Source organism: Thalia democratica, chromosome 3 (assembly GCF_965202585.1).
Source record: "Thalia democratica chromosome 3, ktThaDemo2.hap1.1, whole genome shotgun sequence".
NCBI lineage: Eukaryota > Metazoa > Chordata > Thaliacea > Salpida > Salpidae > Thalia > Thalia democratica.
The window spans coordinates 4,232,231-4,304,319 of NC_139167.1; the positions used below are offsets into that span (position 1 = coordinate 4,232,231).

At 23.3% G+C, this 72,089-nt stretch overlaps 1 protein-coding gene across 1 annotated transcript; it reads right to left on the minus strand.

The window, feature by feature from the left end:
* Positions 1 to 5,084: 5,084 nt before the first annotated feature.
* On the minus strand, positions 5,085 to 41,474 carry LOC145831661 (uncharacterized). Its single transcript, XM_082938973.1, has 8 exons — positions 41,317 to 41,474; positions 32,020 to 32,468; positions 28,904 to 29,056; positions 28,483 to 28,735; positions 20,440 to 21,088; positions 10,992 to 11,509; positions 5,519 to 5,703; positions 5,085 to 5,194 (listed from the first exon to the last, which is right to left on the minus strand). The coding sequence occupies exons 1-8, from the start codon at positions 41,472 to 41,474 to the stop codon at positions 5,085 to 5,087; spliced, it is 2,475 nt and encodes an 824-aa protein (XP_082795099.1).
* Positions 41,475 to 72,089: the final 30,615 nt, after the last annotated feature.

Sequence of the window (72,089 nt, forward strand, 5' to 3'; positions counted from 1 at the left end):
CTAAATGGTCTATCGTTAGTGTGAATTCTAGAGTGGGCATTTAAATCATACTTACGTGAAAACTCCTTTTTGCAAACTTCACATTCATGGGGCTTTTCTTTAGTATGAGTCAAAATGTGTTGAATTAGGATATACTTTCGAGAAAATTTCTTCCGACACACAGAACACTGAAAATCTTTTCTAACAATATGTGTCAATAAATGTCTTGTCAAAAAACTTTTTTGAGTAAAACTTTTATCACACTGTTAATATTTAATAAGTTTATCATCGGTGTGAACTATTGCATGTCGTTTCAAACTACTTCTTTGTGAAAACATCTTTTGCAAACATCACATTGATAAATCTTCAACCCAGAATGAGTAAGCTGATGTGTATTTAAGCTACTTTTTTGTAAAAAATTCTTATCACAAGTATCACAACTGTATGGTTTATCACCTGAATGAACTCTATTGTGAATAATAAGTGCTGAATTGCACTTAAAACACTTTCCACAAGTATCACAAAAAGCGGTTTATTATAATCCAATGACTCAAGAACACTCACTTTCCAATACATAAATACCTGATAAAAATAAAGTACTAAGGTTATATATAAGACACTTGTTTTTACTGACTTACTTTGTTTTATTTACTTTTAAATCAAAAAAAAATTAATCATTCAAAAATATTATTTTGTGTGAATTAAAATAATGATAAATTTGAAGTAAAACTTCATTAGAAATGTAATAATAAATTTCAGAAGTAAAAACATTAGTTATTTTTTTGTAAAACTGTATCAAATTATTTTAGTTCTTTTTTTTAAATTAAATTTTGATTAAAATCTATTATAAAACTTTATTAGACTAGTTAAAATTAGAAAAGTTAATACAATATATATTTTGAAGTTATCATTAATTGTAAGCTTTGTGTCAATAAAATATTTTTAAGTAAAAAGTTAAATTTTACTTTATTGTTATGATTAATTTTCTACTGTTAGAAAAGCTAGATAGGTTTGTATCTTTTACTTATTGACTTCAGTAAATATTATTGACTGTCGTACTTATTTACATCGTTTTATATGTTTCTATAATTAAAATATGTTTCGGCACTAATAGTATAGTTTATTAAAAACGGTAAAAGAATCAAAACTGAACTATTTTGCATAAAGGATTATTTTTATAGCAAGACTTTTTGATTATTGTGCTATAAACCAATAATTAAATACATATTTTTTTGTTATAATGAACACAAAAATTAACAATTTTTTGCACTGTAAAGAAATTGTTTTTAGATGAATAACTAATTTTGGTTAGTTTAATATTAAATAGTGTTTTCAAGTACGTTTTGCGTGGACAACATTTAAATTCAAAAGTTTGGTTGGATTTACAAGTGACTTTTTGCTCAACTATGAAACTTTAAATAAAAACCAAAAATTAGAATTTCTAAAAAAAATATGCAAAGTGTATTTTATATTTATTAAATTTGGAATTTAAGTTAACCTAAAATTGAAATTATTAAACAGAAAACTTTTAAAGATTGTTGTTTATTAGTATACGTATTAATAAATCTTAAATTTATAATTCACAAATAAGCTTTATGTCTATCTGATATTTTTGATAATAATAATTTATTATCATTTATATTAAGAATTCAAATTAAAATTAAAAACATATAATTTACAACACTTTAAAGTAATTTTGTTTCAATTAAACTTATTTTAAAGTACGATAAACGTTTTATGCTGTTTAAATTGAATTTAACCTGAAATTGAAAAGTAGTTTATTTAATTTTAAAGATATTTTTATTTCATTTATTTAGTTAAGTGATAAACAAAATAGTTAGACGATTGACTGATAAAATAATGTTCTCAACTAACTAAGTGAGTAATACGTATATGAATATTAATTTTTTTCATAACATTTTTATTTACGCTTATGTTTAATCATTAACTTTGTACTTTGTATATATTAAACGAATCGCTTTAAACTACTAATATACTTGTTTGTTTAAAAATTTAAAGATTTTATTATTAAGTTATATTTAAATTTTATATAATTGAAACACTATCATTGTTTACTTTTAGAATATTCTTTTATTTCCAAAATTTATAATTAGTTTATTAACTAGTTTAAACTTAGTTTAGTAGTTTTCATAGAATGTTCTTAGTTAAGTCAAATTAGTTTAAAAACCATTAAATAACATTAAACAGTGAACAATTTCTTTTTAGGTACGCGCATTTCGTTATGGAGACAATAATTATGCTTAGTACAAGGTTTTAAAACCTATGAATAACAGCTCTTATATACTTTTAAAACCATAAGATTTATAATGCATTTGTATTAGATCAGTTTTATATTTTATAAATTATGTTTTTCCTAACATTTGTAATATACACTTAAACTATTTTATACTCGTTTTTTTTTATCAACTTTTTGTCATAAAAATTAAAAATTAAAAAAAAACTTTTTTACAGAAACTTTTAAAAAGTTAAATACGTAGTTGTTTTATTTACATTATAACAAAAGTTTAATATTTAATATTATTAAAATAAAAACATTTAAAATAAAATTTTTAGATAACTAATCGAACTTACTATTTTCGTGCTTAATCGTTTTATTATGACTATTTTATTTTATACGTTTTAATCCATTTTTGTAACTGAAATATGTATAAAAAACTCTTATATAATTTTTTTTAGCTGTTTATAAAATATACTTTTGAATAGAGTTATTTATTAAGTTGTACTTAAATTATAGCTAGCAGATCTGTAAATAAACATAAAATAACAATTAGCTTTGTCACGATGAATTAAACGTTTAAAATAACTAAATAAATCATTTGCTTAACTTTCTAAAAAAATATTATGTGTAACAATTGTATATTTGTATATATGTTTTCTAACTGAAAACTTTTGTTTAAAAATAAAATTTGGAGGTTTTATTTGTAAAAACATAACTAAACGAAGAAGTTTTTTTTTGCACGGCAATTCATCAGTAAATTTTATTAAAGCAAATTTTTTTTATTTAATTTCATAAAAAACTTGCCAGATCCTTACGCCAAATAAGCATAGTGACGTCATTAAACAATTTTTGTAAAAAAAATATTTCTTAACAATAAATATATTTAACTCGATAGACAAATAAAGTACACCACGTTTATACTGGTTGCCATGGAAAAAATTTTAAAAACCGCTGTAAAACGGTTATACATTTACACACAGATATACATAATTTATTGGAAAAGTACGATTTTAAAAATACTGGTACATATGTTTCATAAAGCTTTAATCATCAGCGAGATCAATTTAAAATGAAAAGCACTTCATTAAACAAAGATGTAAAAGTTATGCAAAAAAAAAACAGTATGACATAATATTGTGCATTACAAACATATATATTTATATACAGGAGAATACAAAAAGAAAATATATGTTGAGAAAAAATGTTTTAACAGAATAAATTAAATATTTGACTTAAAGTTGTAAACTGCATATAACAAAAGAGTTGTTTATTTTGAAATATTCATTTATATTCATAGTTTTCATTTATATTTTACACTTAGGTTATAGTTAAAGAATTGAAAATTATCATTTTTACGCACTGTATGTTCGTAATAGCATTTAAACAAACTGTTTAAATAAATGTATTACATTCAATTTGTTTAAATTTCGATTTATAAGGTTTATAAATTACAGTTTTAATAAAATTAACTACAATTATTTAAAAGAAGCTTAATAGATATACAAGTTCAAAAAACCTATAAAGTATACAAATCAAAAGTTAAACCAATACTTCTAAATATAATACTTACTTACTAGTTCTGACTACTTTCAAAATTCTTGTTAAACTACTACTAAATTTTAGTATAGAAAACTAAAAAAAAAAGGTAATTATTTTAATATTGAATATCATTTTAAACATAAATAATAAACATCAACATAAAAATTAAAAGTGATGTGTTAGAAAAAAACTTCTATTCCCCAAAAAAAACATATATTTTTGATACTCAAACAAGTATGCTACTTTCAAAAACACTACTTCACAAGCTGTTTGAGTTTAAAGCTTTTTTAGCAGTTAGTAGTTTATAACATTTTTGTTATTACTTGAAACAAAAAATCTTACTTTCGACAAAACATTCTTCAATTCTAAACAAAACTGTTTCCACAATTAACAACAATGTTCAACTTGAAATGTATAACTAGCAATAAAAAAGGATAACTTATATTTTTGTTGTGATTTTACATTTGTTTACTAAATATTTATATACTGTCCAAAACTTAATTTCGAAGAGTTATTAAACGGTTTTAATACAATGTCTCAAAAAAAGTAAACTGTTAGTTAAAATATAACTTTTTATACATATAAGAACAAAAAAAAATTAAATAATATTATAAGTTTAAAACTATTAACAATTATTTATCTTACAATGCACTTATAAATTTTGCTTTAAAAATGTTTACTTTTAATTATAATAGTTTTTCACTATGCATATCTTAGATTGATTCCTTCAAGACTTTTTTTTACATACACTAAATTTCGGTCAAAGACCTCGTCAGTGCTTAAGAAAAATCTAAAATCTTTCGTAAATAGATTAATCTCTAAAGTATATTTATTAATAGTTGTTAATTTATTTAATAATTGTTTAAGTATAACCAATTTTTCTTTTACTACGCACTTTTCAACGGTTGTTAAATATAACACAAATTAAAAAAATAAGTTTTTTTATAGTGTACAATTTAGTTCTTTACATTAAATTTATTTTTAAGAAAAAAAAAAGTTATATAGTAGAATACCGAATGCTACTGGATCAACAATTATAGCTAAACGTTGTCTTACTAGAATTTATTGTGTGCAAAGATATATGTAAATGAAATTGTATACTATACAAGCAACTAAATTATAATTTTCTAAAAGTTTATATAAGTACCATAACAAACACTGCTAATATACAAAGTTGTAATCGAAATTCAAACATTTAAATAAAAACTTCAGATTTTTTTTTTAGTAAATGAAGAAGTTTTCGAACAACATTACTGAGACTAACTTATTCAGTACTATAAACTTGGTATGTCAAAGATTTTCAAAATAAAAATCACACATACGTATACTAGTCAGTTAGACAGTTGGTGAGTTTGCAAATGTCTGTTCCGATTTGAAGTCTGAGTAAATCTCCTTCCACAAACATCACAACTAAATGGTCTATCTCCAGTATAAATTCTTGTGTGATCGTTTAGATGAGATTTTAGTGAAAACGTCTTATTACAAACTTCACATTTATGACGTTTTTCTTTAGTGTGAGTCAACATGTGACGTTTCAATACATATTTAAAGGAAAACTTCTTCTGATAACATCACACTGAAAATTCTTCCTACCGTTATGTACTAACATATGACGATTCAAGCTATAATTTTGAGTAAAACATTTATCACACAATTTTCATATAAATGGTTTTTCTTCAGTATGAACTATTGTATGCTGTTTCAAATTACCTCTTCGTGCAAAACATCTTTTACAAACATCACATTAATAAATTTTCAAACCAGAATGAATAAGTTGATGTTGTGTTAAATTACTTTTCCAAGCAAAACTTTTGTCACAAACATCACAGTTGAAAGGTTTTTCTCCTGAATGGATTCTTCTGTGAATAGAAAGGTAATATTTCGACTTAAAAATCTTCCCACAAGTATCACAAACATACTGTTTTGTATCATCAAAACACTGCAACCTAGTTTGTGCAATATTCATACTGTATAACTGTAAAATCACAAAAGAAAACAACATTTACTACATTAAAAATAAACAGTTGTGTTCTTTATTTAACATATTGACTAACTAAGTAATTACAAACTAACTTTAAAACAGTTTTATTGAAAAAAATAAATTGTAATTTTTAGACATAATTTAACAAAGGTCAAATCTGTAGCTCCCATTAAAACGTTGCTATGTTCCTACAAAATTTGTTGATATTTACCATATAATACTTAAACACATTTAATATTAAATTAAGACTTTTTAAGCAGAAATAAACAAGTGACTTTAAGATTTTACTATAAAAAAGTTTAATTCATCCCTAATTATTTCAAACATGTATTAAACAATGTTATGTTTATAAAATGCATAAAAAGAGATAATTACTCTTGAAACTATATTTTTTTTATTTTGTCTATCATTTAAATAAAAAATATTAATTTTTCTTAAAAGTTTAGTTTTTTAAAATTAAGTTGTTTAAATGGCTTAAAAAGTTACATAACCATTTGTTTAATTTTACCAATTGAAAATTTATTTGGTCATAACATTGTAAACTATAATACAATCAGTTTAATAAATTATTTTAACTAAATCTATACTTTTACTAATCAAGTTACAGTTTGTAACAATCTAGTTATACCTTAATTATGCTAAATTCTTATAAAAAAATGTTTTATGATCGTTTTTTTTTGTGTTTTATTTGCTATTTACTTACAAGCTAAGATTTAAAACAAACTTACAGTTATATTATAATTGAAACTTTAAGCCAGTTATCTTAAACGAGTCTTGTTATAATGTATCTATGTTTCACCTTATATTTGCTGTGTCAGCAAATAAACGAAATTAAATTCATATTTTTATTATTTTAAACTATCAAAAATTGTATTTTGATATATTTCAAATATAGTTGTGTAAAGTGGGAAAGAAATAAGGGTGTATACTAAAAGAAAAATTGAAAAAGCTTTTAATGTTTTGCTAACTCAGCAAATATTAGGGGAACACCGTAACTTTACAATCGAACCCATATCAAACCTTTGTAAAGTGGCTATTGTGAAGTTTTGTTTAAAAGTATCGGGATAAAAGAGTTTGAGCGATAATTAAATTTTCATGATGCTTTAATAAAAGTTCTCTACAAAAAGATCTCTACAACACAGTATATTCTTTACTAAAAAGTTCTATTTTTAATGATGAGTCGGTAGTTTTTTAAGGAATAGATATAAAAAAAACCAATAACAAAATAGCAGACCGACATAAGTTAAAAAAGATAAACCCAAAAGTTGTATAAACGTTATGAAATAGAACCAGTAATTTAATAACCCTCTAGTCAGAACTATTATAAGCTACTGAAAGTCAATTTAAGAGAACATTTGTAATTGTTAAATGAAGAAAACTATAAATCTAACTAATCTTGAAAATTTTTTGAAGCTAAAGACATATTGTGGGCTTCAACTTTCTGCTAGGTTTATCAGATATAGTTTTCGATCCTTGACCTAGAGTATGATGCAAAATTAAAAAATATTTCTCTATACAATTTTTCAAAGTGAAAATAAATGACATAGAAGTTTCATACTATAGTTCTATCGTTAAAAATCAATTAGTGGTCTCTGAATTGTTAAAGATGAACAAATATAATTTCTATTTTTCAATTAGATTTTGCTCAATGAGCTCGTCAGTCTTAACTTAAAATATTTCAATTATGTCTTTTAGTCAAAATAACAAAAATTTCAACTGAATTAACTAAACCTCATTTAAAATCTATAATAAAAACTGTCGTAGAATTTCTAAAAATTGAGTTTTTTATATAAAAAAAAACTATCCTGAGTCAGCCTGAATAAAAAAAATCCTGAGCTGTACAGAGTCATACTGACATTTTCTAAAACTTCAATATATTCTGAGTGTCCTGAGAATATGGAGTGTGTGGCGATTACCAGTTTTTTAAAGGTTTCTAATACTAAATAAGTGTATAAAAAACAAATTTTTAAACGTCAGGTTTTTCAGAATTTTTTAAAGAATACGTATAAATCTTTTTTTTATATATTTTATAATATATATATATAAAATTTTAAGACAACTTTTTTTCTAATATCATAAACAGTCTTTAGAAGCAAAACTTTAATATATAACATTTTAAAAGTTCATGACCTTAATTAAAATAAAGCAATGTTTTTAGATATAAATTACATGACTCAAAGTCTGTTTCCTACAAGTTGCTTAAATTTAAGTATTACTCAACTTTAACTATCCGTAATTTGAATAATTATTTACTAAACAAAGTTTATAGATTTTTCTTTTGTAAAAGTGAAATTTAATAACCTATCTGATTATAATCGAACTGTTTTTTAATTTAACTCAAACTTACTAAAATTGTGCTCTTTTAAAAACCAATAAAGTGTTTAACCTTTAGCTTTTTTAATATATTAATACATAAAATAAAAATAAACTAACTGACAGAAAGTAAGAGCCTTAAGAAATTTTTCTAAAAAAACTAGTAAACTAATTTGATAAAAAAATTGATGAACTTGTCAACTAAACTGGTTGATAAAATTAAACTTTTTGATTTGTTCACTTTTTAAGGAACAAGGAACTACTTTTACTTAAAATTTTGAGTTTCTTTAAAAAACTTAGTCTTTTTGTATAGTTAATTTAACATAGTACTTACTATGTATTTATTAATTACTTTTAAAGTATTAAGTTTACTAAAGTTAAATATAAAGTTTTTCTAATTTTTTACTATTTGTCTCATTAAACTTCTATATTATTTTAAAATTTTACGATATTTTTACCATAGTACATTATATTTTAAGTATTAGTTTACTTTTATTTAATTGATAGTTACTTATTATTATTTATTAAAGAGAAGTTGTGTATTACAAAATTATTATCATCATAAGATACATTTAGCTTAATAAGTTTATTGACAAAATGTAAGCTTTCTTCCTTGTAAAAAAATTCAATAACAATTGTTATATTATAATGGTGCACTACCAAATTTGTGCACGTTTTGAGTCTTAATTCTTATGAAGTTTATAAATTTGAAATTTAATTTAATGTGATATATAGCATCAACGCCGGTGCACAATGATATTTACGCACTGGATCTTTAATTAAAAATTCGTTTTACTTTTCGAGTACTAGATAAACATAACTGAAAAAATAAAAATTAAGTAGGGAAATTAAACGATTAAAGGTTAGAGTTTTTTTTCAGGAGGCACGCATGCGTCAGAGTTCCTCCCCGCGCAACGTCCCTGGTTCTAAGTGATACTCACAAAAAATGGCTGTAAGCGACCAACAAAAGCCGAAAAAAGTATAGAAGTATACTTGCTTTTGTTTCTCAGCTGGGTTTACTGAAGTCAGTTAAGTACGATATAAGGGCAACGCTTTGGAAACAGTAGCCAAAAACAATAAAGCTAATAGCGTATAAAATCTAAAACACAATGTAGGTGACGTTTGCAGCTATACCAAAACACGTTCTGGTAAACGTTTTTCTAGGTGTCGTTTATTACTACGTCAAAAAATACGTCTAAAAAGAGCGAAACTTGTTCACAAAAAATCAAAAATCGTTTGTTAATACAAAAGAGCGTTTATTTTAGCTGCAGCTTATTGTAGCTGTTCTCGCTAACAATAATAGTCAGCCCTAACAAAAAATAAATAAACTTGCAAATGAATTTGGTTTTAACTGAAAACTGCGACGCTTGACGCGTCTTAAGTCGAATGTTCTTTAACATTCTTCGCAAGAACGTTCAAAAACTGCCTTTTTAAAGCAGTGATCGGTGTAATATATTACTTCTCTGCTGTAATCTCTCTTCTTTTAATATAGTCTCTTGGAGAACAAGCAGATAATGCTTACAAAACAATGAAAACTATACTTATTGAAAAATTATTTTAAACCGGTTCTCTTTAAATCTAAAGTATCAAAGGTTAAATAAAAATTAAAAAGTACTTTTTGTCGCCAATGACGCAGGAAGTTACCTCTACAAAAAAGTTTAGATCAAAACAAATTTAATTATAAATTTTACTTAATACAGATTTTTATCAAATTTTACTTATAGCTAACAGAACTATATAGTTTTTTATAAGATACATGCTTAATTATTATTCAAGTGCTTTTTTTCGAATTTGAAGCTATAAATGAAATAAAATTATATGAATACATTGTTTCTAATGTTTATCGGCGAAATACATTTACTTGTACATATGCATAAAAAATTAAAAAAAATGTAATAGTTATTTTGTAATTAAGGATATATATACCAATTTAAATAGAAACATGTTATTTTGATTTTGTGAAAATAAATAACAGACTTTTACTCCGAATAAAAATAGATTTCATTAAATATTTACATTTTTTTGCAAAATAAATTTCATATATTACAAGATTTGATTAAGGACAGTGCTATGTGATTATAAACTATTTTCCGTAAACATGCATTTATTTTGAAAGCTAAAGTCTTAGTTTCCTAGATTTAATAAAATAGTTTTAATGGCGAATTATTGACATTTAAAAAGCAGATAATTTTTGTTTTTAAGTACTTAAGTGTTGATAGTTTATCGCATTATTTGAAACAATACTTAGTAGTCAGCATTTAACATTAAAATAATAATCTGATAATATTTCTTTTAAAATTTAGATAATATTTAAACAAAAAAAATTGTTGCAAATAATAAAACAATTTAGTTTGTTTTATTTTTATAACTATTGGAAACATTTTACTTTATAAAGTTTAAGTAACGAGCACTCAAAATACGCAATGTATTACTGTAAACAGAAAAATAACAAAACTGTTTATTTATGATTTTTATTATGTTATACTAGTTATAAAAGTATATTTAAAGTTATATTATTAGTAAAATTATTTGGTATACTATTAAATAAGTTTATGAAGAAGTCAGGAATGAAATTGTTAGCTTTAAAAATTCCTAAATATTTATCGAAAATTGTTTTAGTTTTTTAGTAAGATAATTATAATTTATTTCATAAATCTGTAAAACTGTAAAGTATAAATCATACTACAGATTTTGTTATACTACGATTTTTGTTTGTACACATTCAAAAAATCTATTTATAAAGTAACATATAACAATACCTAACGAGACCTTAACTACAATTTTTTAAGTGTGTAAGAGTATTTAAGAACTAATTTCACAGTTACATGTTTTAAAATAAAAACTAATAGGATAGATTTCTTTAAAATAATTTATAAAGTATTTTAAATTACATGAAGTAGATAGCTAAACTCAAACTATTTCTGATGAGTAAGCAAATGCCTATCTCTACTTGAACTTTGCGTAAATCTTCTTCCACAAATATCACATCTAAACGGTCTATCTCCAGTGTGAATTCTAATGTGTGCGTTTAAACTTGATTTCAGTAAAAACTTCTTTTTGCAAACTTCACATTCATAAGGTTTTTCGTTTGTGTGAACCAACATGTGACGATTCATTTCAAATCTTCTAGCAAACTTCTTCTGACAAATATCACACTGAAAATCTTTCTTACCATTATGTATCAACTTGTGTCTTGTCAAACTGCTTTTCTGGCTAAAACATTTGTCAGACTGTTCACATTTAAATGGCTTATCATCAGTGTGAACTATTGCATGTTGCTTTAAATGACTTCTTCTAGCAAAACATCTTTTGCAAACATCACATTGGTAAATCTTCAAACCTGAGTTAGTAAGTTGACATTTTGTTAAATTACTTTTCTGTGCAAAACTTTTTTCACAAACATCACTTTTGTACGGTTTCTCTCCTAAATGAATTCTTTTGTGTTGAATCAGATGAGACTTGGACATAAAATGTTTTGTACAAGTTTCACAAATATGCTGCTTTATTTCATTAAAATACTTCAAGTTAGTTTGAGCTGTATTCATACTTTTAAAAACTAGACTTATAAAAATGTTATTTTATCAGTAAAATAAAAGTAGAGATTATTTTAGTATAAAAAAGCATTTAGATAATACATTAATTTATTATTTATAAAAAGGAAACTAAAATCAGAAGATTTTCAACTGAATTTATTATTTATATTGTTATAAAATAAATATTAAACAATAAATTGTAGTAAAATTTTACAAGATTTAATTACTTATTTTTCATCTTTAAGTTTAGATTTCTTTTTCTCGTTTTTTTAAATCAAAACATATAATAAATAATATACATAATAATTTTTATTATAAATATCTGAAAACTTTCCTTAAATATAAAATTGTATAAGTAATTGTTTAAATGTTTTATAAGTTATACTACGTTGTAAATTTAACACAACGAAACTTTCACAGTTTTTGAAAAAAAAATTTCTCTCTTACACAAGATTAGGTCAATCAAGTTAATGATGTTTTTCTTTTATGATGTATAACAATTGTTAGCAAACAGTTTTATATTCGATATAAAACTTAAAAATCAAATGTATGTAAACGTTTATAGCTAAATACAATATAAAATGCATTATTAAAAGAAAATTTATTCACATTAATATATTATTTTTCTTTAAAAACATAAATTTTTGATATAATTTTAATAAAACTTGAAATTTTTTTTTTCCATAATTAGGATGTTACAAAATAATTTAACTTTTCAAAAGTCCCTTAATTATGAAACAAACTGATAAAACTAAATATTCAGAGCATATTTTAAACTTTATTAAATATACAGGTTTCGTTTTTCTTAAATAGTATAAATTACATCATTCACAAAAAAAATCATAAATAAAAATAATTCAATTAAAACAATTGTACATAACTGTTACATTGAGATATAATTTTAGCATCAAAGTTAAGTATATAGCAGGAAATACTTTATAAAATGCAAAAGTAATACTTGTAATTCTCTATTTTAAAAGCAAAGAATTGTAAAAGTGTTCTATTTAATTTATAATTCTTATACAAAAAAAGTCACTTAATGTAGATAGTAAAGTTAATAAGTTTTGTTATTACTGATAGTTAAGGAGTTGAAATTATAAGCAAATTGATAATAAAATTTATAATTTATTAAATTATGTATTTTAATTTTCTCATAAAAAACAATTTATTTAAAAACACAAGACGTTAAGATCAAATTAGTAGAAAGTTTAAAATAATTTAAAAGTTAGGTTATTGTGTTTAAAACAATTCGTATTATTTCAATACACTTTAAAACCTACTAGCCTAATTCTTATCAATAAGAATAATTTAGTTGACTAAATTTACTTTATATTTTTTTATTTTATCATGTTGACGTTGTTTTTATTTTTGTTAAAACATTTTTTTGTTTTAAAAACTATATTCACAACAACGATTAAATAGATTATCAGCATTAAATAAGATTATATTTGTAACCGTTGTGGTAAGATACTTTTCCACAATAAGAATGACTACTATTTTTTAATGAAACTATTTTAAATGTTTTATACAATTAAAAGTTGTTAGTGGATACAGTCGAGAAAATCTACTTAATAAAAAACTTTACTAATATTAAATGCGAGAAATTTTACTTTTTATTTGAACTTTAATTAGCTAAATACTTTTATTGTTCTTAAAATTTAAAGAAACTTTAAAAATTTATTTATATAATGACTAACTTTTTAAAAACGTAACCCTTTTATTATTATTTTGATGTTTAAGTTTTAAGTATAACAGTTTTTTAAAAATATGTTATGACATATTTCATACCTTAATCGTTATTACGTAACTAAAAAAAATCTTAGCTTTTTGTTGAATCAAAATGTTTTTAAATTGTCATTTAAATAATAATTATAATTAAAATAAATTTAAGTGAAAAAGTTGATTAAGAAAATAAAAACTATTTAATATAAAAAAATTTTTAAGTTACTTGAGTACTGTTTTTAAAGTTTAAATATTTTTTATTTGAAGTCTTTTATTCAAAAGTTAAATTGTTTTCTCAAGTTACAAATTCTATGATGTAGAGCTACAATAATAATATTGTTTCTAAAATAAACAAAAAGTTATTAATCATAAAATGATAACATATTAACACTAACACGTTTGTGATGATGATGTCATATGATTTCATTAAACAATTTATAGACGTAACTACTAGCATTTCGTAAGCGTCTTTGGGGCTCAGTTGGTAGAGTAGTGGACTGTAGTGTAATTTAAATTAGTGTAATGACATTTAAATAATAATAAAAATTTAAATAAAAATTAGTTAAAAAGTTTATTAAGAAAAGTAAAACCATTTAATATAAAAGATATTCTAAATTACTTGAGTACTGTTATTAAAGTTAAAATATGTTTTATTTAAAGTCTTATATTTTAAAGTTAAATTGTTTTCTTAAGCTAAAAATTCTATGATGTAGAGCTACAATAATAATCTTGTTTCTAAAGTAAAAAAAAGTTATTAATTATAAAATAATAACATATTATTATTAACACGTTTGTGATGATGATGTCATACGATTTCATGAAATAATTTATAAACGTATTAGCATTTCATAAGCGCCTTGGGGGCTTAGTTGGTAGAGTGGTGGACTGTAGCTGATAGTTGAAATCCTTAAATCGAAGGTTTGACTACGGCTCGATACACTTTTTTGTTTTTGAGTATTTTATATGATGTATTTTAAAATGTTTTTAAAATAATTAATGATTTTTAATCACAAAAAACTCCAAACTAAAGTTTTAACTATTGAAAAATTTTAGTTCCTCTAAAAGTTATGACTATCTTCTTATTTATATATCTTAAATAAAGAGTGTAGTTTTTTTACTATAATTTCTACAAATTTGCTCTAAAATGAAGTTCAAATGCACAACAAAATCTGAATTTCACGAAAACAAACTAAATACTTTTTCGCGACAAACTGTTTTTACGCTTGAAGCTGTTACTGACGTCACTAAAAGTTTTGCAGAAAAAAAAATCCCACACAATATATATATAAAGACCAAGCTCAAGTTCAAACATCTGGAATCTATTAATTGATTGATTTCCTGTTCCAAAATTTTAAAGCTGTCATAAGACGGTTATACAACAATTAAAAAATTAAATGATCGAGTGATTGAAAAAGTACATGATAACTTGTCTTCGTTTGTAATTTTTACAGAAGACCAACTTCTTGACCTGATCACATATTTAAAAGATCTTAGATTTGTATTAAGTGTAGACAGGACTTTTAAGTAAGGAGAGTGTTTCCTAGCATCTATCACTTTTAAAAACAACAATTTTACCTTCAGAAATAATATTTATAATTCTTTGTTTTTAAGTCCGTGTTTTCTACAAATAAGTGCAAACCAAGAGGACTATGATCTTTTTTTAATTTTATTAAATCAAAAATGCATATTTATTTCTAAAATTGTGTGCGTTCATTATTTTAGCCCTGAATTAAACAAACTATTTTGCAAACCAAAATCAAGTGCTTACTTGTTTTAGGAAACCTTTAAATATAATAGATTAATGTGTAGTTAAAAATTTAATGCAATTCTATACATATTTAACATACAATTGATAAAAACTCTTAAAAAATTTTAATGTCAAAAAACAGCAATCATCATATCAAAGTTACTCCTGGAAAAGTTCGTATAAGTTATTTGAAAGCAAAGTCTAAAGTTTAATTAAAAGTCATGTAGTTTAATTAAAAGCATACATGTTAATTGTAAGAATATTTGAAAATAGATTCTAGTATATTGTATAGTTACTATAATTAGGCAGTAATGTAAATAGTTCTAATTTTGAAAGTCACAACTTGCTTAAAAGTTGGTTTAAGTTTATTAAAAAAGAAATTAAACTTTTTATTTCAACTATTCAGTAGTTATAAAGTACAATCAAGAAGTATTTTTTGTTTTTTTTTGAGGCATAATGCTTTAGAAAACGATGAATGAATTAGCATAACAAAAACTGTTTGTAAAACTTCGCAAGAGTAACAAACTTTATTCACTAAGTTCATAAAAATAAAAACAAATATTAAAAATAGAATTTTAGTTACAATTCGTATTGAAAGAAAAATCTTCTATAGGTGGCCATACAAAATCAAAAACCTTTGAAAAGTAGTGTAGAGCATATTGTTAAAAAAAACCTGGATTTAGTTTCGTACATTTTATAAAGATGGTTGTTTATAATCAGAATGTTTTTTGAAATTAGTATGGGACTTAGTCATAAAATAGACCATGGTGAAATTCTAAGTAACTTTCAAGTTAACTTTACCACCGTTAGAAGCAAAAAAACAAATATTGTTTTAAGCTGTGGTTGGTTAAGTATTCGAACTGAGCATATAGGACCACCAAGTGATAATGATTGTTGAAACATAATTACAGCAGACAGCTAGTTAGAAATTTATAGCCAATTTATAACCAATTTTCTACTTGACCAAAATATCGAGTCGTAAGATTTTATAAATGTGTTTTACCTTTGTCAAACTTTAATTTTGGTTGTGTATCAAGCTAATTGTTGTTTAGTATAAAATATTGTCTAAAAAATGTTAAGTTAAGTGTGATATTATATTCAGTTATGGTTTTAATTTCAACTTCAACTCATAATAACTTTTTAAACAGCTTAAAATCATTGTTGTATGTTGTTTTTGTAAACAGCTATTTTGTTATAGTACAAAAAAAAAACATTTCTTACCAGGGTAATAAAAGTTTATTACAGTTTTATCTGGTATGCATGGTTTTAAAACACCAACACGAAAATACTTTGTTTAGATTTTTTATAGTAATATAAATATTTTAAATAGTTTACTAAATTCAACAACCAAAAGATATTTCAGAAATAAGTTTTAATTACCTTGTTTTGTCAAGTTAACTGATGACAAACAGTATGTAAGAAGTTTTTTATATACTTATTATTTTGTATAGTATTTTTTTAAGTGGCCACTTTGAAAAAAAAATTAAAAATTTTTATAGAAGAATACCAGATTTTAAAGATTTTACAAATAATTTAAGTAATAACCAAGATCAAATTTAAAATGTTGTTGCTCACTAATAGTAAACAAATTAATAGATATTAACTTATATATTTTTCTACTCGTGCTTGACTTAATTCAAGAAACATACTTTTAATTCTTGTTTAATTTTTCTTATTGAATTAAAACTGCTCGAGAATCAAAGAAGTGTTGTCTAATGAGATGGTGATGAAGCGAAAAGGAAGGCACAAGGTCATTACAATCAGCAAGAGTGAATTACGGGGCGTCTATGAAGTACCACAGCTACTTAATATTTCTTTATTTTTTTCTTTTTTCTTTTTTTAATTCAAAGCATACTTTATAAATGTTTTAATAATATCATATTTTGTTAACTGATTAAAATAAATTAAATAGTTTTTGTTTCAAATGACTTAACAACATTTTTAAAGCAATTAAAATGATTTAAAAACGAATTATTTTTGGAAATTTGTTAATTATAAAATTGTTGTATTTATAATTAGTATGTATTAGTTTATAGTTACTTTCTGTTCACATTTACTCATTGTAAACTACATCGTTCTTTTCTATGAATCTTTTTCAGTTTAAACAATAGAATAAGTTAAGTAAACACTTTGCAAAATTATGTGATGGAATAACGAAATTAGTTTAAGGACTAATTTAGGGCTGTGGACTGTGGAAAGCGTTATTGTCAGTTAATTACCAGGCCCGTCTTACATTTATAAAGCTATAACCAAGAACATAACCCAGTTGATTTCAGAATGAAACGCAATTGCATACCGAAATTTTATAAACAACGAAGAATTTGTTTTGTTCTTTAATTTATAGCATAATAAAAAACTTCTAATCTATAAGTTAAAAGTAACAAAATTGCATATTTTCAAAGTTTGTAGTATTTTATTTTATAATGAGAGATAGTTATAATGTTAGCTGCAATTTGTAAATTTAAAATTTCATTTTTCTGTTTAGATGTTAATATTAAACCATTTACAAAAACAAAACAACAATTCAAATTTTTAGAAATTAAAAAGTTATATTTCATGTGAGTTTAGTTAATAATACAGTATTTCAGTGATCTTTTTTGGTTTCTTTATCCTTCTAATAATTTAAAAAAGGATAAGTTTTTATAATTTAAAAAGTAATTGTTGTTTATAAAAAATACATGAACATACAAATGTTGCGTGTCAAATAGAAAATTTATAACATTTATAAAGATTATTTTATTAAACTAGTAGTCTAATTATACCTAAAAAGGATAATCTATAGCAATAGAACTTAAAATTATAACAGCTAAGTTTTTTATTTATAAAAGTGATATTGTATAAAAAAATCAAAATAACTTAAACATAGTATACAATTTATAAAAGCAGTCTTTACTCGTTTAATAGCACTACGAAGTAAGTTAGAAGTCTTACATTTAATTTGTTTAATTTTATTTGAACTATTTGTAAACCTTCATCCACAAAAATCACATCCAAATGGTGTATCCCCAGTATAAATTCTTATGTAACAATTTAATACTTCTTCTTGCAAATATCACGTTAATGGGACTTTACTTTAGTGTGAGTTAGCATACAAGTTTTGAGAAAACTTTAAAGACCCACACTGAAAATTTTACAACATGTGAGTTGTTTAACTAAATTTTTGATTGAAATATTTGTTACACTGTTATGGCTCCGTGACGGTTGTTATTTGTAGAATAATTTTAACAAACATCTTAAAGGTCTCAAACAATTTGTTTAGGGTTAGTTTAACTTTAATTTAAAACGCGGCTGTAGTTTTTTATGCAGTTCCACATGCTGAAAAAAATCACCCGAAAAATCGAGGATCGGGGTAATAGACTAATGTACGTCGACATTAGTTAAAATAATAAAGTAGTTAAGTATCTTTATTACAATTTTTTAAATTCAAATTTTCTGCTACCTAAAATTCTAGTTCTTTCAATGTTTTAACTTTTTTTAAATTATCTCTGAGCTTTTTATTTAAATGTTAGCTCGTAATGATACTACTGTATTTTACTTGTTGATTCATTTGAATTTCGAATATCTATAGTCGTATATTGATTTGTGCATTTAAGCATATCATTAAATAATAAACTGTGTTATATTTGCAATTAATATTTGTGGAGAGCTTGTGTTGAGATATTGCTTACAATTATTATTAGATTTAATTTAAGAACTGTGTGTTTTATAGTTTTTTGTTTATTATTAAGTTTTATTTGTTCTAAGTTAGTTATAAAAGTAATTTATATTTTGAAATAGCCTTGTTATAATAGTGACTTGTGGTTATTTATAATAGATACAATCTCTAAACTTATTGATTTATATAAACTAGTCTAAAGTATAATCTTGTATTTATACTATTAATAACAAAATAGTAAATAAATAAGTTAGGATTTAACTATAATGAGTAGTACCAATATATTAAGTGTAAAAATCTTATTACAAGCTCATCTTTGTTTATTATTCATTATTATAAGTTCTCAACTCTTAGTATTTATAGTTTAATTGAAATCATGTAATAAGCACTTATTAAATGAAACTCTTATAAATGATAAAAACTGTTATTTAATTTTGTTTTTATTTTTAATTCTTTAGTGATAAAAGAAAAAAGTTATAAATTTCTCTACTTTGTCAAATTTAAACTGAGTAGTAGTTCAATAAAAGGTCTTTTTAAGTTACTTAAAAAAAATTAGATATTTGCAAAATCAAAATCTTAAAAATTTTATCAAATCTTAATCTTAACAAAATACAGTGTTCTATCAAACGAATTATTTTTCAATCAGAATTATTAAAGTAGGTATATAAAATAAAAATTTATTGATCTAGTTATATAATTAAAAAATAGAAATTAAACTTTAACACTCAAACTAACTATATAACTTTGTTAAGTAACCTTTTAGCTTTATGGACAAAAATGTTAAAAACAAGATTAGTTAAAAAGTGCGAAGTTACCCGGCAGGCAAAATATTTGAAAGCAATCTAAAACTGAATAAATAGTTTTGTTCATAATGTAATCTCCGTCTTGAATACTCCCTTTAAATGCATCATCAAAGTATATACTCAATAGGAACTTTAACTTAAGACGGACCAATCTTAATAGCAAATTGCATTTTGAAGCTCAAGTTATTTTTCTTTTTTTTAACAACTGTTGGCTTTTAGGAACGTATTTTAGAAAATACTTCCTTAATAACATACCATAAAGTTTATTTTTACAGCTTAGTCTTATGGAACATGTGATCACCTGTTTTGTTAAACGAGTTTTATAAACATGTTATATGAAAATAATAATAGTATTTCTAAACGAGTTCTAAAAAACAAATTTAAATCCTACTTAGAGAGAATTTAAACAGTTTGTTTATTCTATAGAATTATTCTACGACTTTTTAAACGATACTGGAAAATAATTAGTTTTACGACAGAAGATATTTCTAGACATATTAATAGAAAATAATATATTTTAGAAATAAAGATTTTCTAAATTATTTTTCCAAGTTTTAATCGGCAAGTATTTGTTGTTAAACGATTCAAAATGAAAAATAAACAGTTTCTTTCGATGAAAATAATACAGTAAGTCTAATCGTGGTATTTTGTTCACTTCGTTTATAAAAAATTCAAGTAATCATTTTTTATTTTTTATTATATTATAAATTTTTTAATGACATGACAACAATTTATAAACATTTGAGAAATAACTTAACCTTTTTCAAAGAAAAACAAAACAAAATATAAAGCAAACCATTTAGTCATTTACTTGACAAATCTTTAAATTAAAGAGTTATAAATCCTATTCCATATATTAGTTTTAAATTTGATGAATACACAATTGTTTGTTCCTATTTGAACTTGTTGTAAATCATCTTCCACAAACATCACATCCAAATGGTCTATCTCCAGTATGAATTCTAATGTGAGTTTCTAGACATGATTTAAAGGTGAATCTTCTACCACAAACATCACATCCAAATGGTCTATCTCCAGTATGAATTCTATTGTGAGTGTTTAAACTTGATTTCTGTGAAAACTTCTTCTTGCAAATATCACATTCATGGGGCTTTTCTTTAGTGTGAGTCAACATATGAGATTTTAGATAAGCTTTTTGAGCAAATTTCTTCTGACAAACATTACACTGAAAGTTTTTCCTACCACTATGTATCAACATGTGTGTTTTCAAATTATGTTTTAGAGTAAAGCATTTATCACAAAGTTCACATTTAAATGGTTTATAATCAGTGTGAACTATTGCATGTTGTTTTAAATTATATCTTCGTGAAAAACATCTTTTACAAACATCACATTGATAGATCTTTAGTCCAGAATGAGTAAGTTGATGTCTATTTAAACTACCCTTTTGTGCAAAACTCTTGTCACAAACATCACATCTAAACGGTTTTTCACCTGAATGAACTCTATTGTGAGTAACTAATGCAGACTTATATTTAAACATTTTTCCACAATTTTCACAAATATACTGTTTTCCATCCTTTAATTTAAATGAGATTGTTTGATCAATATTCATCCTTTATAAATTAAAAACTGTAAAAACAAACATTATGTGCAACACATTTATAATATATTTTTTATTATTATTTATTTCAAATAAGTTTACAATAACCTTTTTAGCTTCTTATCAAGTATTAAAAAGGTAGTTTATCCAACATACTGTTCTTACTATTGAATAAAATCTTCATTTTAAACAATTTTTATAGTCATTTTTTTATAAATTTCTTTTATGAAAGAATTTATTTAAACTTTAGGTATAACTAGTTGTAAAAGTTCTCTTTTTTTTTTTATTTACTAATTAAATACGTTATGCTTTTGTTTTTTATAGATTTAAAAACTATTTAGAAAATATAAGTAATATTGATAAATATGTTTTTAATCCGTTTAAAATCATAAAAAAGTATACACATAATATATGCTTTTAATCAAACAAATTTATGCATTTTTTTTAACAATGTTTAAAAATATTGGTTAGATTTAAGAAGATTACAGGAATTAAAGTTTAATAGTATTTTTTTAGTTTTTATTATTTGTATTTTCTTTTATTAGTCAATGATTAGTTCACATATTTAACTTTAGAAGCAAAATATCTAAACTTAAACCAAATTACAAGATTTAATTAAGGGTAAAGTTAATTTGTTTAGTCTATACAAGCTTATAAAAGTTTATGATTTATTTTTAGTAATAGTAAAATTATTTAAGTATTTTAAATTTAAATACTTAAGACAGTCAAATAAAATAAAACGAAGTATAATAAGTTTTTATTTTTAGCAAGTTAAATATAAAAGGATTTAAACAACTCTACATAGTCTTAACATTGAAATGGTATTAAGGTAGTTGTGACTAAAGTTGATGATAAAAAGTGCAACCTAAATAAGAGAATTACTACAAATGTTTTAACTTTTTCATAGTTTGAACAGAAATGTATCTAATATCAACCAGAAATTGTTTGAAAAAATTTGGAATAAGACGTATATGACTATTATTTTCAAAAACATCTATCAAAAATAAAACAACTAATTGTAAAAATTAACAGTTTTAAAACAAAATATTTTTTTGCGTACACTAAATGTTGTAAATACAATATTCTAACGATGTGTTACTGTAAAGAGTTTGAATTTTAATTAAGAGTAGAAATGTTATTCTTGTATTTGAGTTCGCGTATTTTAGCTACCCGCAGAGAAAATATGAAATAAGTGTAGATTAGTAATACAAGAATTTTTAATCATCTAACGTTTTATCACTTTTTAGCGTTACTAGATGTAAGGTGTAATATTATTTATTTTTGTTTTTTTCTTTAATGTGTTGTTCAAAAGAGTATTTTTTTTATTTTAATGATGTTTTTTTTTGTATTTATGATAGGTGTCTATTGTTTCTACTGTTTTAATACGTAAGCAATTTTAAACCAATTTAATAGTCTATTTAGTGGTTAAATCAGATTGTTATACTAAATTTACAAACATATTCCATTAAGTTTTATTTCAACAAAATCAAACTAGGTTGTTCACCTAAAACAGTCAACATTGGCAAACAAACAGCTGTATAATACTTAATATCAAACAATGAAACTATTAATGCATTTTGGTAAGAAAATATCTAATTTGAAAAAAACACAAAAAAATCTACTAAGTCTCGGCTAATACAACAATAGCTTATTAATTTTATATTTTTACATATAATATAAGTTTATTTTAAAAATAAAATACAGTTCAAGTTATTTGAAAATGAAATCCCTCATATTTCTTTTATGAGGGATTTAATGTTTAAATGATGATAATTTTAGTAAAATCTATATAGTTATTATCTTACAAAAATTCAGTTTAAATAAATAAAAGCGTGGACTATTTAAAATAGTGATAATAAACTGCATTAAAACACGTTTAAAACATTATTGTTTGAGTTATCATTAAAAAACTGAAGGTCTTTGAATTTATAAAAAAAACTACATTTTGACTTAGTCATTCGATAGAGTAAATATTAAAAAAAACATTCAAAAAAAACATTTTTTACAATAAAATTCAAACCCAATGGATTTGTTTTTAATTTAAGGCAAAAGAGCGTTATCTAGAACAAAAGATAAAATAATTAAATCTAAACTATCAACATTTTTAAAAATTGAAAAATGCTAATCGAGCTAAGTTAACGCTCGTTAAAAATACTATCTTATTGTAATGAAAACAAAATAAATCATTCTAGCGTATGTAATTTGCTACCAGTTACAAAAATATTTTGAATACTTAAATCTTTCATGAATGTTTTTCAAAATAAATACAGAAAACTTTCTAAAACATTAAGTGTTTTAATTGATGTTATTTTGACGTTTTTGTAATCGACTCAAAATGCTAGTTCTTTTTGGTGCGATATTTAAAATGTTGAGAATTACTAAACTAAAAAATTTAATTTTACCTTACATACTTTTTAATAAAAAATAAAAATATACACGCAACATGTTTAAAGTTATTGATCTTAATAATATTTAAATCGTTGTTGTTATATTTATTTTCACTTTTTGATTTCAAAAGTAGTTAAAAATTCATTTTTTTAAACTTGTTATAATAAATAAAATAACTAATACAATAAGAACTAAAAGAACAAAGTTTAAACAAAAATTTGTTTAATTTAAAGCACTTAGTTTAAATTATTATATTGTTTTTGCTAACATTTTTAAATTTACCACTAAAAACGTTACTTACTAAACACTTTTATTATTTTAGTCTTATTTAAAACAAGGCTTCTATACAAAAGTGTACAGTTGGAAAAATATTAATTAATTTTCTTAATTTTTTCATATTACATATAATTTTGAAAATTTTAACAAGGTTTAGATTAGAGGTTGATTGACCGGATCTAACTAATTTATAAAAACAGTTACTCGCCAACAAAATACTTTTTAGTTTATAAATAACTTTTATAAAGCAAGGAATACTTAGTTTCTTTTGATACATATACTTTTAGTTGGACTTCTAGTACAAACTTGTTATATTGCAAATTTATTTAAAAAATTTTATATTTTAAAGGTAATATTTCTGAAATGAATGTGGCTCACTAAATTATTTATTTTACATTTCCGGCCTGCTAACGTACTATTATACTCAAATTGGTCCAATGACTAAAAAAACATTTTTCCTTATTTAGGTACAACTTTGTTTTATTTTAGTTACTTTTTTCTACGATCTTACTAAAATAATTTTATTTTAAGATTTCTTATTTACTCATTATATTTTTACTTCTAGTTCATTCACGCTTTCATAAATTTTCAATGTAACACTGCTCTCTGTTTTTGTGCTTTAATATATATTATAAACATAAAAGTTTATTTAAATAGTTAGTTAAAATCAAATAATAGCTTGTTTTAATTGATAAATTGATAAATTTCGATAATTTAAATTGATTTTGTGTTGGCGGTAGCAAAATATTTTAATTTATTTCTTTAATAACAACAAGAAGTAGTGTTTAGGAAATGTCTTAAGATTATAAGCTGCATAAATCAAATTAGGACTTTAATAAATCTTTTAAGATGAGAGTACTGATACAAAAAAAATTCTTCATTTAATTCTAGATTCTACTAGAATACCTACGTTCTACTAGAGGTGTTTTTATTATTTTGACATTTTAGAAAATTTTCTAGGTTTAGTTTAATAAAAAGCACAATACTAGGCAAAAACATTTTAAAAGAAAAACTGCGATGCAGCAATATAAAGTTTTTTAAATTCTATTTTTTGCTTCTATTATCACTATAAAATAAAGTTAAATTGCATAATAATATTTAAAAATACTGTTAAGCTATTTTAAATATGTTTTTTAGTAAAAAATATTATGGTGGATTTTATGTGTCAAAACAAAAATTTACTACTTTACATGATAAAACGTTTAAAATTCAAGGTTTTTTTTTATTCTCAAATTCAAGATTTTTCTAGTATTTTTAAAGCATAAATTGTAAAATTCGAAGCTTTTCCGGATTTCAACCTTTTTAACAACACTGATTGTTCACATCTACGTGTATACAATTAATTAAAAAGATATTTCAAATTAAATCAGCTGCAAGATTTTTAATTTAACATATATTATAATGAAAACAAACACTGTATATCGAACAAAACAAACATCATTAGTTTAATTTGACACTCTTTATAGCAAAAAGCCAGCTTGAGTGAGAAAAAACTAGTCTAATTTTTAGTTTACTAAAGGCAATTCAATCAAAAACTAAAAAAATATAAATTGGCCTGAAATTTGACGTCTTCAAATAGTCATAGTCTGAATGTTTTGCAATGTTTAGTTGTTCAATAGCTTGAATTTGAACTATTTTGATTAAAAATGTACACACTTAATAAATTTACCATACCCAAATCTAGCTTGTATTAAATAGCTATTTCAAAAAAACAGCAACTGTATATATGAGTATGCAACGCATAAAAATAACTTAATTTGCAAAAAAAAAATGTTTGTAAAATGAAAATATACACCAGACGAAAACTATTTTAATTTATGTCTTATATATTTTTATAATGTGGTTGCACACAATTAGATATTACATGTAGAAACAACTATCTTAGAAAGTTATACATATGCTAAACTTAATCTAACTTAGTTAATTAATAAAAATTGGTTTAAAATATACGCATCTTTGTAAATTGGTGTGCATAGGGATTTAATTAAAGTGCACAGAAAACTTCTAAAAAGTCTTAACGTGTTAAAACCAAAATAAAATAATTATTATTTCTTATTACTATGTAATTTTAACTGTTTATATTCTCTCAAAAATATAATACTTAGTAAAAAAACATCTATAAAATAGACTAATGAATAAAAAACTTAAAAAAGTATCTAAATTGTAAATAAACGACATCGAAGTTAATTTAATGTTCATTAATTTCGTATAAAATGGAAAACATTTGCATGTAGTTTATTTACTAAATACGTGTTATATAAGTAACTTACTAAAACCAAGCACTCTTTACACTGTTATTTCAGATAATAACTTGCTGTTGTGAAAAGTAAATTGTTATAAAACTGAGATAAAATCCTGATGGAACGCTAATCTGTCTTTTTCTTATTTTTAAGCTAAAGTATTAAAGTCTTTTATTTTTTTTAAATGTTATACAGGAACTAAAACGAGATAAAACAAATTAAACCAAATAACAAAAAAAAATAAATATATTTGTGCTCAGCGGACCACATTTACATGTCCGCGGGCCGCAAGTTTCTTATTCGAGGGCCGCATTCCATTCAAAAAAATTACGTGCTCGCGGGCCGCAGTTTGCCGACCCCTGGTATATTAAAACTATTTATGAGCTATACCAAGTTAGAAATTCTATTATTTATAGCTACTAAAATAAAAATTTATTAAAAATAACAAATAAGAATTATAATAAAAAATTAATAACATACTATAACGTTCATTATTCTGACGTCATATGACTAAAAAAATTATTTTCGAATGGTCAGCAATAGCTTAGTTGTTGGAGCGGAACAAATATTTATTTATATGTCTATGAACAAAAAATGGTACTATAAACCTTTTTATTTAAACTACTATATTTTTGCGTTAAAATGAAATGTAAAAAATAGTAAAAAGCTGTTACTGACATATACAAAGTTGTTTGGCAGAACAAATCTTCATGTCATCCAAATACATACAGACCAAGTATGTAAATAACTATCAATTTTTTTAAGTTTATCAATATTTTCTAAAACTTAATTTCAAGACGGTCATAGACAATAAAATAGTGTCTTGTTTTTTTACAGAACAATGCTACTAAACTAGAATATTGAAGTTAAACTTTGAGATTTTTAGCAGAATTTTTTGATAATTTTTCTGAAAAAATATTTTGACAGATAAAATTTTAATTTTAACTAAAAATTGTAAACAATAGAGTTGCATAGAATAAATGAGTTATGTATTTTGAAATTTTGATAAAGTTGTTCTTTATTTATTACAATCTTAAATTATAATTAGATAATTGAAAAATATTAAGTTTATGCACTGTATGTTCGTAATAGTATTTTAATAAACTGTATACATTAATGTATCACATTTAATTGGTTTGTATTTTGATTTTTCAAGTTCATAAGTTTCAGTTTGAATAAAAACTAACTACAATTATATAAAAAAAGCTTAAAAAATCTACAAATAACAAAAAAAATCTATAAAGTATACAATTCAAAAGTTAGACCAATATTTATTTAACATAATACAAACTAACTTATTCTGACTACTTCCTTAATTCTTGTTTTACTTCTACTAAGCTTAAGTATAAGAAAACTTCATCAAAATGTAATTGAATCAATATAGTGAATCTCTTATAATTAAACCACAATTTAATATAATTAATTAACATCATTTTTATAACTAAAAGTACATAAATTAAAAGAAATTGTTTTCTAAAAAGCAAATAAAATTATGATAAAAAAAAATTGATACTTGAACAAATATGCTACTTTTTAAAACACAGTTTTTCAAGGTATTTACTTTTTAAGCATTCTTAGCTGTTAGCTAGTTAAGATATTTTTTTCTTACCTGAAACTAGAATCATATTCTCGACAAATTTGTTTCATTTCCAAACAAAACAGTTTTCTATACTAACAACAATGTTAAACTTAAAATAAATTAATGCTAACAGTAAAAATGATAATTATATTTTTATGTGATTTTACATTTGTTTATTAATTATTTAGATTCTGTTCAAAACTTATTTGCAGTGAGATAATAAATGGTTTTAACACAATGTCTCACAGAAAATGGAATGATTTATTTGTTGAAATATAAAATTTTAGCATTTATAATAGTTTTCGCTATATGTTTTTGGTTTAACCTTAACGATTTTATTAGATAAATTAAGTTTTGGTCAAAGACCTCGTTAATGTTTATATACAATCTAAAAACCATATTAAAAATCGTTATTCATAAAGTATATTTAATAAATATTAATTCATTTAATAGTTTATACAAGTTTAGCTTTTCTGTTAAGGTAAACTTGACGGTCGTTTAAGGAGCAGGGTTAAAAAGTTTTTTTTTATCAAGTATAATTCAGATTAAGACAAAGAGTTTATTCTTAAGAAACAAAATAATTATACTGCATGCTATAGAATTCTACTGGATCAACAACTATAGCTAAACGATGTCTTACTAGAAATTATTGTGTGCAAATATGTATGTAAATGAAATTAGGTACTATACAAGCAACTAAACTATATAACTTACTCTAAAAATTTATAAAAGTACCAATACAAACACTGCTAAAATTCATCGATATTAAAATTTTAATTATAAACTTTGAATGTTTTTGTCAGTACAAAATAGAACTTTTCTAACAATATTCCTGAGATATAAACTATGCTTTACGATACACTCGGTAAGCCAAATGTTTCTAACCAAAATAAAATAACATTACCTTATACTAGTCAGTTAAACATTTGATGAGTTTTCAAATGTCTGTTCCTACTTGAAATTTGTGTAAATCTTCTTCCACAAACATGACAACTAAAAGGTCTATCTCCAGTATGAATTCTGATGTGAGTGTTTAAACTTGATTTCTGTGAAAATTTCTTCTTGCAAATGTTACATTCATGAGGTTTTTCTTTAGTGTGAGTCAACATGTGACGTTTCAATTTATATTTAGTAGAAAACTTCGTTTGACAAACATCACACTGAAAATTTTTCTTGCCTTTATGAATGAACATGTGTGTAATTAAGTTAGATTTTTGAGTAAAACATTTATCACATTGTTCACATTTAAATGGTTTATTATCAGTGTGAACTACTGTATGCTGTTTCAAATCACTTCTTCGTGCAAAACATCTTTTGCAAACATCACATTGATAGATCTTCAAACCAGAATGAATAAGTTGATGTTGCTTCAAATTACTTTTATGTGTAAAGCTTTTATCACAGATATCACATTCAAAAGGTTTTTCACCAGTATGAATTCTTTTGTGAGTAACCAGTGTTGAATTGAACTTAAAACTTTTTCCACAAATTTCACAAAAAAGTTGCTTTTTTTCATTTGAATTTTGAATAGAAATCATGCTTAAAAATACAAAATGCATTGTTATATGATACACCCAAGAATTTATGAAAAATTTTATAGTTAGTTACATATATTTTTACTGATATCTAACCATTTTAAAGATTTTTATTTGAAACATTATTGTTAAAAAAGATCTAAGATTAATAAAAATTTATAAATCATATTTTATAGATTGTAGTTTTGAATGAAGTTAAATGCACATTTTAACTGTAAAACTTTTTTTTTAGATTTCAATATAAAGAATAAAATACTATTATATTTGTAAAAACTGTCAATTAAACATATACTTTTTTCTTTATTTTTAATGTTTAATTAATGTTTTTAAAGGCTAAAAACTGTTAATCATAACTAAAATATATATGAACTTGTATTAGTATTTATTATTTATCTAATAAAAAGTGTAAGTTTAACACAAACACTTTTTTTGTCAACAGAAAATTTAATTACTTAAAAGAGGAAGTTACAAATATAGTACTGGAGAATTTAGAAATATGTGCTAATTTTACTTACTAACTAAATTGATAAAGAAGTTATTGTTCATATAAATTACCCTTGTTAATATCTGAATTGTTAAACTTAGTTTTTAATGAAATTGTGTCAGACTGTTTATAATTTAGTTTCATCAAAAACTTTACTCTGTGAAGAAAGTAATTTTATAATATACAACGTTGTATATCAAAAAAAAGTTGTTAGCTTTATACACTAATATTTTAGTTTTATTTAATTATAGATGTTTTAACTTTTTTTTGATTCATAGCAATAAAAAAAGTATACGGTTTGCAGTCTTAATATTTTGAAACAAACTCGACATATAAATGTTTTATCATAGCTTAATGTATTTATAACAATTTGAAAGTAGCATGTTTTAATTTGTAAACACAATCTAATCTAATAAAAAAAAAGTTAAACGTATTTAACTTCAAAAGGTATTCTTAATTTGTTTTTTAACAATGAAAAACTTTAAAAATTGTATTTTAAGTTTTTTTATTTAAAATATTTTAGTTTATATTTAGTAAACTTGCAGTTTAATAAAAGATAAATAATAAGTATAAGGTTCTACTAGGATTTAATGAAAACTTATAAAAATATTTTCAATAAAGCTTTTTAAGAATTGCATATACATTATACATTAAAAACTGCTATTAAGTATCAACATATTTATAGATAGACACACTTACTAATAACTTTGTTTTATGTAGTTCAAATAAAAAAGATTGTTGTTTATGCTTTTAATTTACAGTTTAAAAAAAAGCCAATATTCTAACGCAAACAAACCTTTAATCAAACTAAAAATCTTGTTTATAAAAGAAGTAATGAAAATTTGTTGGATTTTTCCATAGGTAGTTTCTAATGTTTTTAGATATTTACAAAACATTTGAAAAATAGTTGTACTTAAGATTTATTGTTATTTTTTTATCTTAATGGTGCACTTTGTTTAATAAGTTCTAATATTAGTTAGACAAATATGTTCTGATTTTTTTTCTGAGAAAGAAAAAAATAACGTTTTTTGTCTATAATTTTTTATTCTTAAAACCTAAAAGATTTAAGGTGTTTTCTAAACAAACCCTTTATATACATTTTTTTAATCTTATAACAAGAAAATTAAATATAAATAAAATTACATTTTGAACGAAATTATAATAATATTTTTAAATTGTTAGATAATTCAAACTAATGTAACATTCGACTAACATAGTTTTTTTAGGATTACTACTTTCTTTCTTAGAACTTTCGTTATTTTTGGACATTTTATTTATTTTGAAAAATTAAATTAGTATAACTTTGGGCTTAAACTATTATTTTTTTCCAAATTAAAAGCTCCAATTTAAATTGTTTTTAATCTTAAATAGTAATAAAAAATATATAATACAATTAATACATGCCATACACAAGATGTAATAATAATCTGAATTTTTTTATTTGTAGCAACAGTGGCTGTTTCGACTTTTTTTTTTCAGATATCACATTAAAACATTTTGTTCACAATTTTTGTTGATACCAATTTAGTTTTAAATACTTCAAGTATTATCTTAAAATAAAACAACTAACGTTATTTCAATTTTTAGTTGCTTGTTTTATTTACTTATCAAATAGTACACTTCAAAAAGACAAGAAACATCACAAAACTTAATATATAACATTTAAATTTGAGGTAGTTTTATACTCAATTAACTTATTTATTATAATTAGTTTACAGCGATAAATATTCATCATATAAGTGAGCAGTGAAGTGGGCCCTTAAACAACAGAAGATAAAGTGAAGTAAGCAGTAAAGGTGAGCAGTGAAGTGGGCCCTTAAACAACTCTTATATAACAAGCTACATTATTCGTACATTTAATAAATTATCGAACAAATAATTCTACTAACCTTATTATTTTTAATTAAAATTACTGTAATAACAACTTTTACCAAAAATTCGTTTAAAAAATATAAATCACATCTTATATGCAAACTTATGTAGAGTAAAATTAAAACATTAGATTATTCATTAACTCAACAAATCTCTCATAATCAGTTTCATTTTTGATGAAATATTCATAAATTTACTCAGCACAAGATAAAGTGAAGTAAGCAGTAAAAGTGAGCAGTGAAGTGGGCCCTTAAACAACTCTTATATAAAAAGCTAAATTTTTAGTACATATAATAACTTATCGAACAAACGATATTACTAATCTTAGTATTTTCAATTAAAATTACTGTAATAGCATCTTTTACCAAAACTTCTTTTACAAAATATAATTCAAATTATATATGCAAACTTATGTAGAGTAAATTTAAAACGTTAGATTATTCATTTACTCAACAAATTTCTTAAACAAATATGTTCCAACTCATAATCAGTTTCATTTTTGATGATGAGTACGCAAATGATAATTTCTACTTGAACTTGTTGTAAATCTTCTTCCACAAATATCACATCCAAATGGTCTATCTCCAGTGTGAATTCTTTTATGAGTGGTTAAACTTGATTCATGTGAAAACTTTATTTTACAAGTATCACATTCATAAAGCTTTTCTTTAGTGTGAGTCAACATATCTCGTTGTAGACCACTATTTAAAGTAAACTTATTCTCACAAATTTCACATTGAAAATCTTTCTTACCACTATGTATCAACATGTGTGTTTTTAAGTTGGTTTTACGATTAAAGCTTTTATCACACTGTTCGCAACTAAATGGTTTATCATCGGTGTGAACTATTGCATGTTGTTTTAAATGACCTTTTAGTGCAAAACATCTTTTGCAAACATCACACTGATAAATCTTTAGACCAGAATGAGTAAGTTGATGTCTATTCAAACTACTCTTAAAACTAAAGTTCTTGTCACACATATCACACTTGTATGCTCTTTCACCAGTATGAGTTCTTCTGTGAAAAATTAATTGTGATTGAAACTTAAAAACTCTTTCACAAATTTCACAAACATGCTGCTTTTTATCATCTGAAGATTCCAAAAAACTTTGACAAGTATTCATACTTTTTGACGTGATTTCTGTTTAAGTTAAAAAGTAAAGCTATATACAGTTGTTAGAAATTAATCAAATTTCGAAAGACTTTTACATAAACTGAATCTGGTGGTAAATATAAAAAGGTTAACCAAAACTAACTAGTTTTTTTTTAATGTAATAAAAATAAATTAAACTAAGTAAGTATAAGTTTTTTGATTGTATTTTTAAATTAAAGTTGTAAGAATTTAAGTAAACGTTTAAATTAAGAACATGTATTATAATACAATAGCTAGAAAAGTTAACTAACAATTATAAAACTTTTCAACTCATTTTACTATGTTACTAGAAGTTCAATAAAAAACAGTTGAATTTTTTGTGTTTTTCATTGTGTTTAAAAACTACATTTATGTTGTTTTCTTACAGGTTGTGTTATAGGCTAAATATTTTTTTTAATCTATGTAGAAGTTTTTAGCGTTTAACATGATTAACAAAAAAGTTTAATAGTAGTACAAATTAAATAGTACACTTGTACATCACAAAAACTCAAAGCAACACGCTAGTAGTAAATTATGCTTGTTTGTTTTACTTTAATGACTTCACTTTTAGTGATAAAGTCAGAACAGAGAATAATGTATTGTCAGCATTTCAAAAATAGAAGTTATCAATAGTAGTTAAATAACCGATTAGTTACTCACGAGTAGTTTGAATGCAAATATAAAAAAATTGCAAGATTATAATATTTTCTATAGTTTGTATCTGTAAAAATTTCAAATCGACGTAACTCTAGTTTCATATGTATAAATTTATTTATTTTTACAATTAAGTTATAAAATACTGAGCTATATCTATTCTAATCTTTTTTGAAAACTTTAAGTATTTTCTAGCTTAAAAACATCAAGCCATTTTAAAGCTATTTCTTGCTAGCTTACTAACTTACTAATTTATAACTAAATAATGTTGTTTTTTCTATATTAAAATTTAAAAAGAAATTAAAAACTTTTCCTAAACTACTATGCTTTTAATTTTATCTTATGCTCATAGTTAAACTGTTTTAACTTTATTGTGAAGAATATTTTCGGGCTTTAGTATTTATGCAGCAGGGTTTTCTTAACTTTTTTCATAACGCCCTTTCGAAGAAATCTAAAAAGCAATTGCCATCTTTCAGAGATTTCTCAAAAATTTCTGTGCGCATTCTTTTTTACATTGAACTGTAAATTAGTGCACTCTTTTATAATTATAAAAACAAGACTTCATACTTGTAATAAGTATTACTAATTTAGAATAAAACTTTTTAGTTCAAATTATCCTGAGTTTTTCATTTGTTTTTAAACTTGTTTAGATGGCCGAGTGAGTGAAAACCATGTTGAAAAAATAAAAGCTGAATTAAAACTGTAAAAATAAAAATTATATGTTTCAAAATTCTAAACATTTAGGGTTATTTAAATATTTGTAAAATTAACAAACTATGTAAGTATTAAAATAAATCAACAAACATTTTATATGGTCTTAAATCAAGGTTTTAAAAACTCGTTTTTATAAACGGTCCTTTTCTCTGAAAGTTATAAAGTAATCGCCCCTACTTATTACAAACCTAAAATTTTTTAGTAAAAGTTTAAATGTTTTATAAACTGTGGTTAAAACCATTTTTTTGCTCTGAACACAAAATCAAGAATAATTAAATTAGTTTTCGAATTTTTCAAAAAGGTATTAACTACGCTCTTTTAGCCCCTATACTCGTCACGTCCCTTTGGCCGCTATGCAACTTACGATCCAAGTAGGACTTTTTTAATCAACTGTAGCAAAAAAAATTGAGTAATACCTGCATTTTTAGTTGCAAATACTTTATAAATACGTTTAAAAACTTAAAGTCCCTAGCTTCCTAGATAGCTCTCAAGGGGCCATATATACTTTTTTGGAAACTCTGGTATAAAGTAATATAATAATAAAAATTTAAGTGAAAATATAATGTTTATAAGTCTTGAAACTAAGTTATTAAAAGAATAATAAATTTAAAATGTTTACAAAATTCAAAATCAAAGTTATAATAGTCTTATTAGAAGTATTTTGACTTAGTATGATAAACGATAGTTTTTAATCATCATATTAACATTAAAGCTTATATTGTTTTGTGGCGATGACTTATGTTAAACATAAATACTTCAATTATTTTTTAAAAATTTAAAGGATATGTCACTTAAAGTAACCAAAGGTTAAAATCATGTAAATAAAAAGTTTAAAACATATTTTCAGTAATTAAAATTTTAATTCTAATGTCAAGTTAAACAGCCAAATTTAATTTTTTGAATGCTTCTTTATTTTAATTTAAAGAAAAAACGGAGTAACTTAATTTTAATGAATAAGTAGTAAAAGTGGTTTTATTGTTTATAGTAATTTACAAATATAGAGGAATATTTTTTTTATCGAGCTGTATATAATTCTATACATTTTCACGCAACTTATGTAAAATTGAAATTATAAGTGATAACCCAATTGTTTTATTTTAAACAAAGATTGATTTTTTTTCAGCAAAGTATTTTTAATATGAAAATGAAATAATTTTTTTGATCAGATAACTCTACTTAAAATATTATTGTATTACAAAAATTCTTAAAAAAAAAAACTCAACTAAATACCTGCTGAAGTATTATAATTAAAGATAAATCTAAATTACAGGAGTTGATTTGTTACACATCTGTACTGTAATTATAGTTAGAATATATAAATTATAAATTCATAATCTTATTATGTAATCTGAATATGTAATATTTTTATCTAAAAACGTATAACATGTTCAGTAAAACTGTTTAAACGGGTATTTGTTAAACTTAGTATTGTTTTCGACTTCATATTTCTAATTTCAAATTTATTTATTGCTTTTATATTAATGTTTATGTATTTTAATTTGATTGAGACATTAAATAGAATATTGTAATACAATTTGTTACGTCTTAAACTATTTTCTACCCTATCTTTAAACTCAAGCTTTAAATTAGTCTTTTAAAACTGCTGATAACTAGTAAAACTTTTACGTTAAAAACTAATATTAAGATACTAAGTTTTATGCTATTAAAACTTGTATTCTTTATATTTTATGTTTATAAACTAAACTACTGATGTTTTGTAGTTGCAAACTTTTTTCATTATATTTATACAAAGTTGCTAAGAACAACCACTTGTAATAAATAGCGTTTTACTCAAAGTATTTATTTAAATGGAGATTCAATTTTCTTAGCTTCTCGAATAAAAGACTATAATTTAATTTAAAAGCTAATATTTGTACTAAATGACTAAAGCTTACTTTTAAAACACCTTTTTTGTTAATTGAATAGTTACGACGCTTTTGACCATTTTATTAAATCAGCTTAAAAACCTTAATTCAATTAGTCATGAAACGCCACTAAAATTATTTGGAATTTCATTATCTGTCATTATAATTTAATTACGATCACAACCGTTTGATTTTCTACCACTTTTTTAATTCAAGGGCGTGTTTCAGTAATTTTTAAACTTTTCTTTGAACGATTTACGTTTAAAACTTAATCTGATGAACACAAAACTTGACTTATTATTTTGCCATTGCAGCAGTATAGTTTTTTTGACTTAGAAAACTGTTAGCATATTATCCATTTTTCTCATAGATCAACATATCAGGAGTTGAGATAAATTTAAGCCTTTTTATCTAAAATTCAAATAAATTTCATTAGAACTATCATTCATTTTTGATAAATTGTAAAAATCATGCAATGTTTATAACAAAGTAGAACTTCAAAAATTAGTTATGAATTTTGATTTGACAGTAACAGCAGATAATAATTTTTAAACTTATAATAATTATTAGTAGTAGCATTTAACATAATTTTAGCTTTTATCTACTAACTTTGAAATTTTGATGGATAAAAAAATGTTTATTAGTTGTAAATAATAAAGTTTTTAACATGAAATTTAATTAGTTATAGACTTAATTATTTCCATAAAAATAATTACTAGTACTTTCTCACAGTATTGAAAACTATTTAAAACGTTTAATAACTAAAATCAAGTTTAAAGTATCAATTTTGTTTTTATACAACAATACATAAAAGTATGTTTCATATTGTACGTTAATTCAGCAAAATTCATATTCTTATCTGACATACACTTTGCATAACTTACTGAAAAGACAAACTGATAGAAAGTAAACATTTATTTCAAAAGTCTTCAGTATTTATTAGATAAATGTAAAAAAGTACTAAGACTTGTTTAAGCTTACTGATAAGTAACAAAATTTTTGCAAACCTAATTTAATTTTATAGTTGAGTTTTTAATGAAAACTGACTAATGCTAAATTTAAAACAGCAACTTTATATATTTTTGATAAAAATTTGAACTCGAAAAGATCAAAGCTAATGTATTTATTTTACTTAGATAAATTCTGTATTGAATCAGGACATTCATGAATGTTTATAAAATTTATGTGTTTTTATTCAAAACATGTAAAGTTATTTTAAAGTTATTTTTGGCACATCTTTTAGATCTACATCTAAAAACGACAAAATCGATTTATGAACTTTTTAAGAAATTTCAGATAATGTCGGCACAAAATGCTTGTTTCAAAAATGCAGCAAAATTTTTACCTCAAGTTAAAAAACTTTGATCTTTTTTGTCGAAGTTTATCGGTATAAGGTTTTGTCAGTTTATAGTGGTTAAAACAGGCTACACATACTTTATCGTGTATTTACATAAATAACGTCTTTATTACGTTATAAATCTAAAAGAATAATAACTAAAAGGTTGTTCCAAAATAATATTTTAGTCTAAACAAGTTTAACATATTTTTTTTGGTTTACTACAAGATAATTGTTTTTATTTAATATTTAAACAAAATCAAAACATTTTTTTGCTTTGAAATGTTTAATTTAGATTAACTTAAAAACTTGCCGTTATAAGCCTCTTTTAACAATTCTTATGTTATGTGTTTTTTACAAAAATTAATAAAAATTTTTGCAAAAATTTATATTTAAAGAAATTTTTATTCTTAAGCTGACATAATTTAAGAAAAAAAAAATTCTTCGTTTTTTATGCAAAATATTCCTTTTGAAATATTGTGAGGTTCTAAATTTATTTTAGTTCTTACTTTTTTTATATAAAATTAATATTCAATTAAAACAGTTTCATTTATTATACTTACAGTGGCTAATGGTCAAATTAACATACTAGAAATTATAAAAACTATAATTTAAATCAATACGCCCTTTTAAGCTAACTTTTAATTTTTTAGTCTTTATTAATTAAAATACTTTCTTACAAAATACTTAGTAAGTCAGAATTTTTTATTCAACTTATAAAATTTTAACGCTTTGTTCAAATAATTTTATCAAACTTCGATCAGAATAGTAAAATATGTTGAGAGAAAAACGTATAATATACAAAGTGTAATTTTTTTTTTCATTTATTTATAGAATGTAGAGTTCTATGATTTGTGCTAACTTGGTGATAATGAAAACTATTTCTTTTCTCAAAAAGTTTTTTTCTAGACTTCAATCACTAAAAATAAAATTAGTTATGAACGTGCGTTCAAGATATTAATTATTTTATTGAAAGCTTTTATTGAAATGTGTTTGTAAAGTTAAGAGTATTTTTGTTCTTTAAAATAAACAGTCTTTTTTTATTACAATATCTGTATTTTGAATCTGAAGTATGTATTGGAATGACTTAAATAAACCTTCTTTTGATATCTTGGTGCGACTCTTATTTTAGAATTAATTTTTAATAATGATAAAAGTTGTAAAAGGATTATTTTAATTATTAACGTTGTAAAAAGGCAACTGCTTTTATTATACCATAAATTTAGTTTAAGTTGTTCTTTTTTTAATGTAAATTCTTTATCTTTTATTTCAAAAACGTTTAAAGTGTTAAAATTAAATTTTTTATCAAATTAATTTAAAGTAACCAATACGTAATCTTTACAAAGTTTAACTTAAAGATTTGATGAAATGCTGTATTTTTACATATTAAAATGATTTTGAAATTTTCAAACTACATAATATATTTTTATTCGTACAGTATCAGGTGTTAAATCTTAAATAACTTTTTGAAAAATTTTCAACTATTTATCATTTAATTAGCTTGGTATTTTTTTGTTTTGCAAATAGACTTCAATTAAGTTTAAAAGCTATTAAGAGATTTTTAAACAATACTAGCGTTTAAAATTTTTTTTTTTTGAAGAGTTTATGGTTTTAAATTAATTAAGTTATTAATAATGTAAGTGCAAACTTTTTTATAAAAATACAGTTTAAAGGGATTAAGAATATAAGTTATTTTAAATTAAATTTATTTTACTCATAAACCACCTTCACACATTTTAAACTTGACACTAATCAACATAATAATATGTTTTTTAACACTAAACTTGTATATACATATATATATATATATATATATACATATATATATACATATATATGTGCGTATAGTAAAATAAAAATATTATGGATTGTTAAAGTGTAGATTTATGACAAATATTGTATAGTTCAATAACAGTCGGATTTAACAATATGAAATATATCTTCTACTAACCGATAATCTACAATAATCTATAGTATTTATTTTTATTTTAAATATACACATATATGTACCTACTTTAGCTTTTATTTTTTCCTTACAGTATTAATTTTTTACAGAGCTTAGTTGAAATGTGATGACCCGTTATCACACTTTAAAAACATGTGTTAGTGCAATATGAAAAAATACTGTTTAACTAACTGGTCTTAATATTGATTTTACATATTCAATAATATTTAAATAAATTTACAAGTAAAACAACTCCAGTTGTAATTAACTGCTGCTAAATTCATTGCATTGTCATTGTTTGAATGTTGAGCTAAAGAGAGTATTTAGAGCTCAATACCGTTACATGCATGAGTCAATGAGAATCATCTGACAAAATTTTAACTCGCATTCAAACGAGCCAATGAGAATCAAGGCTCGTGAAACATTAAAACATGACAGTTTTATGTGAACAGCTAGATTTAGTGTTGGTGTAGCTTTGTTGAAGACCTCCAGTAAAGTAACTTTATCTAGAACTATTGTATATGTTGTTGTTATAAAGTTTATACTTCAGGTTTAATTGCTTAAATATTTAAGCCAGATTTACATGCTTAATAATTTATTAAACATTTTACAGTTTCTGACTACTTAAAGTTTTTTTTAAATTTTAGTTTATTGTTTTAAGTCTTTTGATATGGATTTAAATAGCTACAAGTTCTTAAAGTATTATCATTGCAACTTATACTTTTAGTATTTTGCTTGGATTGTTTTGTGGTTCTTTATATAATAGATTCATCACTCCAAACTTTCTTGTCTGATTATAAAAAGTAGCCTAGAGTAGCATAAAGTGTTTTATAGATAAGATCCAATTTTAATTTACAATTTAGCAGTTATAATAAGTTTATAGTTATTTTGTCCAAATTAGTTAATATAAATGAGAAGTTTTAACAAAAAGGTCAGGTTAACTATCTGCCCACAGAAAGTCAACCTGAAATAACTAAGGCTTTAGATGTTGGCCCACCAACATCCTAAGCCCACACATTTAAAACAATTTAGCTAAAGATCAAATTTCAATCAATGCTAAAAAAAAACCTTCATATCGAAATATAAGCAAATGTGGAAGTTTCCTAAGTTAAAAATGATACCCTTGGGAGTTGTAATAACGTTCAAAATATTTGTTTTTGCAATTTTGATTGGTTTATTTTATATAAAATGTTTTCATTATACATATGTGTAGATTTTGCAATTATACATTTTTTTACAGTTTTATACCTTTTCAACAATAAATTTCAAAACTACGTTATATTAGTTCAACATTGTTCAAAGTTTTTTCCAAAAACGCATAACTAAATCTACTTAAATATGCAGTCTCCGGTTAGATAATGTTTTAGTTGGATAATCTTTTTTTCATTTTACTTCTTTTTTCACGGGTGCACAGGAAACAAGAAACCAGTCAAAACACGCTCTTAATATGATGTCCCAATCAAATAAATATCTAGTTAGACTTGTTAAATGTTAAAAAAAAATTGAAATATTTAATTTTACCTATGTTACTGAATTCAATGAAGAAATAAACATTGAATAAATTTTTTTAAATAGCTTTTGTCGTTAATCCATTTTGTTTAATTTCTTTGCAGTATAAAGTGTACACACTATTATTTTTATTGATTGTATTGAAACACACATAAGTGTCAGTTTGTTATAAAATACTTTAACAATATGTAGTATAATAACATATTTTAAATTATTAGCAGATTGTTATATTTTTTTCAGTATTATGGATACTTAAATACTTCTAAAAATAGTTGATAAAGTTCGAAAAGACAAGATTCATTACTTAACTTAATAAATGACAATTACGCAGTTTATATATTCAATTAATTTATTTCACATTATTAGTATAAAGCGTAAGTTCCAGATATTTAAACAATAAAAAACAATATTTAATAAATGTCATCAACGATAAATATTTTATAAAACAAGTAAAGCCATATAAATTGTAAATATCATTAACTAATCCAATAAAAAGGAGTACTTTTGTATTAACAGAAAGTTAACAAAATACTTTAACAAAATTTCTTACGTATATAAACTTTCTCAAATATAAATCACTTCTTATGTAAGAACTTATATAGAGTAAAATAAAAATCATCTGATTGTTCATTTACTCAACAAATCCCTTGAACAAATATGTTCCAACCCATAACCAGTTTTATTTTTGATGAGTACGCAAATGTTTATACCTGCTTGAACTGTGAGCAAATCTTCTACCACAAACATCACATCCAAATGGTCTATCTCCAGTATGAATTCTGATGTGGCTGTTTAAACTTGATTTCTGTGAAAATTTCTTCTTGCAAATATCACAATCATAAGGCTTTTCTTTAGTGTGGGTCAACATATGTCGTTTAAGACCATTACTTTTAATAAACTTATTCTCACAAATTTCACATTGAAAATCTTTCTTACCACTATGTATCAACATGTGCGTTTTCAAGTTGGTTTTACGATTAAAGCTTTTATCACACTGTTCGCAACTAAAAGGTTTAAAATCAGTATGAACTATTGCATGTCGTTTTAAATCACTTCTTCGTGCAAAACATCTTTTACAAACATCACATTGATAAATCTTTAAACCAGAATGAGTAAGCTGATGTCTTTTTAAATCATATTTCTGTGTAAAACTTTTGTCACAAGTATCACAATTGTAAGGTTTGTCACCTGAATGAATTCTTTTATGATGAATTAGTTGTGACCTAAACTTAAAATTTTTCTCACAAATTTCACATTTATGCTGCTTTTTATCATCCAAAGACTCCATTGTTTGAACAATATTTTTACTTAAAACTGAAAAAAAAACTTTAAAACTAAAAGGAATAACTAAATTGAATATACATTTGTACTATTTTTCCCAAACCTTTAGTAGACGATTTCGTGAAACTAGTTATATTTTGAAGAACAGCTTAAATTAATTTATTTTATCGACTTAACAAGTAAAAATTAACTTTTATTATTACCTTTCAAATATATTTTTTTAAATATTGCATATTAGTATCATTATTCTTATTCAGATGATTTTAGATAAAAAATTGTTCATATATGTATACTAATATTTCTGCTAGGTTTATCGGATATAGTTTTTGATCCCTGACCTAGAATATGATGCATTATATAAAAATATTTCTTTTTACCGATTTTTCTTAGTGTAAAGTGAATAATATAGAAATCTTTTACTTTAGTTTTATGGTTAACAACAATCAGTAATTTCTGAATTTTTAAAGGAAACATTTTGATTTTTACTTTTTAATTTTTGTTCAGTGAGCTCGTCAATGTTTGATTAAAATATTTCAAACTTTTTTACTCTTTTCGTCAAAATAACAAAAGACGTAACTTAATCAACTACATCTCATCGAAAATCTATAAAAAGAACTGTCCTAAAACTTAAAAAAATGTTAACTGTCCTGATTTTTTATAGAATGCAAAACTATCCTGATTCGGCTAGAATTAAGAAAAATAACTTTTAAAAATCCTGAGCTGTACCGTGTCATACTGACATTTTCTAAAACTTTAATTACTCTTAGAGTCTGAGTATCTTGATTGTGTGGTAACCCTGAGATATTACCAGTTTTTTTTAAAGTTATACAAGTGTAAAAAAAAACAAAATTTCAAAAGTCAAATTTTTCAAAATTTCTTAAAATGTACAAACAAAGTAATTTTCCTTTATTTAAAATATATTTAGAATTTTTAGACAATTTTTTTTTCTAATATAATAAAAAGTCTTAAAAAAGAAAAACTTAGATAAATAATATTTTCAAAGTTTATGACTTTAATTAAAATATATCATTATTTTTAGATAAAAACTACTTGATTACAAATCTGCTTCTAATAAGCTTTTTAAAATATAATATTTACTCAACTTTTATTTTCTTTAATTTCAATAGTTATTTTTCAAACAGAATTAAGAAAACTTTTGTAACAGTAGATTTTAATAACCAAATACTTAATTAATTGTGAAAAATATGCATTTTATTTTAAATCAAACTTACTAAAGTTTTTAATCCTTTTAACCAATAAAACGATTAAACTTTAGCTTTTTTTAATAAATAACTACATATAATTAAAATAAAACAACTTATAGAAATTGAGAGTCATCGGGAGTGTTTCTAAAAAACTTAGTTAAAAAAAACTAATAGGCCAATTTGTAACAAAGATTAATGAAATTTCAACTCTATTAAAAATAGTTTTTGATTTGGAACAACGATCTACATTCACTAAACACTTTACGTTTAATAAGATTTAACTTAGTCTTTTTGTTTAGTGAAGTTGAAATTGTATCACTGTGTATTTACATTATTTTTATTATTTTTATACTGGGTATTAAATTTAAAAGTTTTTTTTTTGCTATCTAAGTCATTAAATTTTAATATTAATACGACTTTTATCATTAGTATATTTTATTTTAGTATTTATTTATTTTTATTGAATTAATATTTACTCATTTTCTTTTTTATGAAATTTCTTTGTTCTTAAATCATTAACATCATAGGACATATTTAACGGTTTGTTTACAAAATGTGAGCATTTTTTTGTAAAAAATATCAATTATAACTGTTATACTACCACGGTGCACTACCAAATCTGTGCACATTTTTTGAATCTTGATTCTTATGAAGTATATAAACTAAAAAAACTTTTCTTTTGAGATTTTGCATCAACGTCGGTACACAAAAATATAAAAGAACTGGATATGTATAATTGGTAACCGAAAATTCGTTTAATTTTTCGAATACTAAATAAGCATAGTTGAAAAATACAAAGCAGGAAAATTAAATGATTAAAGGATAAAATTATTTTTTCTTTTTATAGGAGGTACACATGCGTTAGTTTTTTCTCCTCACGCTACGTCCATGGTTCTCAGTGTTAATCTCAAACAACGCTCGGAAAATTGGCGGTAAGTGTAGCAAAAAAAAAGTTTAGAAGTAAACTTACTTTCTTTTTTCAGCTGGATTTACTGAAGTCAGGTGACTACGATATAAGGACAACGCTTTGAAAACAGTAGCCAAAATAATAAAGCTAAAAGCGTATAAAAGCTAAAACACAATGTAGGTGACGTTTACAACTACACCAAAACACGTTCTGGTAAACGTTTTTCTGAGTCTCGTTTATTACTAAGTGAAAAAATACACCATTTAAAATAATTAAATTTGTCTACAAAAAAATCAAAAAGTGCATGTCAATGCTTTAATTGCAGCTAAATGTAACTATTCTCGCCAACAATAACAGCTCGAACAAAAAATGAACGAACTTGAAAATGCAAAATGCTATTGACAAAAAGCTGCGACGGTTAATTACGATGAAGGTTTTAAGAACTGCCACTTTAAAGCAGTATTCGGTGTAATATAGTATTACGCTCATGTAAACTCTCTCCTTTTTTCATTTGAGAACAAGCAGTTAATGCTTACAAAACAATAAAAACTGTACCTATATATAAAACAGTTTAAACCAGTCTTCTTTGAACAATCTTTTACAAACATCTTCAAACGAGAAGGAGTAAGTTGATATTTTATCAAACTACATTTCCATCGAAAACTTTTGATACAATCATCACATTTCTACATATTTTCCCCTGAATGAACTTTTTTGTGTACAGTTAGATAATGAACATTAAACCACAAATATCACAAACTTGCTTCTTTATATAACTGAAAGACGTTGAACTGTCTATAGCAGACTTCAGATTTGAAAATACTTTAATTAGTAAATTTTCGTTGTCGAATTACAAATTAACTACAGTTAGAAAAAATATAGTAAATAAAAAAACTTAAACTGTATGTTTGATGTATATTTGTATATATATATATATATAGAAAAAACCTGAAGTCGAAATAATTTTACCTCAGTTAGTTATTTGCTATACACCAAATTAAACATTTTCAAAATTTGAAAATATTTTAACGTTAATGTAAAAGATACAAAAACTATTTAACATTTATTTTAAAACATTTAAAGTTTGAAGCTGAATTGTATATTTAACAAAATGAAATTTTAAAAATGTTAAAGAGACATATTATACAGTAACAAGATTGGTTCTTATAATGAATTGAATAATATTCTGTTCATGTCGTATAACATTTGTCCTATAATCACTTTATTTTTTTTTAACTAGTAGGTTATTTTTATGCTGAAATTTTATAGCTAATTGTAATATAAATGAAACTGTTTATAAATATATATATACTGTATTTTCTCCTAATACTTCCTTTTTTATTATCAAAAGATATTTACATAACAATAATAACAAGTTAAAAAACTTTTTGCTTAAAGTAATCAGAATTTACAAAATTCTAAACAGTTTTAAGTTCCTTAATATTGAAATTTAAAAAACAAATCAATCAAAATATTTATAGAAGTCATTTTACCTAAAGTATAAAAATTTTATTGATCATTTAAAGAACGAAAATAACTTAACTAAAACAACAATTTATGTTTTTATTGATTTAGATTTAATTAAAGTAGAAAAAAAGCAACGAAATTTTGTAGAAAAATACAGTAATACTTATGTACTCTCTAACCTTGAAAATATAAAATATATTTTACAAAGCTCTCTACATATCAAAAAAGAATCATAATTGGTAAATGTATTTACAAGTATTTTTTACCAGTATTGATTTAGATAAAATGAAATGCATATATGTGGATACATATTCATTCTAATTTACATTAATCTTTTGTGTTCCATTTTTCTAAAACTAAGTATTTTTTTTAAATGCAACACATAAATTTTTATTGATTTAAAGTTTACAAAAACTGATGATCTTTATTTTTAACAGACCTTAGTGGTATTATAATTGTCTAAATACTTACAAGTTTTAACATATTGAATAAAACAATCATTGCCAAATAAATGTATTTTAATATGTAACTTATAATTATTTAATCGTTCCACTATAGATATTCTGAAGATCAATTCAAAGTTATTGCAGTAAATGCTGTATTTCAACTATAGCAAAACTCTGTAGTTTTAGTTGTTTCTGAAATATTTAATGAAACGCTAAACTATTTATAAAATTTTAATATTTTTAAATCGTATAACTTTAAAGAAAGCTTAATAAAATTTCGAAAAAGCTACTTGATTAAAATATTATTTTAATATTGTTTAATCGAAAAAACATTCAAATAGATCATTTTGATGAAAAACTAGTATTTAGACTTCAATAATTACAATTTTGTTATGATTTCTACAGTTTTTATAATTGTATTATTTTTATAATCAATTTGGGGTGAGAAAAAAAATTGCTCATTTTTAATGAATACTGTATTTTTAAGAACAAAAAAAAAAATTAAGTTAAATAAACAAAAGTTTGAAAAAGTTATTAAATTGTAAAGATACCTAATAGTTTTGATAAGTTACTAACCCAAATTTCTATATCGTATTTTCTTAAGCATCATTAAAAAAAATTATTGTAAACATCAAAACTTTAAGGTAAGACTGTGGGGTATTGTCCAAAAGATTTAAAAGGTTTGAGGTAATAAGGCTGATATTAACTTGAAATTTAAACCTTTAAATTAGAGAATTCCTAGCGTAATTAATTAATGCAAAATAACTAATTTGAAATTTGTTTAGTTAGTTAAAATAAAACATACAAAATTTCAATAACGATGTTTTTAGATTAAACAATAAAACTTTTAAAATAAAAAATTGTGAAGTTTAAGAACACGACAGCTATATATGATTAAAAATATTTTTTATATATTTTCACAACTTTATTTCAGATTTATAAATATATAGTTTTTAGAAAATGTACAAATAAATATTAAAGTTGTGCTAAACAAATCTTGAACTTTTAAGGTTTACTAGACTAGTAGTAAAAAAAATTGTTACTTTTATCAAAGGATTCGAAAAACTATTAATTAATCTTGCTCGAAAATAATTAAAACACTATTTTGAAACTATAAAATATTTATAAATAAAAGTAGTTTTCTTTTAAAGTATCAAATCGCAGTTACTTATAACTTCTATTGTAACAAAGATTTTGGTTCTACTACTTGAAGCTCTAATTCCGCTAGAATCATTACGGTTTGGCTACAATTTTTCAAAAAAAGTTTCCATATGTATATATTCCGGCCAACTCTGGAATACGATTTGAATTTTAGAGAAAGATGTACACTCAGATTTTATTAGGTATTTAAAAAAGTTAAAATAGCTAACATATTTCAGTAGTACAAAACACACTACTTCAAGTCGAAATAAATCATATAGAACTTATTTTTATTTCAGAATATATTATTTTAAATTTTTGATTAAATTAGAATATTTAAAATATAACTTTTTCATAATTATGTAGTTGTTATTTTTATGAATTAACTTAGAATCAACTTTTTTAATATTTCAAGAAACAGATAAGGTGATTAATTTTGTTTATGCTTTAACCTGCCACATAGTTTCATAAACAACAACAAAACTTTCGATTTTAAACTCAAATTTCACAATAAGATTAATTGAAAATAGGTTTTAATAACAATAAACATTTATATATTTTTTTTAATCATAACTTATAAATAAAAATAAATTAAGTTATTTTTTTATAACACAGAAAAAAAAGCCATTTATATTTAAATCTACATACTATACTATATAACAAGGCTTTGTGTCATAAAGTTCCGTAGAAAAAATCATACAAGATTTTCGTTTATAAACTAGAGATTTATTATTGATGAATATGCAAACGTTTGTTTCTGTTTAACTCATCTGTTTTTTCATGACAAAATCTAAAATTTCTAAAATGAAAAGTGGTGATTTCGAATGTTAATTAGTGTAAACATTAGTGATACATTTGTAAATTTTTTGTCATATAACATAACTAGTTTTTTTAAATGTAGATTGGTTATTTTAAAAGATATAGTATAAATACATTTTTTATTTTTTTAGCAAACTATTTGTTTACCAAAAAAATTTAAAAAGCTTTAAAAGTTTATTTAGGACAAAAAGACGTTAAAAATTACTAAACTTAAAAATTTATATATAATGTTTGGTAATTAATATTTCCGTTTTTTTTAATTTTTAGTTTGAAGAGATAAAATTTTATAACTTTAAACGGAACAAGATAGAATTATTATTTAAACAGTCAAAAAATATTTTATTAAGAAAATAAGCTTTACGTCATTAATTGATCTAACAAATGATAACATTTTTAATTTATCACTTTTAATACAACTTACTTCAAAAACAACTTTATGAAAAAACTTAAATAATTTTAGTTATATTTCACCAATTTTTAAATATAAATCTTTTTTTTTTAAATTTCTATAAGAGTAAAACTAAAAAATATCATTATTCTACTTAATGATCAGTTTCATTTTTGATGAGTAAGCAAAAATCTATTTCTATTAGAGCTCGTTGTAAACCTTCTACCACAAGTTTTACAAAAAAAATGTCTATTTGTAATATGGATTCTGATGTGAAGAATGAAATAAATTTATATGAAAAATTTATACTGCAAGTATCACAGTCATGAACCTTTTCTTTTGGCGTGAGTGTACACATGAGATTTAATATGTTCTTTTTTTAGTGAGTTCTTACTGACAAAGATCACACTAATTTTATTGTTACAACTATGTATCAACATTAGGAGGCTTATTTTAACAGCTACTTATCTGATACAAAAAATTAATATTTTGGAAATATTATAAAAACAACCCGTGCAACGTTTTAGATCAGCAATTCTTAAACTTGGGTAAATTCCCTTCTATTAAGGGGTACATTTTCATTATTACAAGTTATGAAAATTAATCTTTAATAATTGTATTTGGAGTTTATTAGTTATTGTTTAGCTGTAACTTATTTTAAGTTCAGTAAACTTTTTAATTTTTATGATTTTTTTATATTCAATCAGCTTAAAATTGAATAAATTTGTTTTATTTCCTCAAAATTAAAAATTATTTTGTAGGTTAGGGGTAAATTTGGTAATAATCTTCCAAAAAGGGGTAAGAAACGAAAAAAAAAGTAAGATCCGCTTTTTCAGATGAACTATCAAAATTTTCAATTTGTCACCAAATGAATTCCTAAAACCACCTAGATGCAAAATGTATAAGGTCTAAAAAATGGAAGCTTGGAGCTTAAGCTGACCAGTTATCACATTGTGGGCAATTTAAAACAACTTAGAGAAAACTTTATGAATGCACTACTTAATTTATTTAATTGTTCTCAATTTTTTACAAGTTTTCTTGAATCTAAAATAACAAAGAAGCATCTACATAAAATTTTCCTTAAATTGTTTTAAATCAAACAAGTTTTTAAAAAAAATATCTATATTACTAATAAAAACTTCCACATAACTAGTAATGTTTGTATTTAAACACGAGAATTAGAGTCACAGCAATTTAGCACTGACAGTTTGAGTGACCTAACAAAAAATATCTAGCACATTTTTACATCATAATCTAAACGCCAAAATATTCTTATCATATATTTGCAATCACAACCATCGTAGCCAAATACGACTGCTTGTAGAAAAAAACTAAGAATTTATTTTCACTTCAATTATTTGATATATAGGTTTTCGAACAGTTTTTTTAATTATAATAAGCTTTTTATATAATACACAATTTGATTTAATAGTTGTTTTCAAATAGGTTATCTCGTTATTTTTAAATAAAAAGAATTAAGCAGATTACAGTTATTTTATAACTAAATACTTTCATTACAAACAATTTTTTTTTTAAGAAATAAATTGTTTATCGGATAATTTTATTAAAAGCTCTTTGACAGATTTCTTTTACATTGTCTAATTATATAGTTTAAGTTCGGCAAAATGCGGCTTGCGGGCCAAATGCAGCTCTCAAAGCAAAAATATGCGGCCTTAAAGGTATTTTTCAGCTAAAAAACAGTCTTTAAAGTATATAATAATTTTTTTGCTATAGAAACTTACAATTAGGATCTAAGTTTAATAATCACTTTTAGCTAGTGCTATTTTACTGCTTTTGTAATAATATTCTTAATAACCAAATTTTTTTATTATTGTGAATATTTCCAAGTTATTAACTGGGGCCTCGATAACTTTATTGTAATTAATATCTCAGGTTTTGCACGTTTATTTTAAGAGTATGAATTGTAGGTAATTGATAATATTGAGTTTAAAAATATATTGCTAACAAGTTCTAAATTGTTTGTGCGTAAAATTATAAAACCTAACAGATAATATATTTCTAGCAATGTCTAAAGAAATTCAGTTTTACAACATATTTAATCATTGCATAAAAACTCAAGCAACTTCAAATACTTCGCTTAAAACTTATAAAGATCAAATACGACGAAAAAGGTTTTTTAATAGAAGAAATAGGATATACTTTCGAGTTAACTATAACTTTTAGTTACTAAACTACTTATATATAAATTCTTTTCAAGTTTTCAGAAATAAATAGTCACAGTTGAACACAATTAAATTTACAATAACTTCTATATATTATAATACAAAGCTTTAAACACATTCTTTATAAATTAAATAATATAATTTAAGTTCGATTTTACCCTAACAAAAATTTTTTTTATAATAATATGTAAAAATAAACTAATCTATAAGTCATAAGTCATATTTTACTAACTTTTATACAATCAAAAAAACATAAAAATGTTTTAATCATTAAAAACTGTTAATAAACATTCAATTTCAACAATTATGTTTTATGTGAGGAGTTTTCAAGTGTTTGTTCCTATTTGATCTATCTGAAAATAATTTATATCAAAAATCGCATCCAAGCAGTTTATCTTCAGTGTGAATTCTAGCATGAGTGTTTAGATGAAATTTCTGTGAAAACTTCTTCTTGCAATCTTATCATTCATAAAGCATTACTTTAGTTTCAGTCATTATATCTTCTTTCAAGATGTATTTGCTAGCAAACTTCTTCTCACAAACTTCACACTAAAAATCTTTTTCACCACTGTGTATTAACATGTGTTTTATCAAGTTAGATTTTTGATAAAAACTTTTACCACGCTGTTTACACTTAAAAGGTTTATCATCAGTGTGTACTGCTGCATGGCGGTTTAAATCTTGTCTTCTAGTAAAGAATCTTTCGCATAATACACATTGATAAGTGTTTGAATCAGAATGTTTTAGCTTATGTTGTGCCAAATTACTTTTTCTTGCAAATCTCATGTTACAAACATTGCATTTGTATGGCCGGATTTGATTGTTTATACTTACTGAGATTGTTTGATTAGTATTCATCCTTCATAAGTTAAAAACACTATAAAATATAAACATTAAGTGTTTTACTAACATAATAAGTACTTTGTTATCATACGTTTAGAGTTAATTCAAATTAACTTTCTTTAGACTTATGTCAAAGTTTAAAAGCTTATCAATTCAAAATACTATCTTAGTATTAAATGAAAGTTTAGTTTAAACAATTGTTACAGGCAGTTATTTAAGTTAGAGAAAATTTTGTTCATAGAAAAACTTTTTTTTTCTATGTATGCTTATTTATAAACGTTACCTTTATTTTACTTACTACCAAGTAAATTAGACGTTTATTTTTTATTGAATTAAAACTTTAATCATCTTTTGTATACTGGCTAAAAGTAAAGATATAACTAGAACGGACTAAAATAGTTTCAGTTTTTTCAAAAATCTTAAAACAAATTTATTAAAAAACATTTTAAAAGCTTACTTATATGTAAACATTTTAATTATAAATGAAAAGAATAATTGAGTTGAAATACATTCATTTTATGTAGCTTGTATTTACTTAGTCTTAATCATTTCTGTTAATAATTCACAACTAGTTTAAGTACTTATCCTAAAAATTCAAGCATTTATATCTAAACTCATACCTAATTACAAAACTAAAACAACAGTAAAGTTAGTTTGTTTAGTCTATACAAGTTTGTTTAAGTATATAATTTAATTTAAGTCATTAGTAAAAAGTTTTTATATTTTAAGTTGAATCAATCAAAAATAGTAAAGTTAAATAAAAATATAAGGACTTAGTAAATTTGCCAAGCTGAATAAAAAATTTTTTATGTTGCTTTACTTGGCCTTATTATCAAAGTATTATTACATTAATTGTAACTAACAACACTAACGTAAGATATAATCCAATAAAACGATTATTTAAATTATTTTTTTTGTTAAGTGCAATAAAAACGTATTTTCAATCAAATATAAAACATTCAACACAATTGTAACACATTACAAAATATAATTCACTATTAAGTTTAGCTGAAACTACAATCAGTAAGCCTTAGTTTGTTGTAGTATAAGAAACATTTCTAAAAAAGGTTTAGTTTTTGTTAAAATAAACATAGCTATTAATAAGTTATCATTCGAATCAACTTATATGTATGATTATACAAATATAGTTAAAGTAACTAATTTTAAAGTTCTTTTTGATATTTTTTTAAATATTCAAAAATAAACCTACATAAAACAAGATACTAAAAAAATATACAACATTTAAACAAATAATTTTTCTTTGCATACATGAGGTTCTGTAAATAAAATGTTTTAAATATGTGTAAATATAAAAAGAAAAAGTTTCCTTGCAAAACATTAATTTAGATCTTATAATTATAGTTCGCTTGTGTTAGCTAACCGCAGAGAAGATATATAATAATCAAGCTTAATAATTCAAGAGTTTTAGCTCATTTAAGGTTTTAACATAATAAAATAAGCGTTACCATGTGTATTATTGTTTTCTTTTTTTCCTTAGTGGACTGTCACAAAAGAATTGTTAATTTTTATAAAAGCTTTTTTTCATTATGTTTATATAAGGTTTGTACTATTTTTATTTGTTAGTAATGTTTAAATCACTTTGGAGCCTATTTTATTTAATGTTGCAAATCATATTGTTGTAATAGTGTATTTATTGTATTCTATCAAATTTAATTTGATTACAATTAAACTAGGTTGTTCACTTAAAAGAGTCAAAAATTACTGCATACCAAAATACTGTTGTAGAACACTAAACTTTAGTATTATTGTTAAAATAAATAAATATTAAACAAAAAAAAAACTAATAAAATCTACATAATGAAAAAATATGTTTATATTGAATATAAATTTAATTTTGGAAAAATATATAAAGTAGAAAAAAAAATATTTGTACAAACATTTTAAAAAACGTATTATAAACTCTTTCTTTTCATTAAAGTGTGAGTTTTATTTAACAGTTTTTAGCTGAAAATATGTAAAAAAAGGTGCTTTTTATTTTAAAACTGATGTTTTACTAAAACAGTTTATTGGTTTATAATTTAAATAAGTAATCTAGTTCTCAAACTCATAGTAGAATAATTTAAATATAAATATAAGTCCTGCTAGTATTATAAATTCAAAAGTTTTGTCTTACATTGTGAAGCAGACATGTATTAATAAATTTTAGTATAAGAAATAAAAAAAAGTGTTAAATAGAATAAGTAATTAATTTGTTTTAATAATATAAAAACACACCCAATGATATGAAAGTTAATAGCTTAGTCAGAAACCGATCAAGTTAAAATAAAAAGCAACATTCGTTTTAACAAATATAACAACAATCTAGTAATAGTCGTAATTTATAACTTTATAACTTATTTAAACAAAACTACGGTTTTCTAATTAAAAAAAAATTAGTCAATGACTCCCTATTCAGAAATAAAACCCTTAAAGGTATAAAATAATTCAAAAAAGTGTTTAAAAACTATTTTGATTAGCTCATTTAATCAAAAATTTTCTTTTCAAAATGTATTAGTTTTTGTTAATATTAAGTTTTAAATAAGTTTTACTTTTTTTTACAATTAGACTTATAAAACTACGTAGTTTTTGCAAAAAAAAAACTTGATAGCAAAAAAAAAAAAACAAATTGTCAAACCTTTTACTAAACTAACTGAGAAAACACACTTAATTTCTTTTTTAATAGGTTTTTTTATTTCAGGGATCGCACAGAAAACAGAAAACTGTTCAAAACACGTTTGCAATTGTAAGCAATATTTGAAAATTTAATTTTAAGCAATAATATCAAATCAGATTATTTATTTTTGTTAAATTAACTATCGTATCTTCCTTAGAAAATATTGCTTATTTTTACAAATTCTCAGTTAAAACAAATAATTAAATTTTAATTATTTTTATTATATAATTCTGTTTTGTAATTATTTATGTAACATAGTTATTTTTAATAACAGTTCAAAAAACATATTCTACGTTCTGTTCTTGCTTCAAATTTTGATTCGTACAGAAAGAAACTAGGTAAAGTATCCTAGGTTAGTAAACCAAATGTTTTTTAACTATAAATATTTTTCTAACTTTGGCCCAGTTTAAACTAAGCAAAACAAGCTTAAATTCTTATTCAAATTAAACAAAGTAAGACTTAAACTGTCTTGCTTTGAAAAATCCGTTATTCTACACAATTATTCGCGACATAAAATTTTCTTAGTTTTTTTCAATGTTGTTAACATTTTACCTATTTTGATTTTTTTTCAAACGTAAGTGCGACCTGCGCATAAATTTATCTGAAAAAATATTTCCTTTTTAAAAGGTTGTCATATTGCGGTAATGAGAATAAACGTTACTATTTTATTAAGTCTGTTTAACCAACTTTCTTTTAAATTTAGGTTTAAAAATGATTCTTTGTTATATAAAACGTTTTTACAGTTTATTGTATAAAAACTTGTTTCAAATGTTTAGCTGCTTGTTTTATTTACTAGAAACATTTTAAGGTTCCTTAAATTATACACAACAAAATGTCATAAACATCCAGAACTAAATTTGAGGTAATTTATTATAATGAACTCACAGCAATAAATATTCATAAATTTACACAACACAAGATATAAAGAAATAAGCAGTCATTTTAAACTACTCTTAAGTCAGTGTGCATTATTTTATGCTGGTAAATAATAAGCTACATCTTTTATACATATCATAACTTATCGAACAAATAATATTAATTACCATAGTATTTTTAATTAAAATTACTGCAATAACAGCTTTAACCAAACATTCATTTACAAAAACTAAATCATATCTTATATGCTTACTTATATAGAGTAAAATTAAAACGTTTGATTATTCATTAAATCAACAAATCTCTTAAACAAATATGTTCCAACTCATAACCAGTTTCATTTTTGATGATGAGTACGCAAATGATAATTTCTACTTGAAGTGTGTGCAAATCTTTTTTAACAAATTTCACATCCAAATGGTCTATCTCCAGTGTGAATTCTAATATGAGCGGTTAAAGTTGATTTTCGTGCAAACTTCTTCTTGCAAATTTCACATTCATAAGGTTTTTCTTTAGTGTGAGTCAACAAGTGTTGTTTCAGATTATGACTTAGAGCAAACAATTTTCCGCACACTCCACATTGAAAATCTTTCTTACCACTATGTGTCAACATGTGTCTTGTTAAGTTTTCTTTGCGATTAAAACTTCTGTCACACTGTTCGCAACTAAACGGTTTATCATCAGTGTGCACTATTTTATGCTGTTTTAAAGCATCTCTCCTTGCAAAACATTTATTACAAATATCACATTGAAAGATCTTTAAATCAGAATGAGTAAGTTGATGTCTTTTTAAATTACCTTCGTGCGAAAAACTCTTGTCACAATCATCACATTTGTATGGTTTTTCACCAGAGTGAACTCTTTTGTGACCAACCAATGCAGACTTGCACTTAAACTTTTTCCCACAAGTTTCACAAACGTACTTGGTTTCATCCTTTAAACTTATTGAGATAGTTTCATTAGTGCTCATCCTTAAAATTCCAAAAACTAAAAAAAATACACTAAATGTATTACATTTATAGTAAGTATTTTATAATCATAAAATAAGTTTACAATAACCTTTACAGCCTCTAATCAAGTTTAAAAAAGGAAGTTAATCGAACAAATTGTTCTTACATGTAAATAAATCTTTATTTTAAACAATTTTTGTAGTCATTTTTTTTAGATTTTTTTTTGAAATAAATTATTTTAACCTTAAGTATAGTTAGTTATAAATGTTCTATTTTTTTACTTACTAATAAAATAAGTTATGCTGTTGTTTTTAATAGATTTGAATTTTTTTTTAGAAAATATAAGTAGAATAGACTTAGAATTTTTAATCCGTTTAAAATCATAAAAATAAATATATACATAATAAATGCATGTTATAAAACTAATTAATGAATTTTATTATAACAATGTTAAAAACTTTAGTTAGATTTTAGAAGAATAGAGAAATGAAAGTACGATAAAATTTGAAGATTTATTTAGTTTAAACACTTTCTGTTATTACTTGATGACTAGTTCAAATACTTAATCTCAGAAACAAATTGTTTAATTTTAACTTTAAACCCAATAAGAAGACTTAACTTTTAGTGAAGTTAGTTTGATTAGTCTATACAAGTCTATTAGATTTTATGAATTTTGATTGGTAGTAAAATTATTTTAGTATCTAATATAAACACTTAAACCAGTCACTTACTTTAAAACAGCATATAAAATATAAAATTAAATATAAAAAAATCATATAACTTTTATATAACTAATATTAATTTGTACTATTTTAAATGCCAATATCTACAACCTCAACAAAACATTTATTTAAAAACTTAATTTTTTAAAAGGTATAATAGAAATGTATCTTTGAATCAACTATAAAACATTTAAAACAATTAAAATTTATTATGCAATATAATTTACTACTACATTAATTTGTGACTACAATCAGTAAGTCTTGGTTTTTTTATTTTAAAAAGTTGTAATAAGGTTAAGTTATTTTTTTCAAAATAAATATATTTATCAACAAAAGTTATCAATCAAATCTTAAAATAGGTATGAATATGCTTAAAATAAAGTTCTACTAAACTTAAACTTTTCTATAGAAAACCTTTAAAAAGAAATCAACTAAAGTGTAAAACAACTTATTATAAAAACATACAGTTTTAAAACAACAAACATTTTTGCGTGCACTAGTTTCTAATAACTTTTTTACAATGCGTAATTGTAACGATATTTTATAGTTTCTAACAAGTCACAAATGTCTCTTATAGTTGTAGTTTGCTTGTGTTAGCTAACGGCAGAGAATATATATAACTATTATTTAATATTACATTAATATTTGATCTTTCTTTTAAAGTATATTTTGGTAATATTAAAAACAATGTTAAGTTTTTATAAATGCTTTTTTTTTTGATTACAATATATTTTATTGTTTTAATTATAATCATATTTCAGCAATGTTAAACCCTCTTTTATTAAGTTTCAAAACCTAGCTTTTATTTATAATGAATTTTGTATTATATTCTGTCAGATTTTGTTAAACTTAATTAAAATTAAACAAGATTGTTTATCTTAAACAGCCAAAAATGACAACATATCAAAAATTGAGTATAAGGCTAAAGTAATATATTTAATAATAGAAATAAAAAAATACCTTAGTAAATAAATGTTTGAATAAAAACTTCAAAAAAGTTTAATAAGTCTTAAATGTTATCAAAATTAGCTTTTTCAAAAAACAACTGTTTAAGTTGTATATAACTTTAGGATAAAAAAGTGCAGTCAAGAAAATAGTTTATTTAATATATTTGTTATATACTTTTGTAAAGAAAATTAGATGTTTAAAAAGTCTGTTTAAACTTGATTATCTTTAAATATGAAGTTGATATTACGCTCGGTGTAGTTCCAATGCCTATTCCGAATAATGAATATTTGAACAAACTTAACTAGACAAGGTATTATCTGAAACTTTAGTATGTCAAAAATGATTGAAAAAAATTAAATTTGTAAGTAAATTATATTTAGCTATTTATACTAAAACAACAATTTATAAGTTTCGATATACTATTGACTGCATAAAAAACTCAAGCAACTTTGAAATTTCACTAAATACTATTTTTCTTAGAAAAGAAAAAAGTGTTATAAAATTAAATTAAAACTTCACAATCTACTTCTAATTTATTTTCAGTCAAGATTTTAAAATAGTAACTATTAACTATCATAATAAAAAAAATATTATGGTTGTTATAAAAGCTTTTATGGAATATTTTGCACTAATTTCAATTACAAGTTAACCAAAAAAAATTATACACAATAGTATATAAAAATATAATCTTTATATTTATCACATATTTATATAACTAAAAATTTAGCAATTTTGAGTTCCTTTAAAAGTCTTTGCTACAACAACTCAAGTTTGGTAATTTTTCTAGAAATATCATTATCATTATAATTGTTATTATTGGAGACTATTGTGCAAAGATGGACTTAGGCATTAAAACCTGAGCTGCTTAAACAATACAAACAAAAAAAACAAACAATTTAAATTCTATGAAAATTAGAAAACTAAACATAATATAGTAAAAAGTTACAAGCAAGTAGTCCTGTATGTCAATTATAACTTAGTATGCACAAAAAACGAAACGAAATAAATCTTCATATACAAACTTATGCATAGACTATAAACTATTAGACATTTACAAATATTATATATAACAACTTATAATCTGTAGGGGGAAGGCGTAGGGAAGAAAAATTATTCTTAGTGATACTAATATTTTAAAAAAATTCAAGTATTACTATTTTGAATCTTAATAAGCACTATAACAAACAAACTGTACATTTTCATAAAGTGTCAAACAAAAAGTTCTATTATCAGTTCAATAGTTAAGTTTTATTTTTGATCAAAACGTAAATGTCTGTTCCTATGAGGTCTGTCAGCAAATTTTCTTTCAAAAACATCACATGCAAAAGATTGAACAATTATAAATCAGACATTTCAAGTTCATAAAAGATGTTGAAAGGGCTAATATGTAATTGTAAAACTAAAATATATTTAAAAAGTATAAAAACATTGGTTGTAGGTCTAATTGATAAGATTACGTAGCAAAAAAATACAATACTTTAATATAAGATTATTTAAAAATGTATTAAAATTTACAATTTTTAACTTATTTTAACAAAATATTTGACTCATATATTTTATATATAATATAAAATGCTCCGTTAATAAATAATTAGGTTGCAATTGCATAAAAATAGATTTATGAGAGAATATTTTAATAAAAAAATATATTTAAAAGCAATAAAACATGAAGAAATTGAATTTTCGTGTTAATGTGTGGCCATCTTTTTTGTAAAACTTTGCACTAAAAAAGTCGAAGTATGTTATTTTACAAGTAAATTTTGTTATAACTTTTGAGTAAAAAAGTTTTTACATTGTTCAATGTTCACTGTTCAATACATACTTATAAAAAAGTAAATTTATAAAATAACCGTTTTAAGACTTTTAAAAATCGTCATACGTTGTACAGATTGTATTAATATATGTTTTAAACATTTAAAGATAATATTAACATTTAATGCAGTTCATTTAAACAATCTAAAAGAAGTGCAATCAAATTAGTAAACCTAGTACTTTTATACTTCTGTGTATAAGTTTATATAAAACAAACATTACCACTGGTGTAAATTTACTATCTTTAACCGTTATATAGATAAAAATTTATTGTGATTTTTTTTTACATTTTTAGATATTGGACAAATGGTATAAACAACTTATGAAAAAGTTAAACAATAGTTTAAAAAAATACTATTATTTAGTTTCAGGGCGACTTTATAGTTATTTGTTCTTTGATCTTTTTTGCAGACTTTGCTTAATCTATTAAGTTACAAAAAAAAAAAACCAAATGTTTATAACTTAATAAACATTATGCTATAAACCCAATATAAAAAGAGTAAAAATATTCAAAAAAGAGTGTATAATAGTTAAAGTTTAAATTAGAAACTAATTTTGCATGAACTAAATAATAAGGTTGGTGTTCAGTCTTAAATAAAATGTTCTCCTACCAACAAAAAAATGCTAAATATAAATTGATTCAAAATTTTTAAAAAGTAAACTATGAAAAATACAAAAGACAAAAAAAATTTAGTATTTCAGATTTTACTTCATCTTATATTATTAATGATATAAATTAGTACTTAAACAAGTAGTAAAGTAGTTGTAGAAAAATAAACATGTAATTCTTAAGGAAGTCTTATCCTCATATTTGTGTTTTATAAAAAATGATAGCATTAAAATTTGTGCTTCTAAATACATAAAAAAGCCCTTTAACGTTTTAACAAACTCAATTAGATAAATAAATCAATGAAACTAAAGTGTTTTTAAGTTTATTGCTTGTTTCGTAAAAAAGTATTAAACGTTTTATACAATTTATAGTAAATGTATAAATCTAAACAGTTTTGGAACAAGTTTTATTTCAAAATTATCGTTTTTTTTCTTAAAAAGTATAACAGTTTTAATGTTCTAATGTTAACTAAACTTTTTGACAATTAAATCTACTACTATCATATACATTAATCTTAAAAAATAGAACCAAAGCAATTACAAAGTATTCACAATAATAATTTTTCAGGTTATATGCTATTTAGACTTAATTAATGTCTACAAAATCTTTCTAGTTTTTTGATTTTACAATCTTAATATCTTAAAGTTCATATCATTGTTTTGTAATGATATTAACATCTCATTTTCGTATTTTAAAGCGGATGTTGTAAACTGTTTTACGCAGATTTCGTGACGTGCTTCCAGTATTAAAAACAAACATTTTAAATTATTTTAAGGAGTTAATTTCATTTGCGTATAAATTTGCCTTTGTCTTTCAAATACGCGTTAGTTGCAAAGTTATTCCGCGGTATGATCTAGTTACGATTAAGTTTAACGTTTTACTTCAATTATCGAGAATCAAGAAAACGTCTACATAGCGGAGTTGATGTTAGTATTTATGTAACTTTACGATTGTTGATACTTTTTATAGATTTTATTTGTGTCGTGATTTAATAGTTTCTTTCTTCAGAACTAAGAATTATTATTGAAAATAAAGTAAATTGCATTTATTCAAAGTGTGTTTTATTCATAACTTAGGAATAAGTTTGTAACTATATTAAAATAGCTCTAAAGGAGATAACCTAATTGGTTAAGTGGAAACCACGCAGTGTCTTTAAAGAACCTTGAATCTTCTGGTTAAGAATCTTTAAGCAGTCAACAGAGTAAATGCACACAAACAACAATGACGATATCAATTTTAATAATTCTTATCAAGCAGAGATGATGAAAGATAATGCTGAATTTTATCCGTCAAACAGCATTCAACAACAATTTAAAAAATCAAGCGAAGTTAAGCAGCTAACAAATGAAGAAGAGTTAAGAGTTTTGCAAATGCAAATAAAAAAACTAAATAATAGATTAAAGCAGTCTATATCACCACATTTCGAACGTGCGATGCTAGAAAAATGCGAACCTTTTTACAATGATTACGAAAATAGTAATCGAAATAATTTTAATAACTTTAGCGATACATTTAAGGCGCAAAGACTAAGTAAAAAGTTTAAAAGGTTAGACTTTGTAAGAAACCCTTGTGATATTATTAGTTTTTTCGAGGAGGAAATGTTAAACGAAGGTATTTCTAGTGATACAGCAAAGTATAAGTTTTTAATTGGGTTTTGGCCAAGAGAAGAGTTGTCAGGTTATTATAAAATAACAGAACGGTCTGAAAGAAATTACAGTTCTTTAAAAAACTTTTTTATTAATAGGGACAATCAATTAGCTGAAATTTTAGATAAAATCCCAATTTGGAATGAGTGTACAAACTTTAATAAAATATTTGCTACAGCCGTGAGTTGGGCCAAATGTCCAGAGCATTACAGAATTAAGTTTTTTCTTGCACACTTAATGCCCTTTTCGACCAAAGATAAGATTAGGGAACATTTTGATGAAAGCTTAGAACTTTTTAAAAGAAAAGGACAAGCCATATGGAATGCTTATAAAGAAAACGCATTAATACCTAAGCAAGTTAATTACAATAGACTACAGCAGTATGAGCAAAGTCATTATAAGTCTAAGATAAATTACCATAAGCCAGTTCGTCCTAATAATCAACAAAATTTGCATTTAAGAGATAATGGTATTAATCATAATTACAATTATCGCCAACTTAATCAAGATAGAGATAATTTTAAACTAAGAAAATCATACTATTGGAATAGTAGTAACAATATTAACATAGCACAGTGTTTGTCATGTCATCAAAACTTACCTACAAAAACATCTAATACAACCAAAGAGTTTCAAACAGTTAAAGAAAAAGCTCAGGTAATAAAAAAAACAATAGCGATTGGAGTAACTGGTCAAGTAGTATGGTTTAATGTTCGCAAAGGTTACGGTTTTATTCAACGTGATGATCGGAACAGCGATATTTTTGTTCATTATACAGCTATCGTCAAAAACAACCCTAACAAATTCTTAAGATCTCTTGCACAAGGAGAAAAAGTCCAGTTTGATATTATTGTAGGTAAAAATAACATGTCAGAAGCCGCAAACGTGACAGGTCCTAATGGTAAAACAGTTCAAGGGTCTAAATATGCTGTAGATAAGAATTCAAACTACAACCAAAAGTTTCAACAAAAAAGATTAAGTGGAAACTAATATTCAAGTAACCCTAAACAGCGGAAAAAAAAGCTAATAAAGCTTATAAGCAAGCTTTTGCTTTTACAGCAAAACAAGGTCAAATTAGCAAAAGAAAACATCAGAACCAACAGCAGAAAAATAGCAGTTATAATAAAAATATGATACCGAACCAAAACATAAAGTGCCAACATTGCAGCTTAAAAGTTATAAACAAGACTCAGGCTATTACAATTCTTCAAAAACAAAATCAGAAACTAGTGTAGCAAGCAACATATTAGCTAAAGAGATAAACAATTTAGCAGTAGTTGATTCCTTTAACAAAAAAGAAATTATAGCACAGAATAAAAAGAGTCAGAATTACTAAAAGCAGGTCTAAAACTTATAACATTTATCATATAGCCCTACATATATTTTGAAGATAAAATGTAAATATTTTCAAAAAACTAACAAAACAGACTTTAGTAAATGTAAAAAGTTGTAATTTTTTAATTAACATGAAATCTACTTAAATATTTTCTAAACTCAGTTAATTTTTTAAGAATTTAAAATGAAAGAAACTATTAATATATTTATTTTGTATTCTTTTCTGATAAAATTTCTGAATTGTAAAGTTTATAGCTTTTTCACTTTTAATGATGTGTTATGAAGTTTTTTATATTTTAAATTACAGTTTAGTAGTTTAACTATGAATTGAAAGCTATGACATAACAATTATACAATAGAAAATTTTCATATGCCTATTTTTGCATTAAAGTTTTAGTAACTACATTTTTCTCTAATTTAAAAACAAAATTAAATTTTCAGAATTTTTGCTCGTAAAATAATCAAGTTCAAGTTTAAAGCTTTCAAATTCGACTCGTGATAAATTTTTCCTATAAATTTTGAATTAAAAAGTACTTTCAACTCCCATTTAGTTTTGACTGTTAACGATCGAAAAAAAGCACTCGCTAAATTTTTCTTTTTATAAATTTCTATAATGCTTAAGTTTTGTGTTACTTTAATAGAAATACTTTATACTTGAATCCTATAAAAGTTTTTGCATGAAAATACTACTCATTGTTTTGTTAAACACTTTAAAGAAAATGTTTTCTGTTTATTTATTAAAGTTTGCGAGTTAAATATTAAGAAAATATGTTTTTTTTTAATTTAAAAACAAAATTAAAATACTTATGTGTTCTAAAATATTAAATTTATATTCAATGCATCTTTAAATGCTTAATTTTTTTTGTTTTGTATAAAATAATGGGTTTGAAATTAAATACTGACAGTTTCGTTATTGTCTTGTGGCATAATAACATAGAAGTTTTTACTAAACTTCCTTGAAAGAATATCTCAACTTTTTTTTTGAGCCGCGTATTTTTGAAATGAATACTACAATGATGGACAATGAAAAGATGAATTTTTTCTATGTCAACAAGTGACTTCGATGAGTTTTTGAATTTGAAGTTTAGAGAAGAACAAGCGAATTAAAACAATTCGTTCCTGCTAAATAAACCACCGTAGAAGAAAACGGAAGAGAAATGCCGGAATACAACAAGACCGAAGACAACAAGCCCGAGGACAACAAGCCCAAGGCCAAGAACCCCGAGGAAAAGAAGCCTGATGACAACAAGCCAGAAGCCAACTAAATGACTATCATTGAACTTTGTCTTCATGTTGTGTTATACCTTAGTTTTTGTAAATTATGTAATTTTTGAGATAATAAGTAATAGTTTCTTTTTCTTACTTTTTTTAACCCGAACTTTAAATATCGATAAAAAAGTTTAAAGTTAAGTAGGATTTTAAAGATTTAAGTTATTTAAAACCAGGCTTTAAACGTTAAAAAATTAAAAAAGAAACAATGTAATGATATTAACATCTCATTTTCGTATTTTAAAGCGGATGTTGTAAACTGTTTTACGCAGATTTCGTGACGTGCTTCCAGTATTAAAAACAAACATTTTAAATTATTTTAAGGAGTTAATTTCATTTGCGTATAAATTTGCCTTTGTCTTTCAAATACGCGTTAGTTGCAAAGTTATTCCGCGGTATGATCTAGTTACGATTAAGTTTAACGTTTTACTTCAATTATCGAGAATCAAGAAAACGTCTGCATCGCGGAGTTGATGTTAGTATTTATGTAACTTTACGATTGTTGATACTTTTTATAGATTTTATTTGTGTCGTGATTTAATAGTTTCTTTCTTCAGAACTAAGAATTTATTATTGAAAATAAATTAAATTGCATTTATTCAAAGTGTGTTTTATTCATAACTTAGGAAACAGTTTTGTAACTTATAATTATAGCTACTTGTAACTAAAGCTGTCAGTTAGTAAGTTACTGGAGACCACGTAGTTAAGACAAAAACATAAAAACCAATAAAATAACCCAATTGGTTAAAGTTTACTTAAAAATACTAAAAAATATAGATTTTTAAAAAAATTTGTAGGAATGTTAATAAACGACAACTTTTAAATTTCATTTTATTTACTGTAAAAAATATTTTTTTTAATTACTAGAATTGGTTTAAGTTTAAAAACGACAAAAATTATTTTTAAAACCATTGCATATGTTTAAAAAAAAATTGACAACTAATTTAAACTGTTTTTTTTTTTTTGCAAGATATGATCAACAAATTTTTACATTGCTTTATATAAATATTAAGATAAATAATTAAAATTTATAGCAATTACTATATAATTAAAAATAAAGTTTTTCATTACAAAAACACCTTTTATTAACTAAATAAGAATTAAAATTCAAATATGTTTCAAATTTACAAAAGTTACTATTTATAAATCTATACCATATAAATTTATATATCGATTAAGTTTATATGTTTAAATAATACTTTTCTAGGGAATTTAAAGGTATAAAGTATAAAAATTACGTTTGTTTATTTGTTCCTTAATCTTTAAAACATATTGATGATAATTACATAATAGCTTTGATTTTTTTTGTTGAGAATGAAAATGTCTGTTCCTATTTTAACTATTTGCAAATCTCCTATAACAAATATCACAACTAAATGGTCTATCTCCAGTATGAATTCTAATGTGTTCGTTTAAACTTGATTTCCACGAAAACTTTTTCTTACAAATTTCACATTCATGAAGTTTTTCGTTAGTATTAATCAACATATGTCGTTTCAAATGATGATGTAAAGTGAATTTCTTCTCACAAACTTTACAATGAAAGTCTTTCTTGCCACTATAAATCAACATGTGCCTTGTTAAGCTTTTTATCAGAGCAAAACATTTGTCACACTGTTCACATTTAAACGGTTTATAATCAGTGTGAAATACTCCATATTGTCTTAAAGACTTCTTCGTGCAAAACATCTTTTACAAACTTCACACTGATAAATCTTCAAACAAGAATGAGTAAGTTTATGTTGTGTCAAAATACTTTTTTATACAAAACTTTTATCACAAACATCACATTTGTAAGGTTTTTCTCCTGTATGAATTCTTTTGTGACGAATCAGTTGAGATCTATTTATAAAACTTCTCCCACAAATATCACAAACAAGCTGTTTAACATCATTTAAAAACTTTGAGCCAGTAACAGCAGTATCCATACTTTTAACAACTAGAGCTAGAAAAATATTTTTTAATAGGAATCAAATATTCATATAAAAATAGTTTTGGTATATATAACCATTTAAACAATACATTTAGGTGTTTTCTGAAAAAGGAAAATAAAACCAGTAGATTTTCGATTGAATTAATTAATATGTATAATATAGTTTATATACATAATAACTTTTAGTATGAATATCTTAAAATTTTTCTTAAATAGAGAAATATGCATAAATAACTATTTAAATATATGAGTATATAGGTTATTTAACGTAATAATCATAACATAATCAAACATTCACAAACTTTGAAAACTTGTTTCTTGCTTACCAAGATTAGCTCATTAAAATTAATTAAATGGCTATATTTTAATTATTATGTTGTTTTTTTTATTTTATATACTAATTATTAACAAAAATTTTTGTATTAAGTATAAAACTTACAAGTTATATGTATGGTAAACATTTATGGTTAAATGCAATATAGAATAAATTGTTCTAAAAAATATATATGTGTTAGTATATTACTTATCTTTATTTTTATTTCCATAATTCGGATGTTACAAAATATTTCAACTTTAAAAAGTCCCTTAATTTTGTAAAAACTGAGAAAACAAAATATTCAGAGCATATTTTAAACTTCATTAAATTTATAGGTTTTATATTTCTTAAAAGTATAAATTACATCATTCACAAATAAAAACAAAAAGTAATTAAATCATAACAATAAGTTTGATTTGTATTCATTTTAATTTAATTTTATCGTACAAGTTAATTAATAAATATGAAATAGGAAAAAGTTTTTAGAAGATAAAACTAATATTTGTAATTTATATTTTAAAAGCGTTGGACAAGTGTTAAGTTTAATGACATTACAAACATTCAATATATAATATACATGTAACATCGAATTTCTGTGACTTTTATTGCCTTCACCGTCTTTAAGTTCTTTGCAGTACAAATATATATATATATATATCTATAAAACAAATTGTTAAGTATTCTTTTTCATAAATCAGATTAATTTTTGTTTAATAATCAAGTATTTACTTCTAGATTATCTATCTGAAATTCTTTGAAAACAAACATCAGAACCAAAAGGTCTATCTCCAGTATGAATTCTAATGTGAGTGTTTGGGTTACATTTGAGAAATTTTTTTTTTTGCGAAATTTACATTCATGAGGTTTTTTTTCAGTGTGAGTCAACATATGTTGTTTCAGACTACTGTTTCGAACAAACTTCATATTACAAACATCACACTGAAAATCTTTCTTACCACTATGTATCAACATGTGTCTAGTCAAATTTCCTTTTTGAGTAAAACATTTGTCACACTGTTCACATTTAAATTGTTTATAATCAGTGTGAACTACTGCATGCTGTTTCAAACTACTTTTTTGTGCAAAGCATTTTTTTTGAAAATATCGCATTGATAAATCTACAAACCAGAATGAGTAAATAGATGTTGTGTCAATCTACTTTTTTTTTGGAAAAATCTTGTCACAAGCTTCACAACTAAAGGGTTTTTCGCCTGATTGAACTCTATTGTGAGTGACTAATGCAGACTTATATTTAAAATTTTACCGACAAGTTTCACAAACATACTGGTTTCGATCCTTTAAACTTGTTGAGATAGCTTGATCAGCATTCATCATTATTAGTTTAAAACAAATAAACTTACATTATTAAAACTGGTCGTTAAGAAAATTTGATTAAATATACTTTACAAATCAAAAACAGCTCAGTATGAAAGTATTTTGATGTAAGGCAATACTTTGAAACTTTTCTTTAGTTATACGTTTATTTTTTATTAGATTCTTTGTTAGAATTTTAATATCTTTAATATCAAATAGAAACATATGTTTAGTTAAAAGTTAGAAAACTGTTTTTATATATTTTGTTTTACAAAGTCTATAGATTAAACCTTTTAATGGATTAAAAATATTCTTTATCTTTCAAATGCTTAAGTAGAGAAATAAAATTTTTTTCTTAAACATAGTTGCCTCAATTGCAAGTAATATAACATGTTTACGTGAAGTTTTAATAAAATACAAAAATTGTTTTATACAAAAATCAAAAAGTAGTTTCTAAAAAATCTAAAATTTGCTAAATATTATATTAGAATAGAGAAACAAGTGTATAAAAATCTTTAGGTTGGTTGTTTTGCTATAATTAATTGTCTTTAAAAGATTAATTTAATTGTTTAACCATAAAATTCAAGTTTTAAACTTCAAATATACGTGCAACACAAAAATTGAACAAACATTATAGTTGAATTATTATATATATATATATAAATGCTTCCTAAAATAGCCTAAAAAATAAAAGATGTAAAATATAGTTTTATGGTAATTTATTAAGTAGAAGGCAATTGCTTTTTTAACTTTTTCAAGAGGGGCTTTTTGAAAAAATAAAAAAACAGGAAGCCCTTGTTTAATTCGTTCAATAAACTGTTTTAAGCATATTGAGGTAAGGCAGTTTAAAATATAATTTATAATATGATAAAATAAGTAAGAAAATTTTGTAAAATTTGACAAGTTTGTTATAAAATGAATATTATAACTTAAAGAATTATTAATATTATATTAAGATTAAGTTATTTTTAAGTAAAACAAACTTAACAAAATACCGGTCAATAAATAGAAAACTGTTTATATTTTTAAATTCTGTATAGTACCTGTCTTAGTTCTATGTTTTAATTTTTTTGATAAAATACTTAAACTTTTTTAACACCTTGTTGCCGAGGTCTGAAATGTTATTTTTTGGTTTTTAATAAATTGCAGCCTTTATATATAACAATTTTATCAAAAACTATTTTTTTTAAGTAGATTGTAATTTGTTTTTAATTAGGTCATGAAAATAAACATAGTCTTGTGTTTTTTAATAATATTAATAAATTCAAAAGTAGTGTTGTAATAAATGTGTTTTATTTTGAGGTTTACAACTAACTTTTAAATTTTATTTTTTATTTACTCATTTTCGATAATTATGATATATATTTCTTATTTAAAATTACTTATTTTCCAAGTATACAACACTTATAATACTTTATCTTAATTTTTTACTTTAGTGTATGTTTTGTATTTGAAAAAAAAAACTAAACATATTGTTTAACATAATAGATAGATTAGAAAACTTTAACAAATGACAAATTTTGACATGTATTAAATATAACTTTAACAGCTAAGAATAATGAACAACTGTTTATTATTAGATTTCATAATGTTTTAATATAATCTACAAATAATTAAAAAATACTTGTATTTAGACCTAAATTGTATTTTTTAGAAAATTAGAAAACTTAACGTATTAGAGAAATAAAAACTTAAACTACTTTTAAAGTTTATGTGTCTGAAATTCAAAATCAGATTAAAAAAAAAATCGATCACTGATCAACTTTAAAGTTTTTATATTTTTACTGAAAAAGGAAGTCATTAGGTGATGTTAAATTATTTAACTAATGTCTTGCTAATAATGTCTACTACTAATATTAATTTAACATTTTCAAGTTTAAATACAACTAAATGCTTTCAATACAAACAATATTATTTAATTTTAAAGAAATAAATTTTTTATCGGATAATTGAAATAAAAGCTACTTGACAGATTTCTTTTACCTAATTTAGTAAAAATTTAGTCTAATTCTTTAGTTTCGGGTCGGCAAAATGCGGCAGGCGGGCCAAATGCAGCCTTCGAAACATAAACATGTGGGCTTCGATGTACTTTTTAGCTAGAAAAACGTCTTTAAAGTATATAAAAAAGCTTTGCTATGAAAACTTACAATTAGGATATTAATTTAATAGTTATTCTTAGCTAGTGCTAACTTACTTCTTATTTTGTAATAATTTCGATAGTAACTACATTTTTCTATATTATGAATATTTCTAAGTAACTAATTGGGGCCTTCAATAACTATTTTGTTACCATTCAGGTTTTGCAAATTTATTTTAAGAATATGAAATCTAGGTAATTGATATTTATTGAGTTTGAAAATATGTTGCTCAAAAGTCTTAATTCTTTTGTAAATTTCAAAACCCTCATAGATTATATATTTCAAGCAATGTCTATAGAAAACAATTCAAATTTTTCAACACATTTATTCATTGCATAAAAACTCAAGCAATTATAAATACTTTGCTAAAAACTACTAAAAATAAAGTACGGCAAAAATTGTTTTTCTATAGAACAAATGGGATATTTTTTGAAGTAATTTTTAACTTTTAGTAACTCACTATTTATATATGTATACATTGACATCTTTTATATAATATAATATAAAGCTTTAAACGTTTTGTTTATAAACTAAATTAACTATAGAATTTAAGTTTAATTTTACCTTAACAAAGAAAAAGTTTTATGATGAATTTTAAAAATAAATATAATTATAAGTAATATTTTAGTAACTTTTATGAAATTTATAAACCTATAAATGTTTTAATCTTTAAAAACTGTTAAAGTAATATTTTACTTCAACAATTAGATTTTTTGTGATAATTTTCAAGTGTATGTTATTATTTGATCTATCTAATAACATTTTATAACAAAAATCGCATACAAGCAGTCTATTTTCAGTTTGAATTCTAGCATGAGTGTTTAGATGAGATAGCTGTGAAAACTTCTTCTTGAAATTATAAAATTCATAAGGCTTTTCTTTAGTATGAGTCAACATATGTTGTTTCAAAATGTATTTGCTAGCAAACTTCTTCTCACAAACTTCACACTAAAAATCTTTTTCACCACTGTGTATTAACATGTGCCTTGTCAAGTTAGATTTTTGATTAACACTTTTATCAAACTGTTTACCCTTAAAAGGTTTATCATCAGTGTGAACTGATGCATGGCGGTTTAAATCTTGTCTTCTAGCAAAAAATCTTTCGCAAACAAGACATTGGTGAGTCTTTGAACCAGAATGAGTTAGCTTATGTAGTGTCAAATTACTTTTTCTTGCAAAACTCATGTTACAAACATCACATGTATGGCTTTTCACCAAAGATCACTTGCCAGATTCGATCGTTTATACTTACTGAAATAGTTTGGTCAGCATTCATCCTTTATAAATTAAAAAACTATAAAAAATAAAAGTTAAGTGTATTACTAACATAATAAATACCTTTTTATCATACGTTTAGAGTAAGTTTAAATTAACTTTCTTAAGCCTTAATTCAAACTTTAAAAGCTGATTAATTTAAAATACCATCTTAGTATTAAATGAAAGTTTAGTTTAAACAATTGTTACAGGCATTTATTTATATCAGTGAAAATTTTGTTCACAGAAAAACTTCTTTTTTTCCTATGTATGCTTAGTTATAAAGGTTACCTTTATTTTACTTATTACCAAGTACATTAGATGTTTCTTTTTTATTGATTTAAAACTTTAATCATTTCTTGTATCCGGGCTAAAAGTAAAAATATAACTAGAACGGCCAAAAATAGTTTCAGTTTGTTCAAAAGTCTTAAAACTATTTTATTACTGAATAATTAAAAAGCTTACTTGTATTTAAATATTTTAATTATGTTTTAAAAGAATAATTGAGTTGAAGTACATTCATTTTATGAAGGTTGTATTTATTTAGTCTTAATATTTTATGTTAATAATTCATAATCAGTTTTAGTACTTATCCTAAGAACTCAAACATTTATATCTAAACTTATACCTAATTACAAAACTAAAATATCAGTAAAGTTAGTTTGTTTAATCTATACAAGTTTGTTAAAGTTTGTAATTTAAATTAAGTTTTTAATTAAATGTTTTAATATTTTAAATTTTAGCTATTCAAAATAGTAAACTAAAATAAAAATATAAGAAGCTAGTAAATTTTGCCAAGTTGAATATAAAAACTTTTATATAGCTCTACTTGGCCTTAACATCAAAGTAGTATTACATTAATTGTAACTAACAACACTAACAAAAGATATAATCTAGTAAAACGTTTTTTGAAATTATTTTTCTATTACATGCAATATAAATGTATTTTCAATCAACTACAAAACATTCAAAACAATTGTAACTCATTACATAATATAATTCACTAC

Coding starts and splice junctions, on each gene's coding strand:
- LOC145831661 (XM_082938973.1), bottom strand. CDS start 41,474: ATGTTGACCCACACTAAAGAAAAGCCTTATGATTGTGATATTTGCAAG. Junction 11,510..20,439: donor ATAGACCATTTGGATGTGAT/GTTTGTGGAAGA, acceptor TTTATGTCCAAG/TCTCATCTGATTCAACACAA. Junction 5,195..5,518: donor ACATCAACTTATTCATTCTG/GTTTGAAAATTT, acceptor CGATCACACAAG/AATTTATACTGGAGATAGAC.